At 45.3% G+C, this 72,089-nt stretch overlaps 1 protein-coding gene across 1 annotated transcript; it reads left to right on the forward strand.

The window, feature by feature from the left end:
* Positions 1 to 12,063: 12,063 nt before the first annotated feature.
* Positions 12,064 to 57,440, forward strand: TMEM47 (transmembrane protein 47). Its single transcript, XM_033950174.1, has 3 exons — positions 12,064 to 12,469; positions 41,283 to 41,423; positions 55,597 to 57,440. The coding sequence occupies exons 1-3, from the start codon at positions 12,097 to 12,099 to the stop codon at positions 55,773 to 55,775; spliced, it is 693 nt and encodes a 230-aa protein (XP_033806065.1). The 5' UTR covers positions 12,064 to 12,096; the 3' UTR covers positions 55,776 to 57,440.
* Positions 57,441 to 72,089: the final 14,649 nt, after the last annotated feature.

Here is a 72,089-nt window from a genome sequence, read left to right on the forward strand (position 1 = left end):
TTTTACTAATCCGCAATAGAGGTTTTTAGCGCAGGGAGCCTATGAGCTTCGAGAGCAGCGCTGGGCATTCAGCGCAGCTCCCTGCGCTAAAAACTGCTATCGTGGTTTAGTAAAAAGGGAGGGGGGTATATTTGTCTATTTTTGTATGGTTGTTACTGAGGTGACAGTGCATAGAGTCATCTGCCTTGACCTCTTTGAAAAAAACTCCGGAATATAAATGATAATTAACATTTTCTCAGCGTACAGTGTGCTTTGTGTTTTTTTTTTTAATTTTATTGTTGGTAGATCATTTTGACTTGGTCATTTTAAAAGTAGCTCGCAAGCCCAAAAAGTGTGGGCACCCCTGTTTTAGAATATTCTTAGTTTTTCCTTAATGTCAACGAACCTCAGGGTCAACACTGACTCATTTATTAACCATAGCAGAGCTAAAAAAATAAATAAAAATAAAGTCCTACTAGCTGAGTAAATTCCTATGCAGCAATCCCTGTTCTTTCCATGGCCACAGATTGCATTTGTTACACATTGATTTGAGCAGAAGGAAAATAATACAATGCAACTTCTTATATCCCGCAACAGTACAGGTGAGGCAAGCATGAAGGAGATTCACCTGGGAGGCAAAATGAGACACATCAGCCGGGGAGTCACGGGCGAGTGAACAGAGCCTGGCAATCTGATCTAGGAAAATGCTGTAGAGAGAAAGACATACTTAACCCTAGAATGCAAGAATCTGAGACAGCTCCGAGAATTTGCTCTGTGTTTGATTCCTTTGCATGGGAATGATCCGCTGCTGTAACATTTGCACATTCCTCACATCATTAAAAAAAAAAAAAAAAAAAAATCCTATGCAAACATTCCAGATTGAATGCACCTAAAAGATGTTTTGCATGCCTGGTATGTCTCCATTTAATTAGCTTTACTTTGTAATCTATTAAGAACAGTGTACTTTGGAGGTGAATTTAGGTCTATGGGCAATAAATTGAGAGCAATTAGTCTGCCACCTGATGCCCGCTTCAGGAGAGCAGCAGGAAATCTTCCTCCTTAACAGCTATTAGGTGTCAGAAACTGGATGTCGATTTGGCAGCTTTCGTGCACATATTCAAAATGAACACGGCTACAAGTGAGATAGAGGTGAAGCAAAGAAAGGACAGAGACGTCGGTCATTGCTTACGGGAGGCTTTAATGTGCACCTAAACCAGGGGTGTCAAAGTCCCTCCTGGAGGGCCACAATCCAGTCGGGTTTTCAGGATTTCCCCAATGAATTTGCATGAGATCTATTAGCACACAATGAAAGCAATGCATGCAAATAGATCTCATGCACATTCATTGAGGAAATCCTGAAAACCCGACTGGATTGCGGCCCTCGAGGAGGGACTTTGATACCCCTGATCTAGACACTCCAGACCGGATTCAGTAAAAGGTGCTGAACGTTAGGCTACAGTTACCGTATGGCTCCAGAAAAAGGAGGGCGGATTGAGACATCTGGGCCTAACTTCTACTGAAAGCACCGGAAGTAAAACCCGGATGTCTTAATCTGTCCTCCTTTTTCAGGAGCCATATGGTAACCCTATGTTAGGTGCTAGAAAGATCCGCGCTGAAATCACATTCTATATAGGACGTTTCATACCAAGCACCCATTAGAAAGTGGCACTTATATAGTAACATGGTAAATGACGGCAGATAAAGACCTGAACGGTCCATCCAGTCTGCCCATAAGAGCAAATTTGACCATGTTTTCGCCGCTCTTGCTACAACTCCACTGGCTCCCAGTAATTTCCAGGGTCTACTTTAAATGTGCCTGCCTAACTTTCAAGATCCTCCATGGCTTTCTTCCCCCTTTGATTCCTCTGTCTTGGAATGCTGACATCACCAGATCTAGCCAAAAGCTCAAATTTTCTTTCCCCTCACGAAAAGGCGTTACCTACATTGGAAAACTCGGGAAATCTCTTCACTTCAAAACCACAGAGCTTTGGAATAATTTCCCTGCCCAGCTGCGCAACCTGGGCTCTTTCCAACTATTCCGAAGACACCTGAAAACTTGGCTCCACCAACTCCCACTGTACTTCCCTTTTAATTTTTGTAACCATGTCGAGCTCTATATTTATAGAGAAGATGCAGTATATAAGCTTCAGGTTTAGTTTATACTCATTAAAAAAAAATACAATTAGATTAACTTGTCTCTTCTTTGATATTTCTGGGCCGTAGACTGTAAAGTCTGGTATTGTCCTGGGTTCCAAATGCTGAAGGTGCCGTCCAAGCTCACTCCAGCCTATCCAACCATCCCATGGTTTGCAGGATATCTACCGTAAAGTCTGGCCAGTAACATCCTCCTGTTCCATATTAGTGGAGTGCACATCGATGCCCACCCCAGCCCATCCTACACCGAATCACCATTTATGGAACACAGACTGTGCAGGTCTGTCCAATACCAGCCTTAGATTTTTAATTTACATCCTTCGTTTTCTAATTAGAGATCCTCTATTTTTATCTCACACTTTTTTTTAATTCCATCACCGTTTTCCTCTCCACCACCTCCCTCGGGAGGGCATTCCAGGCATCTACCACCCTCTCCGTGAAGAAGAATTTCCTAGCATTGCTCCTCCCTGTGATCTCAAATTATGCCCTCTAGTTTTACCATTTTTTTCTTCTCTGGAAAAGGTTTGGTTCTATATTAATGCCTTTCAAGTATTTAAACGTCTGTATCATATCTCCCCTGTCCCTCCTCTCCTCCAGAGTAGACATATTTAGGTCTTCCAGTCTCTTTTTATACTTCTTTTCGTTCAAACCCCTTACCATTTTTGTTGCCTTCCTCTGTACTGCTTCAAGTCTTTTTATATCCTTTGCCAGATACGGCCTCCGAAATTGAACACAATACTCCAAGTGCACCCTCCCCAACGGCCTATACAGGGGCATCAACACCTCCTTTCTTCTGCTGGTTACTCCTCTTTAGCACCAAATAATCCCAGAACCACCTTTGGGTGCATGGACTTCTACCAAATTGTTGGAGCACACCTGACCCGCCCATGCCCCTCCCATGGCCACGCCCCCTTTCCGTTGCATGCAAGACAATGTTGGCATGCGACTTTATAGAGCAGCGTGTTAACCAGGTGCATGCTCAAATCAAAATCATTCTTAAAACCAATATTTCATGTCAATTGGCTCGTTAAGGAACTAATTTGTGCATGCATTGCAAGATTGTGCCCAAAATTTGACATGCAGGTTTCGGTGACTTTTATAGAATCCAGGGTCCATTCTGTTGTCTTGAACAGGAATTCATGTCCAGCTTAAATCTAATCTCAAAACTACCTACACATCAGGTAGAGGACATTGTTTAGATATCGTTACATAATTGTTGCCATACTGGGACAGACTGAAGGTCCATCGAGCCCAGTGTCCTGTTTCCAATAGTGGCCAATCTAAGTCCATAAGCCATTATTAAGATGGACTTGGGAAAATCGACTACTTATTTCTGCAATAAGCAGCATAAAATCTATTTTACTCTTTTGGGATCTTGCCAGGCACCTGTGACCAGGGCTAGCCACTGTTAGAAACAGGATATTGGGCTCAATGGACCTTTAGTTTATCCCAGTATAGCAGCTCTTATGCTCTTAGTGAGCAAAGTATAGGACAATCGAGCCATTATGACATCACTGATGAGGTTGGCTCTTATTGATGGAATGAGGCATTATGACATCACAATCTTAGCTCTGCTTCCCAAAGACTGAAACGCTTCATACTACTACTATGAATTATTTCTATAGGGCTACCAGACGTATGCAGCGCTGTACAGAGTCACAAAGAAGACAGCCCTGCTCTGAAGAGCTTACAATCTAAACAGCCAAGACAGACAAACAGGATGTTGTGGATACAGTTAAGGGGAAGGGTTAATCTGCTGGCCGGGTTGGAGGGCAGAGGGGAGTACAGGACAATCAAGCCATTGTGACATCATTGATGAGGTTGGCTCTTATTGGTGGAATGAGGCATTATGACATCACAATCTCAGCTCTGCTTCCCAAAGGCTGAAACTCTTCACACTACTACTATGAATGATTTCTATAGGGCTACCAGACGTACGCAGCGCTGTACAGAGTCACAAAGAAGACAGTCCCTTCTCTAAAGAGCTTACAATCTAAACAGACAAGACAGACAAACAGGATGAGTTAAGGGAAAGGGTTAATCTGCTGGCTGGGTTGGAGGGCAGAGGGGAGTCCAGGACAATCGAGCCATTGTGACATCACTGACGATGTTGGCTCTTATTGGTGGAATGAGGCATTGTGACATCACAAGCTCAGCTCTGCTTCCCAAAGACTGAAACTCTTCACACTACTGCTATGAATTATTTCTTTAGCGCTACCAGACGTACGCAGTGCTGTACAGAGTCACAAAGAAGACAATCCCTGCTCCAAAGAGCTTACAATCTAAACAGACAAACAGAATGTCATGGATACAGTTAAGGGGAAGGGTTAATCTGCTGGCTGGGTTGGAGGGCAGAGGGGAGTACAGGAAAATCGAGCCATTGTGACATCACTGACGATGTTGGCTCTTATTGATGGAATGAGGCATTATGACATCACAATCTTAGCTCTGCTTCCCAAAGACTGAAACGCTTCATACTACTACTATGAATTATTTCTATAGGGCTACCAGACGTATGCAGCGCTGTACAGAGTCACAAAGAAGACAGCCCTGCTCGAAAGAGCTTACAATCTAAACAGCCAAGACAGACAAACAGGATGTTGTGGATACAGTTAAGGGGAAGGGTTAATCTGCTGGCCGGGTTGGAGGGCAGAGGGGAGTACAGGACAATCAAGCCATTGTGACATCACTGATGAGGTTTGCTCTTATTGGTGGAATGAGGCATTATGACATCACAATCTCAGCTCTGCTTCCCAAAGACTGAAACTCTTCACACTACTACTATGAATTATTTCTATAGCGCTACCAGACGTTCGCAGTGCTGTACAGAGTCACAAAGAATACAGTCCCTGCTCTAAAGAGCTTACAATCTAAACAGACAAGACAGACAAACAGGATGTTGTGGATACAGTTAAGGGGGATGGTTAATCTGCTGGCCGGGTTGGAGGGCAGAGGGGAGTACAGGACAATCAAGCCATTGTGACATCACTGATGAGGTTGGCTCTTATTGGTGGAATAAGGCATTATGACATCACAATCTCAGCTCTGCTTCCCAAAGACTGAAACTCTTCACACTACTATTATGAATTATTTCTATAGCGCTACCAGACACACGCAGCGCTGTACAGAGTCACAAAGAAGATAGTCCCTGCTCCAAAGAGCTTACAATCTAAACAGACAAGACAGACAAACAGGATGTCATGGATACAGTTACGGAGAACGGTTAATCAGCTGGCTGGGTTGGAGGGCAGAGGAATAGTGTTAAGGATTGAAGGCTAATTCTGTTTCTTGTTCATAAGGTTCTTCAGTCGTCTACTTTGTTACTGTCTGCCTCTTTACCTCTCCTCTCTTCTTATTCCTTATAATCCCTTATGAAACTTAACTTTTCTGCAACACTAATTTATTATTGATTCCTTCTCTCAGGAGTCTCCATATCCCCTTGCCGCGATGCAGCCAATTTCTGCCCTAGTGCCAATCTTTTGGAATCAGCTTCCCCAAGAAATCAGTGCTGAGATGTTTCTTAAGAAATTCAAGACTGCTCCTAACATCAGACTCTTTTTTTCGAGTATTCCTGGACCAGGTTTAACAGACAGAAAGCCCTGTGCCTGACTCTGGCCACTGGAGACACTTAACGTAGGTATGACTTAGTTCCCCCACCCCCTCACCTCCTCTCATGGCCTCATTGATACTTTTATGGTAATTATTGTTTTCTTACATATTCCCCTATTTTTATTTTTGACTGACCACATTTTGTAATAAGATAGGAGTATATTTGAGTGATTTGTATTGGTATAACAGTATTACCTGGCACAATTCACACTTAAACTAGGTAAGAAAGAAAAATAAAATCACATATATGATTATAGAAACATGATGGCAGATAAAGGCCAAATGGCCCATCCAGAGCATCCACTATCTCCTCCTCTCCCTATTGGCTAAGGCTCTTAACATTTGCATCTCCTCTTCCTATTGGCTAAGGCTCTTTACACCTGCATTGTGAGGTCATAGAGCTTTATGGTTATAGAAACAGGAGTTGAAGGACAGGAGTTGAAGAGGGGGAATCGATGCTCAAATCCCTGAAGAAGCTTGTTAGTGAAACGGGGAGCCCTGTTGGATTACATGGAGGCGGGCTAGCAGTTGTATAGAAGTAGCTGCTATGCTCTAAGCTGATCCCTTTTGGAGCCGTTTTTTTCCTGCGTTCAAGCCCCAAGTTTTCATATTATCGATTGAGAAGATATTGAGAAGACAACGTGTTTCAGATAAGTGACCCGAGTGTTAAGATTGATAAGACTGATATTACTATTGAAATAGACTGTTTTTTTGCATGTCACTGAAATCACGTCTTCATCCTTTTTGGGAGTTTTTCTGACCAAGGATGTGTCTGCTGGCTTCAAGTTCTATTTGAAACCAGCTTGTCTATGTGGGTAGCTGTTTTGAGAGCCCCTAGACACTGAGGTCTTTTCTCCCTTTTAGGGAAGATTCGATATGAAATCTTGAGCATTAAAGGTGTGTTTTTTTTATATTGATTTATTTGACACCCTTTCTTGATTTACATTTATTTTTATAGAAACATTATGGCAGATAAAGGCCAAATGACCCATCCAGAGCATCCACTATCTCCTCCTCTCCCTATTGGCTAAGGCTCTTAACATTTGCATCTCCTCTTCCTATTGGCTAAGGCTCTTTACACCTGCATTGTGAGGTCATAGAGCTTTATGGTTATAGAAACATAGAAAATAAATAGAACCAAGGGAGGCTGTTAAATAAATCTATATCCACATAGCACAACCTCAAAAGTATAGGATACCAAGTCCAAGTGTTACTCTTAAGGGAGAAAAGACCTCAGTGTCTAATAGGGAAAATCAAAGCAACCCATATAGACAGGCTAGTTGCAAATATCACTTGCAGCCAGCAGACACATCCTCGGTCAAAAACTCTCAAAAAGTTGAGGACACGATTTCACAGTGAATTTCAACAGTCTTAATTCTAAGTCTCAAAAAGTTTTCAAAAAAACACTTATCTGAAAATTGTTGTCTTCTCAATCAAATTGCAAACACAAGAACGTGATCCTGGAGCTTGGAAGCAGGAGAAAATCACTCCATAGGAGACAAACTCAGAGCATAGCAGCTACTAAATATCACCACTAGCATAATGGCAGTAAAGTAGGCAGGGACCCAATTCACAAAGCAAAACCCTGCAACACCGACTGGACTGCTGAGGACCAGTCGCTGAAGCCCTTTCCGTCTGCCCTGCCTTCTGCCGCCCTGCTCTCTGCCCTGTCAGCCCCGGTTCAGCGCCATGACTCGATCAGTTAGTAGAGGGATGAAACGCTCTATTTTCACCAGCATTTCTGCAGCTTCTTTCTCCCTATTTGGCAGAACTGAAACTCATAGCTGAAAGCCGCCTGCCTGCTGTATAAGCCGCCTGCATGCCCCGATCGCCTGCCTGCCTGCCCCGAATGCCTGCCGGCCCCAACTCGCCCACCCTTCCCCTGGGTCCAACGCATGCACTAGTAGTTAATGGAGCTCAGCCCATGAACCTATTCACCCCGATCTTCCAGTCCTGCTTTCTTCCCCGAGCTCCTACTCTCTGCTGCCTTCCCTGCAGCGCGAGCCTGCGGGTTTAAAGCGGGGGATGCACAACGCAGTGCAGCCCTGCTTTAAACCTGCGGGATCACACTACATGAAAGGCGGCAGGAGAGTCTGGGCGGCAAGATTGCCTAGACGGGGGGAGCAGGAGAGCCAGCCCGCACGAAGGATTAAAAAAAAAAAGCCAAAAAGTTGCGGCTGGACGGCCATGCACAGACCATCTACGAATGGCCTGCGTAAGCGTGGGGTTCGCTTAACCGTGATCCGTGCCTGTAGATGGGGGCGTTCCTCTGATCGCCCTCATCTGCATATTTTGGCTTGAAGAATTCGTCGGACCTGCCTGAATCGGGCCCAATCGGGCAGGTTAGTGAATCCAGGCCTTAATTTGCTCCTCATCCTTTTCTAAATACAGTCCAAACTCCTATTACTGACTTACAAGTGCATTCACTCTGTAGCTCCTCAATATCTCTCCTCACTTATCTCCCCCTATGGTCCACTCCGTTCATTGGGTAAGTCCCTTTTATCTGAACCTTTCTTCTAAACTGCCAACTCCAGACTCCGTCCCTTCTTTCTTGCCTGGAACAAGCTGCTGGAATCAATACATCTTGCTCCGTCTCTAGCAGTTTTTAAATCCAAGCGAAAAGCTCAATTTTTTTGAAGCTGCTTCCAACTCCCACCCACTGTAAGAAACCTTTACCCGTTGCATCATTTCCTGTACCAGAATCTCTCCAACCCTGAGATGGCTTGTCTGTCTGTCCAAATTAGATTGTAAGCTCTTCTGAGCAGGGACCGTCTATTGTATGTTAAATTTATTTTGAAGGAATAATAAACATTTATTAGAAGTTAAATTTTTTTCTTGCTGTTTATAGCCCTTCAACTTATCCTACAGAATTGGAAGGACTTCTCCAAATTACATGCTGCTCAGTGGTGGAACTCTGTGTGCCTACACGCTAAATTTGAACGTCATATTGCTGAACATCATCCATCGTTCACTACCCTCCTACAACAAAATTTGGTCCCTTTTACTTGAGTATTGTAAATCTGACCTTTGAGATATCTTCCATTCATGTATTCTAATAATAATTATTTTTTATGCTTTGTGCTTCTAATGCTTTGCGATACCCTCTAGATTGGTACCGGCACTTACTTACTGCTTCTCATTATTATTCGCATTATCATGGTTTATCTTTTGTTGTTCTGTTGCTTTTGTAATTCAGCATGACTATTGGTATCTTTATTTTACTTGTAATGCATATGTATAGTCTCCCATTTCATGCAATTTAATGTACTTGGCAAGTGTTTTCCTTGTTCTTTGTGCTCTCTTTTCGGGAGCACTCTATTGTTGGACTTTATTTTCCTATAAAATCAATAAAACAGATTGAACTAAAAAAAAAAAAAAGAAGTTAAATTTAAATGTAATGACTATTTTACTGTATTATATTATTATGTATTTGTTGCATTTCTTCAATAAAATGTTATAAATTTTTTTTTAAAAAAAGCACAGCGCAGTGTATGCCTTTCAGCCCTATAGAAATGATAAACAGTAGTAGTGGTAGTGTAGGGGCTATACTTGGGGAAGGGGGAGAGAACAGCTGGTGACTACAGTGGCTTTTTAGAGCAGGTATACAGTGCTCCCCTGTAAATTTGCGGTCGGCGGTTCGCGGTCCCAGTCATTCGCGATATTTTCCGACCGTGAATGACCGGGCAAGAGAGGGCAGCCGGAGCACCGGCGAGTGAAGGAAATCACTCGCTGTATGCTCCGACCGCCTCTTCCTGTACTAATGTTGGGCCTCACCAATCAGGAGCTTGCTACTTAGGATTTTAAATTGTGATTCCTTCCCCCCAAGTGGTATTATTTCTTCAATGGGACAGGATTTTTAAGAAAGGGGTTAGGGAATTATTTCGTAAATCCTTTATTATAGGTCAAAAATGTATTTTACCACATTGGTTGGAAGAAAGTCCATCCTCATTTTGGCATTGGAGGCAGCATTTCATGCTCTTATGTTTCTGGAAGCTAGGGCGACCCCCCCTGAGTAAATTTGGGATGACCTGGGAACCTTCTATACAGCAATTATCAGTCAGAGCAGGCAGTTTTGGAATCAGAAAGTGAAGCACTATTTATTAGTAATATTTGGAAATGGGATGGGTGGAGGAGGGAAGGGGGGATGGGAAGGGGGGAGGTACTTTATCGTGTTTGTATTGTGATGATAATTGATTGTTGATTTCTTTGAATTTCTATATCTACAACTAGCCGATGACCCGGCGTTGCACGGGTATTTAATTATAGCAATAACACTGTAAATGGATTCAAATAAAGATACTTTATAGTGGTGAATGAAATTATTGTTTTACAGCTTAATAAAAAGTACAATATTCAAATTATAATGTGAAATATTTGACAAAATGAATACAATACAACTAATGCAAAATGTGATTATAAACAACATTTTTAGTTTCACCTCCAGGAGCAAGAACATATAAATTGTTGGGTGAACCCACCCTTGAGCAAGCAACATAGAGTTGTGGGCCGAGAGACCCCCAGAACATATCACCCCAGGTAGTGAGGGATCTGCATACCAAGTTTCGTTCAAATCGGTCAAGTCGTTTTTGAATTACTGTGAGAAGGGCAGCTTTTTACATTTTTTCCATTGACATGAATGGGTGAAATCTGATTTTCTGTTTGTAGCTCCGCCCATGTGTGCAGGAGGGCCGCGAGACCCCCAGAACATATCACCCCAGGTAGTGAGGGATCTGCATACCAAGTTTCGTTCAAATCGGTCAAGCCGTTTGTGAATTACTGTGAGAATGGCAGCTTTTTACATTTTTTCCATTGACATGAATGGGTGAAATCTGATTTTCTGTTTGTAGCTCCGCCCACGTGTGCAGGTGGGCCGCGAGACCCCCAGAACATATCATCCCGGGTAGTGAGGGATCTGCATACCAAGTTTCGTTCAAATCGGTCAAGCCGTTTTTGCGTGATCGCGGCACATACATACATACATCCGATTTTATATATATAGATGTATGTATTAACTGAGTTGAGATGATATTCTTTGTAAGATTTTTGTTATGTGTATTTTATTCTTAAAACTCAATACTTTATCTCATGCAGTTTGGAAATGCCATCTGGATAAATCTTTCTGGTCTGCCATCCTATTATTTTTAGGGTCATTAAGGAATTGTCAATTGGTTGAATCTCCAAAAGAGGTGTTATTTGGTAAAGCAGCAGCTTGTGGGGTTTTTGGACATGAAAGATGTATTCTTTTTCCAAAGGCATGTATGATTGGTCATAAATGCATACTGCAATATTGGTTACAAAAAGATCCTCCAAGTTATTGGCATTGGAGGAATCAATTCCATCGTTTAATTTCATTTGAAGTTTTGGAGGTTCATAAATTTCCTAAAAGAACACGTTTATTTTTAAAAATCTGGGACCCTTATATACAAAAATTATCCTGGAAAGCAAGAAGTATGATTCTTAATACTTTATATTAAATTTAAGTAAATGTTTTTAATATTTTTATTCATTTGATATTTCATGTCACCTTTCATTCTAGGGTAGGGAGGGATATAGGAATGATGATTTTAATGTGTTAAATTACTTGAAATGTTTTTCTCTTTAATTCATTTGTTATAATATAATAATAAAAACAATCTAAAGTAATATAAAACCCCAAACTCAATAAGAATTATTGAACAAATAAATGTGGTTTTTTTTAATATTTCTATTTATTTGGTATTTTATGTCACCTTTCATTCTAGGGTAGGGAGGGAAATAGGAATGATGATTTTAATATATATAAAGTAATAAGGGGGATATAGGGAAAAATAGTTTAGATATATTAAAATATATGTTGGAGGAATGATAAAATGTGTATGCAAATGTTTTATTATGAATTTAATTGTAATGAATGTCTTTTTGTATCATATTATTATTTATTTGATTCCTTCAATAAAATGGTATAGTGTAAAATACTGGGGGGGGGTCGGAAATTGAGGGAACATATTGAGAAATATAAAAATTTATTTTGAAGGAATGATAAACATTTATTAGAAGTTAATATGGTCAATTTAAATGTAATCTAATCTAATCTACTGTGTTATATTATTATGTATTTATTGCATTTCTTCAATAAAATGTTATAAAGCAAAGGGTTTGAGGCAGGAAAAGAACTCAAGGGAAGGGGGAAAAATTTGTCCCGTGGGGTGGGGGGGAGAGAGAGAGAAGCGCCCAAAGGGAAGGGGGCGGAGCCAGGAAACGGGTGGAGCCGAGGGCGCGCGCGCTGCCTGCCCACCCCGTAGCCGCCGCGCTTCTACTAGCGCGCGCCGCCACCTAGCAGCCAGGTGGCACGTGGCGCGGCCGAAGCTCCTCGGCATGAGCCGGGCTTGGCGGTTGGCCGCCGCGCGCGCGCTCCACCTCCCTCCCCCGGCGCTGACGCGGGGGGCGGGGCCGGCGCGCGAGCAGCAGCGGCAGGAGCAGCTGCAGCTGCAGCGCGAGCGTCGGCTGGCGCCGGAGCGGGCTGCGATGGCTTCGTCGGGCGGCGGCATGGAGGAGGTGCGGGCGTCGGCGCTGACGCCGCTCAAGCTGGTGGGGCTGGTGTGCATCTTCCTGGCGCTCTGCCTGGACCTGGGCGCCGTGCTGAGCCCCGCCTGGGTGACGGCCGAGCAGCAGTACTACCTGTCCCTGTGGGAGGCGTGCAGGAGGGCGGCGGCCGACGCCTGGAGCTGCCACAGCACGCTGCACACCGGTGAGTGCGAGCGACAGACGCGCCTGCGCTTCCCCACCCGTCCGCTAGGGGGCGCCAAGCGTGCTGCATCTCCACCCCAAGCAGCCTGCAGAACCCACTGGAGAATGCCGTGACACCACCCGTGCACACCAGTGGCACTGAGCTGACTCGTCTGGCCACTTCACTCACAAGCTCAGAGCCCCTTCATGTGCTCACTTGCCCACCTTTGCAAGACCAGGGATCTCAAAGCCCCTCCTGGAGGGCCGCAATCCAGTCGGGGTTTCAGGATTTCCCCAATGAATATGCATTGAGAGCAGTGCATACACATAGATCTCATGCATATTCATTGGGGAAATCCTCAAAACCCAGCTGGATTGCGGCCCTCCAGGAGGGACTTTGAGACCCCTGCCCCTTGGAGGGTTCCCATAGAGCAAGGGTGTCAAAGTCCCTCCTGGAGGGCCGCAATCCAGTCGGGTTTTCTGGATTTCCCCAATGAATATGAGTTGAAAGCATTGCATGCACATCAATCTCATGCATATTCATTGGGGAAATCCTGAAAACCCGACTGGATTGCGGCCCTTGAGGAGGGACTTTGAGATCTCTGATCCAGACCCACCAAGAAACTCAGCCTCCAAAATCACCCACCCGCTCATTTCCACTTATTGCTCTGCAGAGCAGCGACAGATCCCACCAGCTTGGTTTTTCTTCTACTCATTTAGCTGAAGCGCCCTCTCCCAATGGCCCATGGACGACATCCGGCAGAGTGTTGAATGCGCAACTACTTAGGCATTGGTGGAACCACTCGTGCGCCCTTTCAAGTCTCGCACTTGCTCCCTGAAACCCGGAAACATTCACTCACCCTGTCATCCAGTCACTGCTCTGACGAGCTTATCCTCCAGCGTGACCCACTGAGGGTCAAATTCGGAATATATTGCGTCTAAAAACAATTGGTACCTAATAGAGCACCACTAAGTGCCATTCTACAAGGTGTGTGTACCTTTTACAGAATCGCGCTTAGCGCTGGTATGCGACATATAACATAGGTGTGGGCGTTTAACCCTGCGTCTAAGTTATGCATGCATCGGGCATGTTCTGTAGCAATGCGCCTAACTTTTAGGAAGGCCTTGGCCACGCCTCCTTTACAAATTTTCACAACTGGCGTATACGTTTTACTAAATTGCAGTTTCCGAATTGTGTGCAACTTTTAATTAGTCCCAATTAGCGTCAGTTATGCGGTATTGCCAATTATTGGCGCCAATTAAGTTGTGTCGTAGATGGAATTTGGGGGTAAGCGGATAACTCTGCAAAGTGGCCCCCTGCTTTATATGCGCTGGATACGTTTCTAAGTATGAGCATACTGGTATATGTTTGTCTAGGTGTGAACACTGAAGCAGATTCAGTAAAGGGCTCACTGCATTTTCTATAAATGGCATTCCAGGTTGAGAACCCTTCATAGAATAGCGTATAGCGCCAATTCTCACGCCCAAATTTGGTTGATGGCACTTATTCTATAACACTGCACAAATTTCTGGAAAGCCTTTAACCTGCCCGTGTTCCTCCCGTGGTCACGCCCTCTTTTGGGTTGCTTGCAATGGGATTTAGGTGCGCATTCTTATATAATACTGCGCAGTAAGATGCGTGCGGCACATCCTAATTGGTGCCAGCTAACATCAATAATGATTATCGATGTTAATTGGCTCGTAACCCGGTTTAGCTGCACGCACATTTCAGGATCACGCCCGGATTGGAGCGCGCTTTATAGAAAACGAGGGATTGTGTGGAAACTAAAAATTCAACTACACGTGTATCTCTTGGCATTTACAGCAGCTCTTCGGCTGGCTGTAAGTGGTCATTCTGCACTTATAAACCCAAAGAGCAGTGGTTTCTCAACCCTATCCGAGGGGACCCCAGCCAGTTGGGATTTCAGGATGTCCCTAATGAATATGCATGAGAGAGATTTGCATATAATGGAGGAGACAGGCATGCAAATATGTCTTACTGCTAGAGAAACTCGGATTTTGTGAAAAACTCAATATTTACAATACACTTTCACAAGAAAAATATAGAATGTCAGGTGGAACATGAACAGCACGGCTTAGGTTTGGATGTAATATGCAGTGAAAAAATGGAGGAAAAAGCCTCAGACTAGGACCCTCCAACCCCCACAAAGGTGGTTAACAGGTGGTTAGGCGTTAACCTCATGGGCAAAAAAACCTCCGTTGCACCCCAGAAAGTAAAAACCTTAAGCAGAGTTGTTTAGTGCTGAATGATAGGAGAAATGACTTTCAACTTATCTTCTGTTGATCGGTACACCAGCGGTGGCCAGCGTTTCACAAGTCTGCTGCCTCAGGGTGTAACGTATCCGGTCAAGCTTCAATCGGGACGCCAAAACGCATCTTTCCTGCGTCAAAATGCAAATAAGTCTTATGCATATTCATTAGGGATATCTTGAAAACCCAAGTGGCTGGGGGGGGGAGAACCACTGCTATAGAGGAAAGCAGGTGCCTGTTAGCCTTTGTAGAATGGGTCCCCTATTAGACACCCCTTATAAAATTGCCCTCGAAGCTAATTGCAGAACGATTTGAGCGCCTGACCTCTTAAAGCAACCTGCGCACCCGACTGTTCCATCTGCTCGCTACCCGTCACCGAGAAAATCCTGAAGAGGTGAGAACACATCTGCACTTGCCCACTGAGAGTTGGCAGCACCTGTTCACTATGGCAACCTACTTGCCCTCTAATATATATCTACTGAAAGCACCTTGTAGAGTAGGGAGAAAAAACAGCCCAGTATCCCATCTTCACGGAGGCCAATCCAAGTCACAAGCACCTGGCAGAGACTCAAAGAGTAGCAACATTCCAGAGCTGGTATTGTGATGTCATAATGCCTCATTCCACCAATGCCTAAGAGACATCCTCATCAGTGATGTCATAATGGTTTGATTGTCCTATACATAAGAGCATAAGAATAGCCTTCCTGGGTCAGACTAAACTAAACCTTAGGTTTGTATACCGCGTCATCTCCACAAGCGTAGAGCTCGGCACGGTTTACAGGGTTAGGTTGAAAAGGAGCTACAATGAAGGATTATAAGAAAGGAGCTAGGAAGATAAAGAGGGACAGTGGTCCATCTAGCCCAGTATCCCGTCTTCACGGAGGCCAATTCAACTCACAAGTACCTGGCAAAAACCCAAATAGTAGCAGCATTCCATGCCACCGATCCAGGGCAAGCAGTGTCTTAACAGCAGATTATGGACTTTTTCCTCCAGGAACTTGTCCAAACCTTTTTTAAAACCCAACTACATTAACCACTCTTACCACGTCCTCTGGCAACGTGTTCAGCCACCTTCCCCCTCCTGTCTCCCGCCTTATCGCCTACATTTTGTGCTACGTACCAATTCACCAGTCCATAGCGATGGATGAGTGTATTACCCCTTTTCATGCTCATCTTTATCTCCACCCCCTACCCTCAAGGTATATACTGGTGCACTCCTACATGCTCATCTGGGCATCCATATGATTAGAAAACACTATGCATGGCATTGAGGGCAAATTGGTTGATGCTTTTGCCCACCCAGGACCTCCCATGTCCATCAAGGCAACCTGTAGTGCCACGAGAGCAGACGGTACCACCCACCCACCTAGAGGGAGCAAATAAGGGTGACAGTGTCCTCCTGTTCGTTAGGTTCTCCTACTAATTTTTTCCATCCATTTTCTGGAGCAAGTGACTCATACCAGCAAGAGCAACACTTTTAACCCATTCGGCCTTCAACAGACCTGGTCCACTTATTCACTTGCCCATCCGCCCACCAGAGCACTTAAATACCACCCATCCATTAACTTGCTCTCTAAGCCACCCACTCTACCCTCCTACTGGGATGCCCTCACTCACTGAATCCCTACTCTCATGCTTTCTTGACTTTTTTAGGCACTATACATCCCACTGTGTACCCTCTCACCCATCTGAATGGACTATGCTTCCATTCTCCTGAGGCACCATCTCAAACAGACCTACAGTCTGCTCAGGGCACCATCTGACCAACATCCTCCACCCCGGCTGATGGAGAACCCCAACAAAAGTCAGATCCTGAGAAGATGCACAACTTTCTAAAGTGGGGGCTGCAGGGAAGTTTCTATGGTTTGCAAAACTGCTGAAATGTCTCTTTTCTGCGTCTGGTATGTGCTGTATCTTTGCAGGTTGTCCACATGATGTGCTAGGCTCATGAGGACCTTTGAACTGAGTGCATGCTAAGACCTTAGCTCTACACTTCTCTCACCGTCTCGGTGCTGGCATCTGTATAATGTGGAATCATGTCTTGTATTGAGATTCGGAGGTGGTTCTTTGAAATGTCTTAGTAGGGTGGGGGGAGGAAAAGTGCTGAAGGAGCTTTAGTGTCTCGGGGTGTGGGTGGATAGGTTTTTTGTTTACTGAGGACGAGCCCCGTATTTTGCAGCCTCTGAGAGAAAGAAGCCTTCAAGATGTAGGTTTGCAGAGAAAGATAGAGCACTGGAAGGAATTTTCTCTGTTTCTCTAGTACCTTCCATCCACTGTCTTCGATATTTTCTGCCTTCCTGGCAGTTCCCTTCAATTGCAAAGCACATTTTTTTTTTTTTTTTTTGCCTGTTCTGTATGGAGGAATGATGGCCAGACCAGGAGGCGTTTTTTTTCGCTGTTCGCCCCAGGTGCCGCTACCTAATCTAGCTGGTCTGATCGCCCTCTTTTTGTTCCTCTAGTCCCAGATTTGATCCAAGCAGGGATGCTCGAACTTGCTCCTTAGCACCATCCTCTCTTTGGCCCTGGTTTTCGGAATGGGAATGCTTCTCGGAGTGGTCTGCATACTTCTTGTCGGCCTTAAACTGGAAAACGTGACGTGTTATTCCTCTGCCCTCTCCCTCCTCATCCACCGCAAGAGGAGAAGCTGGGAAAGGGTCTTTGTTATGGAGAGTGAGGCCAGAAATGTCTAACTTTTAGAGAAGAATGCCAAAGTTAACTGGCATTTCCCCTTTCAGTCTTCCATCTTCCCAAGCCTTCCCGTACGCTCACTGCTCTGCAGGGTCACTTCTCCTTGTATGGCAGGGTCGGTTCACGCTAAATATTTGGACTGAATTTTTTTTTTCCACCGCCAACTTCAGGAATCTCCTCTGGAAACCAGTTCTGGTTGTGCCATAAACACCCCCCCTCTCCTCCTTGCAGCCTTGGATCCAGGAGGGAAAGTCACGTCCAAGTTACCCTATCTTGTGGGTCCTGAACGCTCCCTTTTAAAAACTCGGTACGTGCTGTAAGGTTGCTCTGCTCCGAGTCTCTTAGAAAAGAATTTCCTCTTTGCCAATCTACAGAATTGTCCTTAAAAAGAAAGTGTAATTTTCCTTGTTACAAGGGGATAGAAATAAACTTTAGAGAGGTTATTTTTTTCTTTCCCCCCCCTTTTTTTTTTTTTTTTGCACAGCAGAAATGGAAATTTATGGAGGAATGTGTACACTTAAGAACACGTCTCCTTAGCAACAGTCATCCCTCTCGCCCCTTCTTGTGGACTCCCAGAAATACCATCTCTGGTTGTGAATTTGCAAAAAAAAAAAAAAAAAAAGAAAGACTTTTAAAGGAGAATTAGAAAGAGTTAATAGAAGACACGCAGGAGCTTTAAGCTCTCCTTTCCGCTCCCCCCTCCCCTCCCCCCAGGATCTTGGGAAAAAGAGAATCTGTCAAAATTTACAGGGAACGGATTTGATGTTGCTTTCTATAGGAGTCAGCTTTTGCTTTCATTGAATCGTCCTTTAGGTGATAGAAGAGTGGACCCTTCTCTGGACAGTCCCTGTGCCTTTTGCTGCCGTCCAATCCTTAACCCCCCACCCCCCCAACACACACACACACACACACCAAACAGTGGGATCTATACTTTTGGTATTGATGCAGGGTTATTTTTTTTAAAAAAAAATATAGGGATAATAGCTTTTGAGCAGCACCTGGGACTGGGTTACATGAGAACGTCATGGGTGAAATGGTTGGCTTGTTTCACTCAAGGACACGTGAACAGATCCTTCACTTTCCTCCCACCGAGCACCTAGTCTGACCCTGACAGGGGGTGCTGAAGGTTAAGGAACTCCTAAACAAAAAACGCCAATGGGATTCTTGAAAAAGGGGCTGGTGGTTTGTGCTGCTAGCTTTCGATTAAGAAAGGCAGAGCTGGAGTTAGTGGAGAATGCCTGCGGTTAATTGGTAGGGGGTGGGGAGGGTGTTATTGCTGGGGCCAGGCTGGCAATAAAATGCAGAAGAGAGACACCCCCCCTCCCTTCCCAGCATTTGCCTTCTATTGCCAAGATTTCCCAATCCATTTCTGTAGCCTTGAGACCCTCCTAAATTCTGCTCGTGTGGTTTAGCTTACATTCCAGACTTAGCCCTAATCGGAGCAAAGCCCTTTTATTCCGGCTTCTGGCAAGGGCTGGAGTGGATTCTAGGGGGCTGGCTCCAGCTCCACTCACGCTCTTCTTTCAGATCTCCAGAGGCTGTCTGCAAGGTCCAGAGTTTGTCGAGCGTGTTTATCCGTGCTTACAGGGCATGCAGTAACACCGAGGAAGTCTTAAGACTTTGCCAAATTGATTTTTGGAAGGATTTGAAAAGAAACGCTTTACAAACTGCAAGTCTTCTGTCTAAAAGGATCAAACTTTTTTCACTGCACAATTAAATGTGTTTTTATCATAAATAAGATCGTGAAACATCCGAATTGCTGGCCAAACCAGAGAGCAAGGATTCTTTTGGGAACTTGAAATTAGTGTCCGGCCATCTTTATTTCGTTTGATATGCTCTCTTCTGTGTTAAAACAAAGTCAAGGGAAACCAACATGTGCATTTTGTTGAATGTTTATGTGACTTTTGTATGCTGACTGGTATGGAAGGAAGTTATAGTGTGTGTTTAATTACTTTTATAGCGATCAGTCCAGAGTACTGGCTAAAAAAAGGTCTTGGTTGTAGCTGCTATGTGCATGAAAGTTGGCAGGAGCTGTTGATCCATTCCCAGCATCCAAGACCAGGGCTGTGGAGTCGGTAGATAAATCCTTCCAGTCTGACTCCTCAGTTTCAGGTACCCACGACTCCAAAATGTCTCCGGCTCCTCGACTCCAGAGCCCTGTCCAAGACTGGAGATGGGGGTTCTCTCTTCATCTGAGTGTTGGCACATATTCCAGGGAGACTGGCAATTAGGGCAAGGTTTCCTGCAAATTGGCATAAGCAGAGCCAGTGAAATCGCAGCGTCCCTCGCAGGCTTGCCTCATTCCACTGCTGTATCTTGGATACCTTATGTTCTTTCGGCACCAAAGATCCAGGCCTGTTCTGTTTGTTGAACTTCATTCTGGATGGACAATGGAATTTATTTTGGAAGACTTAGACTCTGAAGAAATGAAAAGCTCCCTCAAAATGTCAGGCCAAGTGAAAAATGGTGCTTGGATTTGTATGCCTTCTTTTTAAATGGAAACTTCAGCCTTGGTGTCACTGTTTTCTGCCAGCTTGTGCCCATGTTGTCAGTACCAAGCACAAAGCCCCTTTCATCTGCACCTTATCTCCTGCCAGGTAAAAGTCACCGTGAAAGAATCCTTTTTTTTATTCAAGCTGGATGACAATGAACTTTGAGTAAATGGCCCAAAGGATAGTTCTCTGTAAACCCTGTTTACTCCGTTAAAAAAAAAGGACACACCTCTGATGGGCTATTGTATAAGCCCCCTTGCATGGCTGGATGTCTGTCCTGTAGAGATCTGCAGACATTTCTACAAGGAAGACCCTGTAGCTGTTTGTATTTTCAGATCAGAGAAATTTGTAAAATGCTTGAAATACTTGTTTGTAAAACTACAAAAAGGCAGTCTACAAGCCCCGATCCCTTTCCCTGATGTCATAATGCTTGGCAGAAATGCAAATAGTAGCAAAATTCCAGAGCTGAGATTGTGATGTCATAATACCTCATTGCACCAATGCCTAAGAGCCAACCTCAGCAGTGATGTCACAATGGCTTGATTGTCCTATCGGATCACATAAGAGCTGCCATACTGGGACAGACCGAAGGTCCATCAAGCCCAGTATCCTGTTTCCAACAGTGGTCAAGCCAGGTCCCAAGTACCTGGCAGAAATGCAAAGAGATTGTGATGTCATAATACCTCATTCCACCAATGCCTAAGAGCCAACCTCAGCAGTGATGTCACAATGGCTTCATTGTTCTATACTTCGCTTACTTCTGATATTGTATTGTGGTGCAGCGCTTAGAGCTACAGCCTCAGCACCCTGAGGATGTGGGTTCAAATCCTGTGCTGCTCCCTGTGACGCTGGGCAAGTCACTTAATCCTCCACTGCCCCAGGTATATTAGATAGATTGCGCGCTCACAGGGAAAATGCTTGAAGTACCTGGATGTAAAGCGCTTTGAGTCCCAGTTTCTTTCTCTTTTACTACAATGAATGTAGCAGTTGCTGTTCACAAAATCCTTCAGCTTCGACACGTCTCTCATTCTGTAATATCAGCACCATTTAAGTGCTTAGGGCCCCTTTGTCTCAAGCTGCGCTGGAGGGTTTTAGGACGAGCCAACACCACAAATGCTCCGAGCTCTTAGAATTGCTAGGAATGTCTGAGCACTTCCCTTGTCATCCCGCGCTAAAATCCTCGAGTACAGCTTGACAATATTAGGGGAGGGGGTTTAAACGATAGAATACTACTTCTTACAGGCGTGACTGTTGCAGAATTCTGCCTAGTTGGGTGCCAAGCGGTATTCATAATCTTAGCATGGGGGATTTCGTGTGGGCGTGGCATGGGCATCGCCCATAATTCCATGCGTGTTACAGAACGGTGCCATTTTATGCACTAAAAATGTTGCATTTTGGGGTGCAACTCTAAGCTCGCCATAGACAGGGCGCAAGTGGGCGGCTCTTAATGTTGGCGAGTAAATGCCACCCTACCTTAGTTCGGCGAATGACTTTCGGCGCACTTTATAGACTCGCCTCCTTAGTGCATGCTAGTTCCTGTGTTAATCGCATAACACAGAGTGGGCGTGGGCTGGTCCATGAGTTTAGACAACATTTGGAAAGAGTTTTGTTATATAAATACAAAAAGATATATATATATCTATATCTATCTATCTACCGTATTTTCACATAGATAACGCGCACCCGTGTAAAACGCGTACACGGGTATAGCGCGCAAAAAACACATATTTATGTATATAAATTTTTATATACCGCGCACACCCATATACCGCGCATGCTGCCTGACTCTCCTTTCGCCCGCCCCGACTCTCCTCTGGAGACCCCGACTCTGTTTTCGCCCGCCCCGACTCTCCTTTCCTCCTTGAAGTCCTGTCCCTACCCTGAAAGCCTGATACCCCCCCCCCCTGACGTCCGATTCACCCCCCCCGCAGGACCGCTCGCACCCCCACCCCGAAGAACCGCTTGCACGCACCCGCACCCCCACCCTGAAGGACCGCTCGCACCCCCACCCCGAAGGACCGCTCGCACCCCTACCCGAAGGACCGCTCGCACGCACCCGCACCCCCACCCTGAAGGACCGCTCGCACCCCCACCCCGAAGGAGCACTCGCACTCCCTACCCGAAGAACCGCTCGCACCCCCACAGCCTCACCCCCCTCCCCCATGGAGAAGCAGTCTACCTTGTTTCCAGATGCCAGCGAGCCCAGCTGTTTTCTCTGCCGGCGGTCCCGCCCCTTCTCTGAGCCCTGCTGCGCTGCTTTTTCTTCCGGCGGTCCCACCCTTTCTCTGACATCAGAGAAAGGGCGGGACCACCTGAAGAGGAAGCAGCGCAGCACAGGGCTCTGAGAAGGGGCAGGACCACCGGCAGAGGAAGCAGCTGGGCTGGCATCCGGAAACAAGGTAGACAGCTTCTCCATGGGGGAGGGGGGGAGGCTGTGGGGGTGCGAGCAGTCCTTCGGGTGGGGGTGCGAGCGGTCCTTCGGGGTGGGAGTGCGAGCGCTTCTTCCGGGTGATGAATCGGGCGTCGGGGGGGGGGGGGGAACTATGTAAAAAAATTTTTGTACAACGCGCTCACGCGTATAACGCGCAAGGGTATGCGCGGTTTGTAAAAACCACGTATAACGCGCGCGTTATATGCGAGAAAATACGGTATATATATATATATCTATATAGATATATAGATAAATATATGTCACCTGCTTTTCTTTATACAATACTAGTGCAAATGGCAGCTATGGACATTTACACTAGCCCAAGGGCAGGAATAAAATGTCCATACCCATATTTGTCACAAATTTTATAATTTACTTGCGAATTGTGCCTACAGAAAAAGTACGCGCCGTCGGTTACAGTGCAATGTTTTGAACTAGTCAATATTCTTTATGGAGTTACGTGCATATGTTGCTATATTCTGTGTGTAAATGCTTTTAATACCCCCAACTTGGGTATGTACTTAACCCCTTAAAGAACCCCGTTATAGAATGACTCCCTTGATTCATCTCAATAGGAGGCATTAGTGGCACTGCATGTATATTTAGCACATACCTGTGGTGTTTCTCTTATTTGTTTTACTGTGTGGCAAATACCGGGAACACCCCTAACAGTTAAGGTAAAGCTCATTCATTCTTTTAATTGGTGGGTGAGGATACACCTCAAAAAACAAAAGGAATTGACCCCGAAATATCCACAAAGAAGAAAATCCAGAGAAAACCAAAAAAACTCTGTGAAGTGACGATGTTCCTAAATGGACTTTATTTGAAAGTGTCAAAGTTCCAAAGGTACACCGAAATCATCCACATAAAATAATTCCATCCACATAAAAATAAATCGTCCACATAAGAGCCTTAAAGGACCTAGTCCGCTAGGAATACAGGACCCAACACGGTCCGCGTTTCGACAAAAAGTCTTCTTCAGGGGTCCCTGGGGGTCTTATAAAGGTGAGTACGTGGGAAACAATTGTGTGGTGAGCCGGAAGTGAGACACTGCTTGCATTTGCATTGCATTGCATTTGTATCCCTAGCGGACTAGTTCCTTTTAAGGCTCTTATGTGGATGATTTATTTTTATGTGGATGGAATTATTTTATGTGGATGATTTCAGTGGACCTTTGGAACTTTGACACTTTCAAATAAAGTCCATTTAGGAACATCGTCACTCCACAGAGTTGTTTTTGGTTTTCTCTGGATTTTCTTCTTTGTGGATATTTTGGGGTCAATTCCTTTTGTTTTTTGCTACTTAGGATGTTAAAGTGTTTGGGGCTTGCGGAGATGAGGACGGAGCTTAGGCATTGGTGGAATGAGGCATTATGACATCACAATCTGAGCTCTAGAATGTTGCAAACACAAGCAGTGTCTTACTTCCGGCTCACCACACAATTGTTTCCCACGTATTCCCCTTTATAGGACCCCCAGGGACCCCTGAAGAAGACTTTTTGTCGAAACACAGACTGTGTTGGGTCCTGTATCCCTAGCGGACTAGGTCCTTTAAGGCTCTTATGTGGATGATTTATTTTTATGTGGATGGAATTATTTTATGTGGATGAAATTATTTTATGTGGATGATTTTGGTGTACCTTTGGAACTTTGACACTTTCAAATAAAGTCCATTTAGGAACATCGTCACTCCACAGAGTTTTTTTGGTTTTCTGAGGATACACCTCAACATGTGGTATTGTCAGAAACTTCCTGTTTCTCTTCTCTTCATCTTTCCCACCCTGAAGCATTGCCTGAGAGTCGCAACAAGCCTTAAACGTGATTTTGCAAGGGAGACGTGATTTCCTACGCACTGTGGCCAAGGGCTTCCTCTGCCAAAAGGGGGGGTGGGGGGTCACTCGAGAACCAGATCAAAGATGCTCTGCGGCAGGCTTTTCCAACCTCGGTCCTAGAGGACCCCGCAATTCAGTCTGGTTTTTCAGGATTTCTCCAATGAATTTGCATGAGATGTATTTTCATACACTTGCTTTCATTGTGTGTCAATAGATCTCATGCATATTCATTGGGGAAATGTTATTTTTATGTATTTATTCAATTTTCTTTACCGTTCTCCCAGGAGAGGTCAGAACGGTCTGCATGAATTTATCCGGGTTCTCAGGCATTTTTCCCTGTCTGTCCTGGTGGGTTCACAATCTATCTAATGTAGATGGGCCAATGGGGGGATTAAGTGACTTGCCCAGGGTCACAAGGAGCAGCGTGGGTTTGAACTAGAGAATGACATGGTGGCGGTTTACCCGCGGCCACCGCATTTTAGCCGCGGGTCACCCGCCGAAAACGGGGAAGAAAACTAGCAGTCGCTGCGGCGACGGGGACAAGGCCATTCACCGCCCGCCCTATCCTGAAAAACCTGACCTGGCAACAAGGGCTGATGTTGGACATCCCTGCCCTACAGATTGGGGATGTGAGCTTGGCCTCCCCCCCCCCCATCTGTGGATGTAGCTTTTATTTTTCCCCCCCCCTGACTTTCAGTAAGAATAATTTCATATTTCTAGATGCTCTTTTGAGCTTTGGTTCTGGAGAAGAACTAACGAATTGATTTCGGCAGAGATCAAACCGACTGTCACTCAAAGCCCAAATGTTGAAGTTAAAACTTGTCTTTACGCCATCAGAAGAGAAGGATCATTGGAGGAGGACATTATGTTAGGGCAGATGGAAGGAATCGGGCTAAGAGGGCGAGCTGCAGTCAGATGGCTGGACACGTTGGAAACGGATGATGGGGATGATGCTGGAGGATCCTTCCGGACGAGTACAGAACCGATCTCTTTTTAGATCTGTAATTCATGACGTCGCTAGGACTCGAACAGGGTCGATGGCACCTAGTAGAAGCTCTTTATAAATATACTCTCAAAGTGGATTTAGCCTTTATGATCTAAGTTTATTAAAATCGTACTATTCCGCACCATTGGCAGTCCTGGGCGACTTACGATCTGAAATTCAGTAATAAACACATTCCAAACAAGTCACATATACATGAATCTGAGGTGAAAGGTTGAACCACAATTTTTATAGTAAAAGAGAGGGAAAGTAAATACAATTTGGTGATTTTGTGTTCTCTGAATCTGCTGTACAATACTTTTTTCTTTTTTTTGTAACAAAGTTTAGCATTTTGTTTTTACAAGCATCTACAAATAAAAACGTTTTAAGATTGATCTTGAATTTTTCCAAAGAATTTAAAAGTTTTGGGACCAATTACTGGAAAAATAGCAGCTCTAACACATTTGTGCACTATTTCTCGATATGTTGGAACTGAAAGACGATTTTGAGTTCCCGATCTCAATGATGTCAGTGTTATAGATATGGAGTTAATAAACGCATAAGATGATCGAGGGTTTCCTATATTTAACGATTAAAAAATCAGTTCTACAGATTGGCACCACAAAAAATCCCCGTTTATCGCCAGTTCTATAATGGGGATTAGGCACGCCTAAAGCGTGTTACAAGATGGGCGTAAAATGTATATAATATATATAATATAAGATGTATATAATATAAAATATAGGCATGGCCACATATGTCAACTCAGTTCGTGTGTAACTGCGCTTTGCCACACATGCAGCTTATATAATTCTATAAGTTGCACTCGCTGCTAGAAGAAATGCCATGTCACACTCATACTCCACTCTCTTTAAGGCCCCCCCCCCATCCCCCCTCTGCCTTCGCTCCCGGAGCCTTCCTTATGCCACATCACTGAAGACGTCATCAGTGACACTGCAGGGGGAAGGCAGCGAAGCAGCCTGTTCAGAGCGCTACCGCCACTGCTGTTTTGGGGTTCATAGACAAAAGCGCGCGACGACAAAGGCGCGCAGACAACTGAGTGCAAGGCGGAAGCGTGCCGAAGAAAAACTGTATTTTAAGGGGCTCCAACAGGGGATGTTGGTGGGGAACCCCCCCCCCCCCACTTAATAGAGATTGCGCCGGCGTTTTGGGGGGTTGTAACCCCCCTTATTTACTGGAAACTTAACTTTTTCCCTCTTTTTTAGGGAAAAAGTGAAGTTTTCAGTATAATGTGGGGGTTACAACCCCCCAAACCTCCCCAACGCCGGTGCGATCTCTGTTAAGTAAAGTGTGGGGGGGGTTTCCCCCCACACCTCCCGTCGGAGTCCTTTAAAATACTGTTTTTCTTTGGCACGCTTCCGCCTTGCGCTCAGTTGTCGTCGTGCACTTTTGACCTGTCACTCTGTTTTGGAGGCTTTTGGAGTGGGGGTATGTCGGGCTCACGGTGGGAGGGTTGGTGGGGTTCTGCTGCACAGAGTGATGGGAGGGATAATAAGACATTGCATGGGGAAGGCTGCAAAGTAGCCCGTTCAAAGCGCTGGAGGCCTCGGGAGCTGCTGCATAAGGGGATGGGTGAGAGGTGAGGAAAGATGCTGCACATAGGGGTGGAGGGGGAGTAAGGAAAGAGGAAGAATTGGGGTGGAGGAGAGGAAGGGAGAGATGATTGTTGCACATGAAAAAAAAAATTGACATTTCCCCAAAATAAGCCCTAGGCCTAGTGCATTTTTTTTTGAAACACAAATTAATATAAGACCCTGTCTTATTTTCGGGGAAACATGGTAGTACCTGAGGCAGTTGAGTTTTAAGGGCCTTGGCCAAGATCAAAAGGAGCCTCGCTCAGGAACGGATTTTCAACTCTGTTTTCCCAGCCATGTGAGCTTTTCTTGTGTTACGTTATATGTGGTCTTATATCCTGGCAGGTAACAATTAAGGAGAATTTTGTTACACAATAAGTAGATACAATGTGGAATCAGGAGTGGTTCATGTGTTACATATTAGCAATTTACAGTGGGATCAGAAGAAGGTAGGTGGTTACATAACAGGTCGAGCGATCAGGTCAGAATTAGAGAAGGACCTCCATTCCAAAGGTACTGGTGGATCCAAAGCCAAAGAGGTGGAGCAAAGTCTCTGGATGTCACAGGAGTCTTTTAATTGATAAGTTTATTGAAGTAAAAATCCAGACAGGATAATCAAAACATCCTAAGTCATCCAAGATGACTACTGTCTATATGTGTGGATGACACGCACCCGACCAGTGCTCTTCGCTTACCAGTTTATCTGCTTGCGACTTGGTGTTTCCAGTTTATTTACGGTTTTTCTTCCTAAACGTGATTCCGAAAAGGAGGGGCCGGAGCGCTCTGGAGTTCCGATGCTCGGCAACATCGAGGAGTTGCTCGGACGGATGCAGGGAGCAGCGCCAATAACCCCGGACATTAGCCCGCTGTGGATTCTGGGTCTGGGCGAGACCGGAGGGATTCCTTCAGGGCCCGATACCACCCTCGGTCCACCCCAGACCACCAGTTCTCCCAGGGGTGAGGAACCCCCGAAGACAGGGGTGGTCCTATCCCCAGAGACAGACGGCATAACAGCGGGGAGTATGGCAATGGAGATCCCGGGTCAGGGCATCTCTGAAGAGGATTCTGGGGGCAATTACAGCGTCGGGAGGAGGTTTGTTCCAGAAGGAACAAAGCCAAGGATCTCCTAAGGAAGGTGAGCAACTGTGCACTCAAATGCAAGTTTCCTTTTGGGATAGGCCTGCTGAGGTGACTCTAGAATCCCTTTGGGATCTGGTAGCGAACTTTGGAAAGACAATTAGTCCCAATTTCCAGCAAATTGAAAAAAAAAAAAAAAAAAAATTGGTTCAGCACTCAGAAGAGTTGGAAAAAAATAAAGCTGGATAAGACTGCTTCTAAAACTTTATTTCAAAAAAACTGAGCAGGACATGGTATCAGTAAAACAAATGCAGGAAATTCTAAGTAAAGATAATATGAATCTTAGAAGAAAAATAGAGTCATTAGAGACTCAAGCGCGTAATAATAACTTGAGACTGATAAACTTTGCAAGAGTAACAACGGAGATACTTATTAGAAATCTTAGAAGTTCCAGAGGAAAATCTTCCAGCATTGTCCCAAGTGTACTATCTTTCCAGCAAGATTCCGTACCAACAACAACTTGAATCCACGTAACAACAAGTGTCGAATGTTTCTGAGATTCTGGAGAAGTCAGACACGGAGGTGGCAACACCAGCAATATTGGTTATAACGTTAGCTCTTTCTATTGATAAGCCATGGTTATTGAGACTACGGTACTCCCCTGATATTCGCGGCTTGACAAATTACAGCTATACTCGCTCGAGGAGCGCAGAGAGAGGGGGGACATGATCGAGACGTTCAAGTATCTTACGGGCCGCATCGAGGCGGAGGAAGATATCTTCTTTTTCAAGGGTCCCACGACAACAAGAGGACATCCGTTGAAAATCAGGGGCGGGAAACTACGAGGTGACACCAGGAAATTCTTTTTCACTGAAAGAGTGGTTGATCGCTGGAATAGTCTTCCACTACAGGTGATTGAGGCCAGCAGCGTGCCTGATTTTAAGGCAAAATGGGATTGGCACATGGGATCTATTCACAGGGCAAAGGTAGGGGAGGGACATTAAGGTGGGCAGACTAGATGGGCCGTGGGCCCTTATCTGCCGTCTATTTCTATGTTTCTAATGTTGAAAAACTGTGAATACGGTTTTTAGCAAGGGGAGACAGGAGAGGGCAGCCGGCGGCGACTGAAGGAAATCACTCGCGTTATGCTCCGACCATCTCTTCCTGTACTAAAGTCGGGCCTCACCAGTCAGGAGCTGCATGTCAAAGCACAGGAAGAGGCGGTCGGAGCATACCGCGAGTGATTTCCTTCACTCGCCGGCACTCTGGCTGCCCTCTCCTGCCCGGTCATTCGCGGGACCGCGAATTTGCAGGGGAGCACTGTATTTCTTAGAATAAACAGAAGGAATTCCTTGGTTGTAAAATTCAAATGTTCCCTGATATTTCAAGGGAAACAAAAACGCAGATGTGATTGATTTATTTATTTTTTTTTAAACCAGGGGTCATCTCATTAGGGGCTACGTATTAAAGAATGACACGGTGACAAAATTCATCACCGTTCCCGTCCCCGCGGATAACCGCGGGAAACCATCTTCATGTCATTCTTTAAGGAGAGAGGGAAGAATCAGAGTATAATTAGGCACAACCACTGACCCGCAAGCTTTGCTTTGAAGAATGCTGGTGTAGAAGGACTGAGGTTGAAACAGACACTACAGAATGACAGTCTCTGGTATCCAGAGCAGATATTGTGATGTCATAATGCCTCATTCCACCAGTGCCTAAGAGCCAATCACATCAGTGATGTCACAATGGCTTCATTATCCTTGGCTTACATAAGAATCAGAGTATGAATGGCCACAACCACTGACCCACAAGCTTTGCTTTGAAGAATGCTGGTGTAGAAGGACCGAGGTTGAAATAGACACTAGAAAATGACATGGGATTATTTCCTGCGGTTATCCGCGGGGACGGGAACGGTGATGAATTTTGTCACCGTGTCATTCTCTACTACATATTATTTAAGACATCCTTGTAAATGCATTGTTTGCTACCTTTCAATTAAATATGTCTTTTTTGAGCCTCAACAATTAACTTATTTTTTGGCTTTGTCCCGTTTGGATAAAGATAAATTTTGAGCTCTATAAATAAAATGCGTAACTCCGTTCCCGCTGTATAGAAGACAGCATTACTTTTCTTGTATAGATTATATTTTCCCTTTATTTTGCCAGTTTAAAACTTCTTGGATCTAAATAGAGGACTTGAGCTAATTTTACCATTATAATGACTCTTATTTTTTATTAAATCTTGTTAAAGTATGGACTTGCTATGCCTTGGCTTTGTAAATTTGTTTGGTTTAATTTGCTTTCTGTACAAGTTGTACTTGATAACTGTATTTGAAATTAATAAAAAAATATCCTATGTCACTAAGAGTCCAAATGGAACCTTGTGGCAGACCCAACACGGTCTGTGTTTCGGCCTTCTTGACCTTCCTCAGGGTCCCGATCGTGACGTGGACACACGAAGCCAACTCTGGAAAATGAGACTCACAATGTGCTTGAAACATCTGACGTAGGTCTTCCTAAGTGATTACGCTGCCTGGCGCCGATTGGCCTCAAGCGGGAAATGACGCTCTAACCACTGTGGATCAGACAAAGTGGCCTTTTAGGATGTTTTGATTATTCTGTCTGGATTTTTACTTCAATGAACTGTTATCAATCCGGAGACTTTGTTCCACATAATAGGTAGATACAGATTTATGTAATAGGTATTTGTAGAATGTGACGGTAGGGATGAATTCATATGTTTACAAAGTAGCAACATACGGTGTTTGATAGAAGAACAGTTCTTAAATTATGGATATCTAAAGGGTACAGGTTTTCTTCCCCCATCATCTGACTGTGGGCTTAGAGAGCGACACGGTGACAGAATTCCCGTCCCTGCAGGAAACCACCCTCATGTCATTCTTTAAGGAGAGAAGGAAGAATCAGTCTGAATGGGCTCAACACCTGACCCTCAAGCCTTGCGTTGAACAATACTGGTGTAGAAGGACTGAGGCTGAGAGAGACACTAAAGAATGACACGAGATGGTTTCTCGCAATTATCCGCGGAGATAGGGATGGGAACGGTGATGATTAGAGATAGGTAGGGGATGGTCATTGGGGTGGGCAGACTAGATGGGCCGTGGCCCTTATCTGCCGTCTATTTCTATGTTTCTATGATTTCTGTCGCTGTGTCATTCTCTATGTGGGCTTGCTTTTGGTACAACCTTTTTAGGATCGGTAATCCTAAATTCTTTCTTCATCCTTCCTACCTGAAACACTGCCTGAGGGTCGCAAGCCTTAAACTTGGATTTTGCAAGGGAAATAGCGATTTCCTCCCTACTGTGATGGAGGTGTCAAAAACGCAAATTCTGTGGCTGCCTGGATTCGGATTCTTGAGAGTTCCTCTGGTTTTCAAGTATTTCTATCGAATCTGGGTACACCATCAGCATGCAGGACATTGGCGCGCTGACAATCCCGCCCCGACATTTGCGCGCAGCAAGTGCATGCATGAAGGGAGGGGAATTGTTAGCTCGCCAATGTAAGTATAGTGGGGGGGGAGGGGGGGGTTGTGGGAAAGATCACATCGGCATCGAGCACTCCCCCCTCAACGAGAGCGCTAATTTGGGGGGGTCCCACAACACCCCTTCAGTGCAAAATGCCCATCGTGTGTGACTTGTAAGCTTAGTGGGGGTAATGGGGGTTCCCCACACACGCCCACGAAGCAGAGCTCGAGTATAGTGTGTGTGTGCGTTCCCTCCCACACACCCCCTCGGAGCAGAAAAATGAAGTAATACGGCGGTGCGCAAGTGTCGGGGCAGAACTGTCGTCACGCCTATGTCTGGCGCGCTTTTGACAGGTCACCAAAATCTGTGATAAAGAATTTGGGGGGTACTTTTAGACTCTGCGGGAACGCACGGCAGCCATTTTGGATGAGTGATCTGCACGGGGCAGGAGTGTGGGAAGATCGCTCCTGCCCCGAAAGATCGCTAGATCACCAGGTAAGGTGGGGGAAGGCAGGAGGGAGGCGGGGTGGGTCAGAGTCAGCCCAAAATGTATTCACGGGCCGGCTCTGCCCCTAACCCCCGCAAATATTGAGGGGGGAGTGTATAACCTCTTTTTATAAACATTTGAAGGCACTTTTTTTTTTTTTTTTTTTTAAATCTTTTCATCTATGTGATGGCAAACAGTTTTTAAGTGAATTTTGGAAACAGATGAATGTTTTATATGTTGTTAACATAGATTGTGAATGGTTTATGTGTAACCCGCTCAGGTTTGGGGATGTGTGAGAGAGATTTATTTTAAATAAATAAATAAAACTAATCCAATCCTTGTTGGCTTTTGTGTTCTTTAACCCTTTCAGGACCATAAGGATCGTAGGCCAATTTTTGTGGTTTTGACGACATTTTTATGGTAAAAAGGGCTTTCCATCCTTTCTGTGTATTGACCCTTATTTATCCCTCCTTTCCTATTACAAATTGTATTTCTTCCCCCTCTTTCCCATTGTTTCCTGTCCTAATTTGTCTAGTTTGTTTTTAAATTGATGTTTAGATTTTATTTATTTTTTATTATGTATTTTTTGTAAATGTAAATCGCTTAGTAGTTACGATAAGCGATTAATCAAATATTGAATAAAACTTGAAACTTGCTTGCAGATGCCAAAAAATTGATTTTTTTTGTGAAATATCATTATTTTTATTTTAAAAAAATCACACTTCTGGCTTATGGACAGTGTGGCAAGTGAATCTTCTCGTCCATCTGGCAACGACGCTAATGAATGAATGTCGGAACCAGTTTGTTTACATAAAGGCAGTATCATATGGAATCCGTACATATCAAATTTAGAACTGTAGACTATCCCAATCAAAATTTATAGGATTTTAAAGTTATGGGACAAATATGTCCCTTGGTCCTGAAAGGGTTAAGTAGAACGGTTGATATTTGGCTGGCTTTAGTAGACCTAAGTGGAATGATTTATGAGACTTTTGTATTTGGGTGCCGGCAGATGGTAATGACACATGCGGCTGATCTTTGCATTTGAAAATGGTTGGGCAAGATTAGACTTAAACAGAAAAACACGAAGAGTGGGGCTGAGGGTGAGGTTAAGCGCATTTATGCACCAAACATGTGGGAGGTAAAAATGCAGTTTTGCATTGTTTGAAAAAGGTATGAATTTTAGGAAGTGATAAACCTCTTTCCTAGTTGAAAGCTTGGTTCCTGAGGTGGGTTGGTAAATGATGCTCTTATTATTATTATCAATAATACTCAGTTTTCTATACCATTACATGAATTTATTCAGGTACTCAAGCATTTTTCCCTGTATGTCCTGGTGGGCTCACAATCTTGCCCAGGGTCACAAGGAGCAGTGCAGGGGGTTTGAACCCACAGCCTTAGGGTGCTGAGGCTGTAGCTTTAACCACTGCATCACTCTAGAAATCAAAATGTAGTAAAAGTGAGCCAAGCCTAGGACAATCAAGCCATTGTGACATCACTGATGAGGTTGGCTCTTATTGGTGGAATGAGGCATTGTGACATCACAGGATCAGCTCTGGTTACCAGTAACTTTTCACGCTATTTATTCAGTTTTCTATCCTGTTCTCCTGGGGAGCTCAGAATGGTTTACATGGATTTTTTCAAGTACTCCAGCATTTTTCCCTGTCTGTCCCAGGGAGCTCACAATCTTTCTAATGTACCTGGGGCAATGGGGGGATTAAGTGACTTGCCCAGGGTCGCAAGGAGCAGTGTAGATTTGAAACCACAACCTCAGGGTGCTGAGGCTGTAGCTCTTAACCACTGCAGCAAAGTCTCTGCTCTGGGTTGTGTCGGTGGTTGATAAAATGGCCCGATGCTATGGAAGGGGACTTGGACTTCCTGGGCCAGATTCTGTAAATGGCGCCAAGATTGGCAGGCACCGTTCACAGAATTGCGCCTTATGGCGCCTATCGCAAACCCTTAGGCGCCAGTAAAATAGGTCAAAATTTTACTGGCCTACATTGCAGGCACCTAAGTTCTTTTGAGAATCGCGCCTCGCGGTGCCTGTCTTTCTCTCTCCCCCCCCCAAACATGTCAATTTAGGGGTTAAGCACCTAACTTTTTTATAGAATCGGGTAGGTGCCTATCAGCCAATTAAATTTTATTTTCCAATTCACTTCTTAAAGCTCGTTTAGGTAATTAAGGTAGGCGCCGATTTAAACACCTAGGTACCTCTTACAAGATCTGGCCCCCTGTGCGCAGAAGTGGGGTTCTTTCAGGTGCTTTTAGTTGAAATCTGTTTTTATTAAACAACAAATCTTAACAAATGCAAACAGCAGACAAAAATATAGCAGTGTTACCCCAACTAAGGAAAAACAGGGCTCCCCACCCCCCAAGAGGACCGGACTCTTATGTCCTCTCAGGTTACAAAGAACCCCAAACCCCCCAGCCCCCCCCAGAACCCCTCACCCCCCAACCCCCCCCCCAGCCCCCCTCCCCCAGATCAGACCGGTCCAGTAGTGAAAAGCCAGTTAACGCATTTGAAGCAATAAAAGGTTTGCATTTAGTGCAAGGTCAGAGGTTTTTAGGTTTGTTTGTTTTTCCTGTGAATGAATTATAGATTAAGCTATTTCTTGCAATTCTCTATCCTAGCAGAGAAGTGGACGAGCCCAGCTGAGAGGCAGCAGAAAGCTCCACAGATATTCAGTGTGTCAGTAGGAGTACCGAGGTCTGCTTGAAGCATCAGTGATTCCTCCCCCCCCCCCCATTATCACTCAGACAATGGTTATATTTGGGGGGTGTGAAGTCCTTCGCAGTGAAATGATGCCCCAGTCGCTCACTGGCTCTCTGCGGAGAGGAGCAACCTTATTTGTACGGAATCTTTTCTCTGTGCATGAATAGTGCCAGGCGAGTTTAGCATTTTCCTCCCGTGGACACGGAATGGGGAAAAGCCCTTTGCTGCCTCGGGTTGTAATATTTATTTATTTAACACATTTATATATCGCCTGGGATCTAGGCGGTTTCCAATATCAAATACATCCATAAAAATTTCATAAGACCATATTCATTATCTACAAGAACATAAGCATAGGCGATATTCTTGATTTTTACATGAATAACACAGCCACATGTCCAACAGGGCACGAGAATTGTTTCTAGTACTACCTGCAATATAGGCGTCGACAAATAGTTGGGTCTTTCATCATTTTTTTTAAAGTTGGCACATTCTGCGCATAATTATATGCACAATTGGAAACAACAAGGGCGGGTGCTTTCTCCTGTTTTGGTCCAGAGGAATGGAACAGGCTTCCACAATATATACAGCGACATGGGGAAGTTGAAAACATTTAAAAGGTTGCAAAATTGAAATATGGTTGAAGAATCTATGAGAATGCATGCTATGAACATTGATGTTTAATTGCTGTTTATCGTTGTATGTTTTTATGTTATGGTTTTACGTCTGCAATGAGATTTATTATTAGGCCCTTAATGCCCCTTTTCCATTCTCCTCCTCCCCCCCCTTCGGATCTACTCCCCTCCCCGTCTCCCTCCTCTCCCCCCTACTCTCCTTGCGATTCGCAACTCTATGATCAATTGGATATGTAACCACTTGTAATCTCTGTTTAACTAATGTGAACCGCCTAGAACTCTTCGGGGTATGGCGGTATACAAAAATAAAGTTGTTATTATTATTATTTATTATTATTATTTCGCTTTGTATAAGGCGAATAATAAACACACAATGCGATACAATTAATCTCCGGTGACCGGGTAGACTGTTCCACAGATGTTCACCCGCGATGGAGAACATTTTCAATTTAGAGGTCACCTAACGCACTCCCTTTTCCTTTACTGCGTTAATCTCATCCCTCCTTCCGATCTTTAATGGCCTGCCTAGTTCATATAGCTCCCACAATGCACCACTAAACCCGATGGGCTACTTGTGCTGTGCTCTCTTGTCTTATTGGAAGCCACTGAAGCTGTTTCAAGGCAGGTGAAATATGTGCCATTCTGGGTGTACAGTGGTACCTCGGTTTATGAGTGCACCGGTTTGCAAGTGTTTTGCAAGACGAGCAAAACATTCGCAAAACCGGTGCCTCGGAAACCGAGCGCGCTTCGATTTGCGAGCGCCCCCCCCCTGCGAACCGGCACCCTTCCCCCCTTGATCAGGCACCCCCCCCGCCGCGACCTGAGGTCCCCCCCAACCCACTCGAACCCTCTTCTTACTTTTCTGTAGCCTCCGCAGCGGCACCGGCACCAGCATGTCCTGTGCGTGGTGCCGGTGCCTGAATATCTGCTTCCTGTGCAGGCCTGAGAGTTCACGTCGAACTACAGAAAAGTAAGAAGAGGGTTCGGGTGGGTTGGGGGGACCTCAGGTCGCGGTGGGGGGGGGTGCCTGATGGCGGCGGGGGGGTGCCCGATGACGGCAGGGGGGGTGCCCGATGGCAGCGGGGGGTTGCGGATCACGGGGGGGCCTTCGGGGGGAGCAATGCCGGTTCTCGTGGGGGGGGGAGCAGCGCTGCTGACCTCGGGGGGGGGAACCTATCAAAGCGAGTTTCCATTATTTCCTATGGGGAAACTCGCTTTGATAAACGAGCATTTTGGATTACGAGCATGCTCTTGGAACGGATTATGCTCGTAATCCAAGGTACCACTGTATTTGTAATCGGCCTTGCAAGCGGTTTCACGTTTTTGTCTTGACAGTGATCTTTCTTACAGAAGCAAACTCTTGCTGTTTAACCTGCTTCCTGTACAAATAAAACGGCTTCTCTTTCGTGTCTCTGGTGGAGCTGGACCAGACGGAATAAAAATGTGTGGAGGGGGAGTAGGCGGGGCCTGAGAAAGGGGGAGGAGCACACCTACCTGATGGGGCTTGCATATTTCGAAAGGAAACCAGGCTCCTACTGGGCCTTGCTGACTCATTAGATGAGAGCTTCATAGATTTCTTACTCATGCAGGATTCAGCCGGGAGTGTAAAAAGCCAGCACTGGTACTTTTCCTTACGGTGCAAAAAAAAAATGATCTGATTTTTGTAGGACGAAACAGATTTTAAGTGCTTGGGATGGAGGTGGGGAATTCCCATAGTGATAAAAGCAATTTTTGAATATGGAACAGTTTTTCTACTCGTCTCACTCTTTTTGCTTTCATGAATTTATCTTGCATCCCTTTAAATTCTGAATTAGAGAATGACACGGTGACAAAATTCATCACCGTTCCCGTCCCCGCGGATAACCGCGGGAAATAATCCCATGTCATTTTCTAGTGTCTATTTCAACCTCAGTCCTTCTATTCCAGCATTCTTCAAAGCAAAGCTTGCGGGTCAGTGGTTGTGGCCATTCATACTCTGATTCTTCCCTCTCGCCTTAAAGAATGACATGAAGATGGATTACCGCGGTTATCCGCGGGGATGGGAACGGTGATGAATTTTGTCACCATGTCATTCTATATTCTGAATCTTGCTGAAATGTTTGGGGCTGGCTACGATACCAGAACTTTCCTTTCTGGGTGAGGCGGCTGCGCTACTTTGCAACTGAACGATCCTGCCTAATAAACTCTCCGCCCCTGCGCCCAAGAATTTCCAGAGGTGCTCGTGTGCCAGATACTACCGGCACAAGAAGAGTGCGGGGAGCTTATTTGGGGAGAGGAGCAGAACATCTTGAATTCAGATCTTAAAGCTGCAGGACCAGTAAAAGTCTTTAAAACGTCGTGTTAGCTTTCCTGCCTTTGCTTCTGTCGCTTTCATAGACATCTGTGCCTTAGAGCAGACTCATGGCCACAGCCGCTGAATTAAGAAGCTCCCGCGTCGGACCTTTTCAGTTGTTTGTGCTGTGCTCACGCTTTATGTATCAGTGTGATGCTTATGTGGGTCGCCGAAGATCAGCTCTTCAGCTTTCTGTGCTGTGGTCATGATTTTCTTCTATCAAACTGTCGCCTGCTTGTGTGTGTGGGGAGGGGGGGGTGAGTGTGTGATGATTAGCACCTTCTGTGCTAACATTTTGTATTTATTTATTTATACCCCGCCTTTCCCAAGGCGGGTCACAATGAAAAGAATCTGGGTGTCACTGTAGACAATACGATGAAATCTTCCGCCCAATGTGTGGCGGCGGCCAAAAAGGCAAATAGGATGCTAGGAATTATTTTTTTAATGATAGTTACCAAGACTAAGAATGTTATAATGTCCCTGTATCGCTCCATGTGTGACCTCACCTGGAGTATTGTGTTCAATTCTGGTCTCCTTATCTCAAGAAAGATATAGTGACGCTAGAAAAGGTTCAAAGAAGAGCGACCAAGATGGTAAAGGGGAAGGATCTCCTCTCGTATGAGGAAAGACTAAAATGGTTAGTGCTCTTCAGCTTGGGAAAGAGACGGCTGAGGGGAGATATGATTGAAGTCTACAAAATCCTGAGTGGAGTAGAACGGGTACAAGTGGATCGATTTTTCACTCCATCAAAAATTACAAAGACTAGGGGACAGAGAAATTATTTTTAAAACCAATAGGAAGAAATATTTTTTTACTCAGAGAATAGTTAAGCTCTGGATCGCATTGCCAGAGGTTGTGGTAAGAACAGATAGCGTAGCTGGTTTTAAGAAAGGTTTGGACAAGTTCCTGGAGGAAAAGTCCATAGTCTGTTATTGAGAAAGACACGGGGAATGCCACTGCTTGCCCTGTATTGATAGCATGAAATATTGCTACTCCTTGGGTTTTGGCCAGGTACTAGGGACCTGGATTGACCACTGTAAAAGATGTTTCTTCAACATTTTCTCGAAACTACTCCAATTTGTTTGCTACCGTAAATATCCCGGGAGCTTATTCCGCTCCTGAGGACCCACGTATGAAAACATGCTACTTCTAGACACAGCTAGCCGCGTGAGCCGCCGAACGCAACATACACTGCGGTTCATAATGTCAGAACGCTATCCATCTAATGCCTCGGTGCCTTATTGTGAATACTAAGATACAACTGAGAGTAAGAATGTATCGAGATGGGAGTGACTTGAGTAGGAAAAGCTTTGAAGAAGTTCAAAAGCTAATTTGGGAATGAAATGTAGTCGGGGGAGAGGGGGTGGGGCAGAACTGGCCATAGCTCAGTTAGTGGCAGTATTTTTAGTGTAATAACTGGGTAACCATCCACAGTGGAGTATTGAAGGGTGAGAGGGGGCCGGGCGGAGGCACCCCCTGATTCCCCCTTCCCTTCCCCCCGTACCTTTTATGTTGTTCATGATCACAAGTAACTACTTCAATGTGCTCCTCGTGACCCCCAACGGCTCTCCCTCTGATGTAACTTCCTATGCCTGGCCCCCGGAAGTAACGTCGGCAGGAGAGCTGACGCAGTCGCGAGGAACACGTTGTGGCGATGAGCAACTAGAGGGAAGGGTGGGGGGGAGCGGACGAGGGGAGCTGGCGCCCCCATCAATATGGTACCTGGGTGGACCGCCCCCCCCCCCTTATGACGCCACTGACCATCCATATATAAATACATCCAGCTTCCAGAAAAGTGCAATGTGCCCATCATCTGGGTTGGCTTTTCACGTTTCAAGAGTGGATGGCGACAGTTTTATTTTCACATTTCTATGACATTTGTTGCCGAGCTGCTGCTCTCATCCTCAAGCTGCTGAAGAGCAGAAGTCAGCGGTGTGCCTCCGGCCGCCAACGCGGACTCAGTTCCCACGAGAACTGAGCATGCTCAGAGAGCCCTGGTGTAAAACTCTGTTGCACAATTTTTACCAACCTCACTACGCTCGTGTCACCCCTCTCCTTAAGTCACTTCACTGGCTCCCTAACCCCATCGCATACAGTTCAAGCTCCTATTCCTGACCTACAAGTGGGTTCATTCTGCTGCCCCCCAATATCTCTCCTCACTTCTCTCTCCTTCTACACCTCCCAGAGAACTCCGTTCCTCAGATAAGTCACTCTTAACGTTACCCTTCTCCTCCACTGCCAATTCCAGACTTTGTTCCTTTCATCTAGCTGCCCCCTATGCCTGGAATAAAGTACCTGAGTTAGTCCGCCAAGCCCCTTCCCTTACCTTGATTAAAAGCAGACTGTAAACCCACCTTTTTGATAATCCATAACCCTACTCCCCACTGCCTTCCAACCCATCCAGCAGATTAACCGTTCCCCATAACTGTATCCATGACATCCAGTTTGTCTGTCTTATCTGTTTAGATTGTAAGCTCTTTAGAGCAGGGACTGTCTTCTTCTTTGTGACTTTCTGTACAGCGCTGCATGCGTCTGGTAGCGCTATAGAAATCATGGTATTAGTAGTGTCTGGCTGGTGGCATATCGCCAACGTCTTCCTGTACTGCAGGCAGTGTGTTTGGCTGGTAGAGTTTCCTTGCCAGTAAAAGTAGGAGGGAGGGAATGTGTCCCTTACTCCCCCCACCCTGGAGTTTTATTTTTTGGGGGGAGGCTAGCTACGTCCCTGGCACAGGCAAAGCATTGTCTTGAGTTCAGCAATAGTCTAATAGAGCAGAGAGTGGAGAACCAGGTTTAAATTCTCGTCTCTTTCCTTGTGATCTTGGGCAACTGGTTTGACCCTCCACTGCCTCATGTACAACACGAAATTACCTACTGTACCTGACTAAGGCACCCTGAGCTGCTTCTGGGGTGACCCGTCAAAAGCGCGCCAGACATTGGCACGCCAACCATCCCGCCCTGACATTTGCGTGCAGGATAAATGTGCAACGCCGCTTTCAGGCCTTCCCCTGTGTGCTCTGGCGGGGGGGGAGGGTAACCCCCCCACTTCACTTACGACTTCTCGCGCTCCCGCTACGTTGAAAACTCCCCAAGACCGAAAGCAGGAAAGAGAACGGGAGTTTTCAGTGTACTGGGAGGGGAGCGTGAGGGGTTTTAAGTGTAGTAGGGGGGTTCCCCCCCCCTCAGAATGGAAACAGAAAGGCCTCAAACCGGCAGAAGTGGCAGCGCACATTTGTCCTGCATGCAAATGTTGGGGCGGGATTGTCGGCGCACCAATGTCCTGCGCGTTTCAATGGTGTACCGCTTTGAGGGGGGGGGGAAGCATGTTCAGAATCTCTTTCCGTGTTAATTCCAGACACCCTTAAAATTAAAATACCCTTATGGTCCAGCAGGCCCAACCTCCTTGGTAAACATATTACCCTGGTGGTCTAGTGAAATCCCTCCCTGCATACCTTTGGTCGGAGACAGGCCTACTCTCTCCTGCCTCGTCAAAATGGCAATGCCCCAGTGCATCCTGGAATGCACTGGGAGGGGCTTAGATACCATATAAGGAAAACATTCTTTATATGGTACCTAGGCGCCACCAAATTGTTCAATCTTATTTGGAGGGGTGCAAGGAGTATGTGGTATATTCTTGTTGCAGGACTCCAGCTGATAAGCTGGTCCCAGCATCCGGGTAGAAAAGAGGGGCTACCCATCTATATAACAGCATGCCCTTTTCCCGCCTCCACGGTGATGGACGACTCGGTAGTTCTGCTGTGACACTATATTGTCCACGATCTCTTCCTGTGTCTCTACCATTCTCTTTATCTTTCCACAGACTGGCAGATTGCTACTCTGGCTTTACTCCTGGGTGGTACAGCCATCATTCTCATTGCGTTCCTCGTTGGCCTGATCTCCATCTGCGTGGGATCCCGTCGACGCTTCTACAGACCGGTTGCAGTCATGCTGTTTGCAGCAGGCAAGTAGAAAACTTTACCCCTAGAATGATATTAAAATGTTATGAATAGGGAAGACGCATACTGCCAACTAGAAGCATTTGTGTGGCACACCGATTTATTGTTGACTAAGAATTGGGGATTTTTTTATGTTACTCATTAATTGTCAAGCATATAAAAACAGCCAATTAATCCTCTGGAAATTCAGCCGTTAACTAAGATGACATTCCAAGAGAATCTGCAGGGAAAATATAGATGAGTTTGCCAGAGTTAATATAAGCCATGTTTTCTGGAAGTTCAGTCTGATGTTTTATCATTTTCCTTCAGCGGCTTGAGACAGGCAAACAAAATTCATGACGCTTTCTCCTAGCAGTAATGCAACGCATGCAGTAAACAGGATTACATTCAGGGGGTCTTTATTTCTATGCCAGTACCGGAAGAAAAATCAATTTCACTGTGGCATTCATAACACAGTTATTAATTTAACACCCATCACATGGCCAGGGCTTTTTATGGTCTGGGGATGTAGATTTATGCTCCGTTTTAGTTTTCAAAGCACTTCGACACAGCAGTTTATTCAGGCGGATGGAGCAGTCGCAGTAAACCATTCTGCAGAAATAAAAGCAGAGGCCAAAAGCTTGAATGATGCCCGCAACAAATGTTGGAAAAGCTCGTCTTTTGCATTCTAGTGGTTTTTAATCTTGGCCAGTAATAGATTGTATTTTTCCTACTGAAAGACACGCTGCCTTTAAACTTGCCAATCATATCTGTGTAATAACCAGCAGTACGCTCTGATCCCGTCCGATAGCTGGTAACGGAGAGCTGCTGAGCTGTCCCAGTCTTTAGGAAAACCAATTTACATGGATGTGAATCAATGGGTGGGGGTGGGGGTTAGGTGACCCACAGCTGGAATGTGTAACAAAGTCTTTTACTGCCCCCTGCTGCTTCTGCTGAGAACAGATGAACCTCATCAAAGCAGAAGAATGATGACAAATCTGTCCAGCAGCGCAAAGCTGTGAGGGTCACTTTTCCAGTACAAAACAAAGATGTTCTGGTATTGGAAAGTAATATTTTAGGAAAGGGGATGGGATTTTATATACCACCTTCCTGTGGTTATAAATCAAAGTGGTTTACATATTATATACACCAGGGGTGCCCACACTTTTTGGGCTTGCGAGCTACTTTTAAAATGACCAAGTCAAAATGATCTACCAACAATAAAATTTTTTAAACAAACACAAAGCACACTGTACGCAGAGAAAATGTTCATTATTTATATTCCGGGTTTTTTTTCAAAGAGGTCAAGGCAGATGACTCTATGCACTGTCACCTCAGTAACAACTATACAAAAATAGACAAATTACCCCCCTCCCTTTTTACTAAACCACGATAGAAGTTTTTAGTGCTGGGAGCTGTGCTAAATGCCCCGCTCTGCTCTCAACGCTTATAGGCTCCCTGTGCTAAAAAACACTATTGCGGTTTAGTAAAAGGGGGCCATAGTGCAGATATAAATTTTCAAAACGGACACATTTTGATCAATAAATTGAAAATAAAATCATTTTTTCTACCTTTGTTGTCTGGTAATTTAATGAGTCTCTGGTTGCACTTTCTTCTTCTGACTGCATCCAATATTTCTTCCCTTCGTTCAGCCTATATGCTTCCTCTCCTCCAGACATCATTCCCTCCCGAAAACTTTTTCTTCCTCTCTCCCTGCCCTTTCTTTCTCTCTCTCTTCATGCCTCCTTTCCTTCCTATTCAACCCCATGGCCTAGCATCTCTCTCCTTTCCTTCTATCTCTTCCTCCCCTGCCATGCTCTGGCATCTCCTTTCCTTCCTTTCTCTCTGGTCTGGCATCTGTCTCCTTAATTTCCCTTCCCTCCCCCCATGCCCTGGCATCTTTCTGCTCTCCTTCTCTTCTATCTCTCCCTCCCCCCCTCCATTATCTGGCATTTTCTCTCCTTCCTTGCCCCTGGTCTGGCATCTGTCTCCTTCCCTTCTCTCTCCTTCCATGATCTGGTTTCTCTTTTCCTTCCCTTCTCTCGGAAGCCCGTGGCACTTACTGTGCTTCTGCTGCTGGCTCCATGTTTGGTAGCCAGGCTGGAGGTAAAGGGTGGCATCACCCCACACGTTACAATGTCCGGTTTGGACCTCTCAGACTTGCCGGCTAGTGGCCAAGTAATATAGATGCATTATAATATTTTTTGTTTTATTTTTAATCCCTACTTGCCCTGCCTTCTGGAGAAGCCCCAGTGAAGGAACGGGACACAGCCACTTGCCTTCTCTGGCTCTGGAGATGCTGGAGCGGGAGAGGGTGACAGAAAAATATGTGGGAAGAACGGCACTCACCCATTTATGTTCGGCGGTGCTCTCCTCGGGAGATGACATGAGCGGAAACTTTCCACAGGGAGGGAAGGCGATGCGCAGAGCATGGCTGCTGCTTCCTGCCCCTGCTCCTTCGGCAGTCCAGATACTTGCTGCTGTGGCAGTGCAGAACACGTCTGAGGCTGCAGCCAGCTACCAAGTGTTGCGCCCCAAGGCTGGAGTTTGCAGGGTGCACCATTCCTGTTTCGGAGCACATGTTGTTAGAGGAACTGAACCCAGGCGGGGAGCGGGCTCTAACACTGCATGCGCCGGCTTCCCTTCTCTTCTGAAACAGGAATGACATAACTTCTGTTTCGGAGAAGGGAAGCCAGCGCACGCAGTGTTGGAGCCTCGCAGCCTGAGTTCAGTTCGCTTGTGGGCAAGAGGGCAGTGAGTGAGTGGAAGGGAGGGAAGCTGTCTTCACCAGACAGTCGGGGAGCGGAAGGCTGATCGGCTGGTAGACTTTGAAGGCAATGCGAGCCTATCACGGAGCCCGGGATGGGATTCGCGATCGACTCACTTTGCCTTGGCGATCTACCGGTCAATCGCGATCAACCTATTGGGCACCCTTGATATACACGTTCTTATTTTGTACCTGGTGGAAAGGAGGGTTAAGTGACTTGCCCAAGGTCACAGTGAGCTGCAGGGGGAATGGAGCCTAATTCCTCTGGTTCTCAGGCCTCCCTTACCTTTTGGCTAGTCCTTCACAGGTACTGTGAGCAACACTTCTGTAGAAAGGACAACAGAAGTTCCAGATCTTCAATGCAGACTGTTTTTCTTCACTTACAGATTGGCCGTGGTATAGCTTCTATGGGACATGCGATGAAGCTACTAAGTAGTAGATTTAAAACAAACCGGAGAAAATATTTCTTCACTCAACATGTAATTAAAATTCTGGAATTCGTTGCCTGAGAATTTAGTGAAATCCAGTTAGCTTAGCATGGTTTAAAAAAGGTTTGGATAATTTCCTAAAAGAGAAGTCCATAGACCATTATTGAGATGGGGAAATCCACTGCTTATTCCTAGGATAAGCAACATAAAATCTGTTTTTCTCTTTGGGATCTTGCCAGGTACCTGTGACCCGGGTTGGCCACTGTTGGAAACAGGATATTGGGCTTGATTAACCTGTGGTCTGTCCCAGTATGGCAATTCTTATGTGAGCAATTGTGACATCACTGATGAGGTTGGCTCTTAGGCATTGATGGAATGAGGCATTATGACATCACAATCTCAGCTCTGGAATGTTGCTACTCTTTGGGTTCTTCAAGGTACTTGGGACCTGGGTTGGCCACTGTTGGAAACAGGACACTGGGCTTGATGGACCTTCGGTCTGTCTCAGTATGGCAGCTCTTATGTGGGCCATTGTGACATCACTGCTGAGGTTGGCTCTCAGGCATTGGTGGAATGAGGCATTATGACATCATAATCTCAGCTCTGGAATCTTATTCTCTTTGGGTTCTTCAAGGTACTTGGGACCTGGGTTGGCCATTGTTGGACATAGGACACAGGGCTTGATGGATCTTCGGTCTGTCCCAATATGGCAAGTCTTATGTTTTTACATTCTCTGGGGAAGAGGCTGTTTACAAATATAGGAAGAATTGCAGACATGGGTCTGAAAAGTAGACACCTAGAAAAATTCACACTCCCGGCAGAGACCTCTTTATAGAACAGTGCTTAGCATGTATTCCAGTACCCAGCTTTGGGCGCGAGGACTTAATCTAGTGTAAGTCCTGGTGCACAGCCTCCGAATTCTTTGCAATGCCTCTCCAATAGCCACACGCCCTTTTGGGTTACAACGCAAGAGGATTTGGGCACGGATTCATAGTGTCAAGTGGTGTTGGATTTTACACTTTGTTGATGGCACAATGGATGCTAGGATGTACTTTGAGATACTACAGAAGCCAACACACTTCATTCCCCCCCCCCCCCCAGCAGCAACTCCACGCAGGGCCGGGTCACAACGGCGCGTGTAGCAACTCACACACTGCACACGGTCCAGCTCACAAGCCTTCCCCCCCGACATCAATCCTGACATTGGAGAGAAGGTTCCGGGCTAGCCAGGCAATGATTGGCTGGCCTGGAACCTTCTCTCTGATGTCAGAATTGTTGTTGGGGGAAGGCTTGTGGGCCGGCAGCATGTCGCTGCATCCCTATGCGGAGTTGCTGCTGGAGGGGGATGGAGCATGTCAGTTCTGAGTTGGTGGCAGGGTCAGCTTCGTGGGGGGGGGGGCGGCAGACAGGGAGGCAGGGAAGGATCCTCGGTGGCAGGGAGGGATCCCTGGTAGTGGGAGACAGGGAGGGATCTCTGGTGGTGGGAGACAAGGAAGGATCCCTGGTGGTGGGAGACAGGGAGGGATCTCTGGTGGTGGGAGACAAGGAAAGATCCCTGGTGGTGGGAGACACGGAGGGATCCATGGTGGTGGGAGACAGGGGAGGGATCCCTAGTGGTGGGAGACAGTGGAGGGATCCCTGGTGGTGGGAGACACGGAGGGATCCATGGTGGTGGGAGACAGGGAGGGATCCATGGTGGTGGGAGACAGGGGAGGGATCCCTAGTGGTGGGAGACAGGGGAGGGATCCCTGGCGGTGGGAGACAGGGGAGGGATCCCTGGCGGTGGGAGACAGGGGAAGGATCCCTGGCGGTGAGAGACAGGGAGGGATCCCTAGCAGGAGCCAGGCCGCGAACCCCCAAGGTTCCGTGTACTGCGTGTTGAGGAATGTTGTCCTAAACAACCTGTTCCAGGCTTTTCCATACCTCCACTATTAAGCAGTCCCAGCCTTATCAGGGTTTAGGATTTTAGGGCTGAACAAGGTCAATGTAAGACTGCAAAGGCGAAACCATTCCTTGCTGTGGTTCCTGTGTGATTTGCTAAATATTTAAGAGAATGCTGGAAACATGGCTGTTCAGGCTAATTGTGATGGACAAAAGGCTTCGTGACCATTTTTACTTGATTTCTGCATGCTGGTTCCGTTTACGTAATGGTTTTGTACGATTGTAGCAGTCTGTGAAAATGGAAATGTGTAATAAGTGTTTGATAAATCAAGAAAAATGATGGTCAGAAGGTTATTCCTTTGCAACCAAATTTATTATAGAATGCATTGGGTGCAGAACCTATCAAAGCAATCAGCTTCTTTGTGTTTTGTTTTTTCCTATTTTTGTTTTCCTGTGTTTAAATCTTACACAAATACAACACTCCCAGATATTGTACATACCCTCCCGGTCACAGGAACTGAAGGGAGGTCGTCTCTGAGACCCACACTTTTGCATACACAACAGAGATTCCTTCTCCTATGCTGTCACTCGGACAGGAAACCTGAATTTAAATATCCTTTGCCTTCTTATGGCCTTCAGCCACAGGGCCAGTCAAGTCCAGGGTTCCATAAAAATAGCCTTACTAGGTCAGACCAATGGTCCATCAAGCCCAGTAGCCTATTCTCACGGTGGCCAATCCAGGTCCCTAGTACCTGGCCAAAACCCAAGGAGTAGCAACATTCCATTCAGAATCTCAAAGAATAGCAAGATTCCGGAACCCAAAAAGTAACAAGATTCTGGAACCCCAAAGAGCAGCAGCATTCCATGCGGAATCCCCAAAGAATAGCAAGATTCCAGAACCCCAGAGCATAACAACATTCCATACTACTGATCCAGGGCAAGCAGTGGCTTCCCTCAAGTCTTTTTCAAAAGCAGAGTATGGACTTTTCCTCCAGGAAATTGTCCAAACCTCTCTTAAAACCAACGCTATTCGCTCTTGCCACAACCTATGGCAATGCGTTCCAGAGCTTAACTATTCTCTGAGTGAAAACATATTTCCTCCTATTGGTTTTAAAAGTATTTCCTGTAACTTCATTGAGTGTCCCCTAATCTTTGTAATTTTTGACAGAGTGAAAAATTGATCCACTTGTACCCGTTCTACTCCACTCAGGATTTTGTAGACTTCAATCATATCTTCCCTGAGCCATCTCTTTTCCAAGCTGAAGAGTTCTATACTCTTCCTCATACGAGAGGAGTTCCATCCCCTTTACTATCTTGGTCGCTCTTCTTTGAACCTTTCCTAGTTCCACTATATATTTATTGAGATAAAGAGAACAGAATTGAACGTAATACTCCAGGTGAGGTTGCACCATGGAACGATACAGGTGGATTTTTAAAAATTATCTTGCTTCATTTTCTGATCATTTACCTTATATACTCGAATATAAGTCGATCCAAAAAAGGAGGAAAATGGTTGACTCGAATATAAGTAGGACGGCTTAGTATTCAAGTGCCCTGCCCTGTCAGGCTCTGCACCCACCCTCCTTCATTCCCTCCCCTGTCAGGCTGTGCACCCAGCCCCCTTCCCTCCTTCCCTTCCCTATCAGGCTGTGCACCCATCCTTCTTCCTTCGCTCCCTCCCCTGTCAGGCTCTGCACCCATCCCTCTTTCCCCTATCAGGCTCTGCAATATTTATCGCACACTAAAAAGCATAATGCACCTTAGCAAAAGAGGGGGGTTAATCTTTTAGATTTAGCTTGCAGCTTTGTCATGGTAAGTTACATTCAAGGACCCTGAGTTATTTCTTTGTCCTCAGAGGTTTTACAATCTACTGTAATTTTGTACTTGAGCAGTGTTGGGGGGGGGGGGGGGGGGTTAAATGACTTGCCTAAGATCTCAGAGAACAAGATTCTTCAATGTTACCCCTTTGCACAAACCACTAGACTAGGGTTACCAGATTTCTTTGTTAAGAATAAAAGAGACAGAAGGCCCCGCCCCTTTCTGGCCCCAGTCACACCCTGTTCTGCCCACAGCCCCATCCCCCACATGACTCTTGTATCTTCTTCCCCGAGCTCGGGACCATGTCTGGAGGGCCTCCAGGCATGCGCAGATGTGACGCGATGCTTCGCGTTGTATCTGCACATTTTTGGAGGCCCTTCAGACGCGGCCCTCGGCTTCAGGTTTTCCTGCCAGGTTTTGGAAGTCCATCTGGGTTTTCCCGGACATCTGGTAACCCTACACTAGACCACTCCTCAACTTCAAGTTTATTTAAAAACTAGTCTTTAAGCCCGTTGCATTAACGGGTGCTAGAATATGTGTGTGTCTGTCTGTCTTTCTTTTTCTCTCCTTGGCCACTTTCTGTCTCTCTCTTTCCTCGGCTGTCCACCACCACCACTTCCCTGTTCCCCCTGTGCAGCAGGAGCTCTTCTCCCTTCTTTTTATGTCTCCCCCTGTCCAGCAGTAAGTCTTCTCCCTTCCTTTTACCTCCCCCCCCCCACCCGGTCTAGCAGCACCTCTTCCCTGCTTCCCCTATCCAGCAGTAGGCCTCCCTTCCTGTTATCTCCTTCCCCCGTCTAGCAGCACCTCTTCCCTACTACCCCTGTCTAGCAGTAGGCCTTCCTCCTGTTACCTCCCCCCCTGTCCAGCACCACCTCTTCCCTGCTCCTCCTGTACTGCAGCACCCCACTTACCTGCTCCCCCTGTCCAGTCCGGTGATCTCCAGCCATCGGGCCGGCTCCTGCAGGGAGTCTCGTTCCTGCCCTGTCCCCGCCGGGTGTGCGAGCCTGCTCCGCCCCCTCCTGACCTGCCGGGAGCATTTGAATTGAACCCGACGCTTCCTGTTGAGGGAACCTCTCATTGCCGGACTCAGCGGTGGGAGGGTTGGATGGGAGGGTCAACAGAGGTTCAGGTGCGCCGGGGTGGGGAGTGGGAAGCGACGACGACAAACTGCAGAGAATGCCATTGCTGGAGAGCAAGGGAGTGCCACGTTTTAACATTTCTCTGCCGCGTGTGGGGCCTTAGTAAGCGCTCATGCGCACTCTTGCCGGCCTCGGACCTACGGATCATGGAAGCACGCCGCTAAGAATACGCATGCGCCGCTTAGGGTTTTATTATAAGAGATTTGATTACATTGCAATGTCATATTTCAAAGCGATTTACACTTATGAAATTGGGGCATCAACAAAACATAAAACATTAGAAAGACCTACGGTAGGCGGGTTGAACTACAGTGTATTAAGAGGTTTGAACATTAGGTGTGGGAATTAACCCTATTTTCTTTTTTGAGGAATAATGGGCTTCAGATGCATTTAAAAGGGCAGCTTAACACATGTTCTGTTGTTTCAGTCATTCGCGCGCCGCCATTGCAGCACAGACAAATCGGCGCAAGACTGCGCACCGCCTAAAAAGTTACTTTTAAAGAGCTCTGACGCGGGGTGTGAGTGGGGAACCCCTCCAGTTTACTTCATACTCTTGGCGCTGCCGTTGGGGGAGGGGGGTTGGAACCCTCCGTTATAGAGTAAACTTAACTTTTTCCCGATTTTTTAAGGAAAAAGTTACGTTTTCTCTATAAAGTGGGGGGTTGAACCCCCCCCAACGGCAGCGCAAAGAGTCTGAAGTAAACTGGAGGGGGGTTCCCCCCCCCCGTCGGAGCTCTTTAAAAGTAACTTTTTAGGCGCGCCGAAGTCTCGCGCGCTTTTGTCCCGTCACCGTTCTATGAATAGCACACCATGCTCTGATTATATGTTGATATTCCATGGTAGATATGCCATGTAGACAATGAGTAGCAGTGTTATGTAAATCAGATTAGTACCTGTGAATACAGTTAAATATTACATGTTGTGCAAATACACAACCAAAGCTGCCAGAAGCTTAACTACTCTTCAGGGAAATGTAGTTAAGTGTTTTTGTGTTTAATGATTTCATAACTGCAATATTTGCCACCGAAATCATTTGTTAGATTACTGTGGACCGTCAACAGCAATAAATGGCCCACGTTATCGCAGTTTGGTACTCCTGCCTGCCAGTGTGGTCACTGCTGCCGTGGTCCTGGGCTGGGGCACATGTATGGGGGAGGGCTCCTTCCAGAACCATGAATCCAGCCACTGGGTGTCGCTATTGAGCAGTGACACCGGCACTTCCCCCTCCTCTGGGGTTAGCGTCCTAGCTTTAGTCTATGGCAAAGAGTGGAAAGCGCAGCTCGGAGAAGAAACAGATGGCCTCCCGCATGGTAGAAATAGTCTGTTTCTTACACCTAAAGGATCAAAGGATTGAGTGATGTAAATGTTGACAGTAAACACTGAGAGATTTCTTGTTTTTTCAGACTCACTTCTTAAGGTGACTCCCGTGCCTGTGTTCATCTGTCTCTCTCCAGTGTTTACGGCACTGTATCACTGTCAGTATGACAGTGTTTATGAATACAAAATTATGACATTATGATGATAAAAGCATATTGGGTTTGTCTAATAGCATTAAACATCTCTCCCTGGTGCCAGGATGGAACTTATTTTGTATAAAATGAAAAACATCTTCAGTTAACTCCTTCCTGCCTCTTCCCCCCCCTCAACTATATTTTCAGCTCTGACCATTTCCAGCTCACCCTAAGAAGAGCTAAGTCTTCCTGGTGGGGAGGGACAGTGTATTCTATCCAAATAAATCCCCCTTTAGAGCTCCCTCTCCCCCCCCACAAATTATGGCCACTTGAATGTGTGAGGTTATAATCTAACCTGGTGAACTGTTGCTGTTCTGTGATGAGATATTTGCTAAGGCTACTAAAACGGTGTGTGTAACATAGTAACATAGTAACATAGTAGATGACGGCAGATAAAGACCCGAATGGTCCATCCAGTCTGCCCAACCTGATTCAATTTAAATTATTATTATTTTTTTTTTTTCTTCTTAGCTATTTCTGGGCGAGAATCCAAAGCTTTACCCGGTACTATGCTTGGGTTCCAACTGCCGAAATCTCTGTTAAGACTTACTCCAGCCCATCTACACCCTCCCAGCCATTGAAGCCCTCCCCTGCCCATCCTCCACCAAACGGCCATACACAGACACAGACCGTACAAGTCTGCCCAGTAACTGGCCTAGTTCAATCTTTAATATTATTTTCTGATTCTAAATCTTCTGTGTTCATCCCACGCTTCTTTGAACTCAGTCACAGTTTTACTCTCCACCACCTCTCTCGGGAGCGCATTCCAGGCATCCACTACCCTCTCCGTAAAGTAGAATTTCCTAACATTGCCCCTGAATCTACCTCCCCTCAACCTCAAATTATGTGGTCTCTTCATAAGGCGTACGGGAACAGGCTTTAAAGTTTTCCATCTGCATACTTGAGGGGAGATATGATAGAGACGTTGAAATACCTACGTGGTGTAAACGCACATGAGTCGAGTCTCTTTCATTTGAAAGGAAGCTCTGGAATGAGAGGGCTTAGGATGAAGTTAAGAGGTGACGGGCTCCGGAGTAATCTTCACCCAGAGAGTGGTAGAAAACTGGAATGCTCTTCCAGGGTCTGTCATAGGGGAAAACACCCTCCTGCTGAACCGGAACGTGCTCAGGTAGGGCTAGTCTCAGGGCGCTGGTCTTTGACCAGAGGGCCGCCGCCGCGTGAGCGGACTGCTGGGCACGATGGACCACTGATCTGACCCAGCGTATGTTCCTAAGCAAATACGTTTTTACAGAAAGGGTGGTAGATGCGTGGAACAGTCCCCTGGAAGAAGTGGTGGAGACAGAGACTGTGTGTGAATTCAAAAGGGCCTGGGATAGACACGTGGGGTCTCTCGGAGAGAGGAAGAGATAATGGTTACTGCGATGGACCCTAGGCCCCTTTATTGATGATGTAATGTAATCTTCTATTTCTGCGTTGCACATACGTAAGCAGGCTCAAGGCGACTTACAAAGAGCAGAGAGAGGAGCGGAGAGGGAAGGGGAGGAGAGAAAGGGGGACTATTTGGGCAGGGGAAGATCTGAGAAGTTCAAGTGTCAAAGAGATTGGTTTTCAGCGTTTTTCGGAATGTGGTGTAGTTGGGTTCCGTTCTGGTCGTTTCAGTGAGGTCATTCCAGGTTTTCACTCCTAGGAAGATAAGCGTGGAGTGAAAGGTTTGCTTGTATTGGAGATTCTTTGTTGAAGGAAGGTTTAGTAGGATCCTGTTAAGGGTTCTGTGGGAGAACCCTTAACAGCCTTTGAGAAGAGCTGGATGAGTGGAGCTGCTGAGTTCCCGTGAATTATTTGGTATAAGATGCATGAAGTTTTAAATTTTATTCGTGATGGGATGGGTAACCAGTGTAGTTGTTTGATGAAGGCTGATATCGAGTCGTATTTTTTTGGGAATATGCATTTTGGAATATGCATCGCTCAATGTGCAATGATTATAAGTGAGAGAAAGATTTGGTGATTTCAATATTGGCAACAAGTTCTCAAAAGGTAAAAAGGGAACTTTATTAAAACCGTTCAAGAGTATAGACTGAGGATGTTTGGTTTTTGGGGGGTTTATTTTGCAATTTTATTATATTGGAAATGGGGTGGCAGGCAGCGATGTAAAAAGAGAGGGGGTGGGAGGGGAGACTGCCTCGGGCACTGTCTTCGTGGGGGTGGGGGGCACCGGCGCCTCTCCTCTTTAAATGTTCGCCGGCGTGATCATCATCTTCCACTTGCTGCTGGCGCCGTCCTTGGCTCCGTTCTGATGTCACTTCCTGGTCATGGGGCCAGGATGTGACATCAGAAAGGAGCCAAGGCCAGGACGAGCATTAGGTGGAAGATGCTCACACCAGCAAACATTTAACCCCCCCCCCCCATGGCGGTAAAAGTTCAGGGGGGATTAAAGAGGTGGGCGGGGGTGCATTCAAGCTGCGGGAAATAGTGAGGGGCACGTGGCACGATGATGCTGGGCACGATGATCCTCCCTTGCTAAGTCGCTGGTGGCAGGGTCGACGAACCTTTGAATTGCTGTGTTGGATTCCCTTCTAAGGAAAGGGGAAAAGATCGGTTCCTTCTTGTGACCCTTCTCTTTCCAGCCCACAGGGCATGAGCAAATGTTCACAAAACAGCTGGTGTGAATCCGGCCACTGCTGAGACACCGCTGCACCCCTGCCCTTATTCATCTGTATGCAGCAGACGAGTGACCTCAAAAGGGCCATGTAGCAGTTTATTTTTATTTATTTATTCAATTTTCAATACCGTTCTCCCAGGAGAGCTCAGGACGGTTTACATGAATTTATTCAGGTACTCAAGCATTTTTCTCTATCTGTCCTGGTGGGTTCACAATCTATCTAATGTACTTGGGGCAATGGGGGAGGGGTTAAGTGACTTGCCCAAGGGTCACAAGGGACAGCGTGGGTTTCAACCCACAACCTCAGGGTGTAGCTTTAACCACTGTGAGGCGAAAAAAAGCAGGCGAAAGACCTCCACAGCAAAGTCAAGAACCAGTAAAAACAGCGAAGGTCCAAGATGGTGTTGGTGTGCACTTTTATTCATCAAATCACTAAAATTTGTGCGATGGCTCGACATGTACGAGTTTCGGCCTGTACGGCCTGCCTCAGGAGCCTAGAGTGTACATTAGAGAATGAGACGGTGACAAAATTCATCACCGTCCCCGTCCCCGCGGATAACCGCGGGAAACCATCTTCATGTCATTCTTTAAGGAGAGAGGGAAGAATCAGAGTATGAATGGCCACAACCACTGACCCTCAAGCTTTGCTTTGAAGGATGCTGGTGTAGAAGGACTGAGGCTGAAACAGACACTACAGAATGACAGTCTCTGGTATCCAGAGCAGATATTGTGATGTCATAATGCCTCATTCCACCAGTGCCTAAGAGCTAATCACATCAGTGATGTCACAATGGCTTCATTATCCTTGGCTCCCATAAGAATCAGAGTATGAATGGCCACAACCACTGACCCTCAAGCTTTGCTTTGAAGGATGCTGGTGTAGAAGGACTGAGGTTGAGATAGACACTGAAGAATGACAGTCTCTGGTATCCAGAGCAGATATTGTGATGTCATAATGCCTCATTCCACCAGTGCCTAAGAGCCAATCACATCAGTGATGTCACAATGGCTTCATTATCCTTGGCTCCCATAAGAATCAGAGTATGAATGGCCACAACCACTGACCCTCAAGCTTTGCTTTGAAGAATGCTGGTGTAGAAGGACTGAGGTTGAAATAGACACTAGAAAATGACATGGGTTTATTTCCCGCGGTTATCCGCAGGGACAGGAACGGTGATGAATTTTGTCACCATGTCATTCTCTAGTGTACATGAAACATATACAAATAAGCACACATACCAAAATACGAAAATACAACGTATAAGTAATAACTTGAGTTAAAACATAGAATATGAATTTGTAATCAGATATGCATCTGTCTTCCATGCCCTTCTCTTCTTCCCTCTGTGCCTTTCCACTAATGCATAGTACACTTCCCCCTCTGAATTCGCAGGTTTAGTGCTCACAAATTTGGTTATCCATGTGTGTTGTTTTTTTTCTCCGATCCATCCCCTGCATCCTGGACCTCCCCGGACCTTACCTGGTGGTCTAGCGGTGACGCAGGGAAGGAGCAATCTTTCTACGTTCCTGTCCCATGCAGAGCCATAATCAAAAATGGCTGCCGTGTGTTCCTGTGGTCTCACGAGACTACAACGGGATCTCGACGGCAACCATTTTTGATAATGGCTCTGCATGGGGCAGGAGCGTAGGAAGATCGCTCCTGCACTACTAGACCACCAGGTAAGGCGAGGACGGGTCAGAGTCATCCCTAAAAGTTATTTGCAGTTTTTCAATATTCGTGGGCCGGCTCTGCCCCTAACCCCCATGTATACGGAGGGAGAAGTGTATAAGCTTTGAGCCGTTACTGACAAGCATCACAGATTTTCTCTCTTCCCCCTACGCCCAGACTTAAGGAATAGTTCTGGGGTCCTCAGAAGTCATGAGAGGTTCATTCATCCATGAGTTGCCAGAGTAATTTGTAGAGTTTGCAAGAGACCAACTGGAACAGTCCGTGTTTGTTTTGTCAGTTCATTTAGTCTGTTAATACTGCGATGTCCGTACTCACATTTTTTTTTTTCTTTCAATTTCCTTTCAGTTGTCCTTCAGGTGTGCAGCCTGGTCCTGTATCCAATCAAGTTCATCGAAACGGTTACCTTGAAAATCTACCACGAGTTCAACTGGGGCTATGGCCTGGCTTGGGGTGCCACGATTTTTTCCTTTGGGGGTGCCATCCTGTACTGCCTGAACCCTAAGAACTATGAAGACTATTACTAGCGCCATCACTTCTGAACGGCGAGAAGCGTCTGGAGGAAGTTGCCCCCCATCTTTTTCTAACCCGCTGTTTTCTACGACACTTCCGGAACGATCAGCACTCCACTCCTGGTTTTAATCTTCGTTTGCCTTTTTGGCGGCCAACGCTGCAACCGGCTTTTAATTTTTTTACATCCCTAGGAGAGTACTGTGTTGTTAAAAACAAGAGCGGATCAGTCTGCCAGCTGCTGATTCATGGCCCGGTTTGGCTAGAGGCGAAGGATCGACGTGACGCCAATCGTGGTGTGCAGAGATGGAAAAACTGGAATTAAACGGTAGTGCTTACGTATTGGACGCAGGGATGCGGATAGCATAAGGTGCGAAGTGAGTGTCCTTACACTGTGAGGGGATCGAAGCACGGTGGAACATGAGTAACAGTGGCAGATCTCCCCCCCCTTGCTGAGCTGGCCGGGTCGTCTGCTTGCATGAGACGTTCCTAAAGAGATGAGTCAGGGAAGCGGCGGATCCCTGATGCGTTTCCAGCATTGAGCATCCTGGGCTTTCGTGAGAGATTCCATTTAGGGGCGTGCTGCTGATTTTGCTATCGTTTCATCAGTGGCAGAAACGAAAGCCCAGAGTCCTTGGGCTTTTCGTTCCGGGATCAGAGGGTTTTTATCTTGCCTGTTGCAGACAGAGAAAAGCTTCTGACTCCCCCCCAAGGAAAAAGAAGAGCAAATCGTGCATGAGCTCCATTCAGCTGAAATACTCTCTTCACCAATTTCCAAACTTTAGAGTGTACGAAAGTGTGTAATAAATGAGTCGTCATCTTTTATAGGTGGTAATTGTCACATACACAACACACTGTCTGATGTTGCATCTGAGAATAGTGCCGTGATTTTAAAGTCTGAAACGGGCAAAAACGCACATCACAGGCTGATTCTCCAAACAGCCATATCCTAAATATAGTTTTCTATATCTGTCTTTGTGCTTCATCCTGATGTTATGTCAGTGTCTGATCTCAAGGCAAGGCTAGTGTTACAGTCTGGTTTGGGGCACTACAGAGTTTGCTAGGTAATCCGTTACAAGAGGCTTTTGTGTGTGTGTGTGGGGGGGGTTATTTTATAAACACATTTCTTCTTTGGTTGCATCTTTAAAACTTTATTTGAGATTTATGGGTACAACCTGGCCCTCTGCGACAATGATCCTTGATTTTGTTTCTAGATGAAAAACCCTCAAGAGGCGACAGAAAAGGGAACACGTTAGGAAATCTGAAAGAGAGAGTCTGGGTTACATCCGTTTACACGAGTAGTTTATTAACCTTTTTGTAAAATTATGTGTCTGTGACCTTTCAAAGAAGCACATGTGGAAGCTGATTAAAATTAGGCACTTAAGACTCTCTATTGAGGTAACAGCCCAGCTCATGCTGTTTTTTGCACATATTTTTTTCACTTCCTTTCCGAAGCAAAGCCCTGGGTGTCTGGAGAAGAGTTGAAGAATCGATAGGTACAAATGCTTGCCAGGACCTATCTTTGTTCTCCCCCCCACCCCCTTTCCACCACAAAACTAATCTTCGCTCATGCTCAAGTTGGCCTGCTCAAAAAATAATAAATTCTGAGTTGAGGGCAGGTGGCTAAAAAAAAAAAAATAAAAGCCCCCCCAAAACTTAGGCATATAGCAGGTGTGAGCCAACCTTGGACAGGTCACTTCTCTGAGGCCCACTCTTAATGCTTGAAAGTGGGCCCCGGGAGATAACGTAGCGGACCTTTTGCAGGGTCTTTGACCGATTCCGTGTGCAGAAAGCAATGGGTTAAGAACTTCCTTTTTTATTTTTACAACCCAGTTGTTGGTTTTGCTTTGCAACATGCAGTTTGGGCTGGATCTTCCTTTTCGGGAATATATTCCGTATCCCTAAGCGTAAAATAAAACTCACCGGGAAGGGGGTGAAATCGAGGCCGTGCCCTATTAGCCATTCAGCATCTTTTTAAAGGGATATAGAATACAAATCGGTCATGTGATAGCACAAAGCTACACAAAAGTGTAGGGATCTGCCAGGAAGACAGTGCATCTAATGGGTGCATTTCTGTTTCCGGAGGGGGTTCTAGCCAAGACGCAAGATAAAGTTGAGCGTGTGTTATTTTGAGGGCACTGCTATCTTGTAACAGGCGCAGGAATGTTCCTTTGCTCAGAGTAACTTAATCAGTGGAAGGTACGGAAAGGTCAAAGAGCTGTGAGAGAGTCTTTAGCACTGCCCTTCAGGAACAAGCGGCAGTTTCCAAAGCCTGGCTTTTGTTTGAGCGCGGTCCGAGGCGGTAGATTTCCCTTCCACTCATGCATATCCAGGGTGCAAGTCTGTGAAAAATGTAGATTGGTACGCTGGTAGTGGTTCAGGAGCAACAATATCTGGAGTCAGTGGGTAATTGCCAGTATTTGGATCGGCTAGAACTGCATGCTGGGAGATCTGGCTGGGAATAGGGGAACCTGGTAGATGAGGCAGGCGACTCAATGCCAAGGAGGCAAAACTTGCAAATATGTCTTATGCATGTTTTGAGGTGGATATTCTGAAAATCTAGCCTGCCTATGAAACTTGAGGGACCAGATTTGAGTAGCTGTGAGGCAAGAGTATATAGAGACCGCTTGGCCTTGCTACTCTATTTAGTTAGTCCTGTGTACACTGCTGTACACAGGAAATAGATCACTTTTTTAAAGATCTTCCAGGTGACTCAGCATGACTCAGCATAACTCAGACCTTTTGGCCTGGTCCAGTTTCATTATGATCTTCCCATACAGTCTTCACCAGTTGTAGGATATTATTTCTTATCTAAGCTAGATTTTGCCAATTTCTACTTTCTTCCCTAAAAATTACCCCGAGGTGTGTTAGGCAACTGTGAAGCATCTTTGTAAGAGGCACAGGACTTGGGTATGTGATGACCTAAAGGTGGCCAAACAGGATGAAAAGGCAGCAGCGAAATCTAGAAGAACGCCGGGGTGCCTAGGGAAAGATCTGGCCAGTAGGAAAAAAGACGTGTTGATGCCCCCTGTATAAGACCCTGGTGAGACCTCATTTAAATATAAACAGGATGGAATCGGTCTAAAGCAGGGCTTCCCAAGTCCGGTCCTCGAGATCTACTGGCAGGCTAGGTTTTCTGGATATCCGCAATGAATACGCATGAGAGAGATTTGCCTGCACTGCCTTCTTGGTATGCAAATCTTTCTCATGCATATTCATTGTGGATATCCAGAAAACTTGGCCTGCCAGTAGATCTCGAGGACCGGACTTGGGCAGCCCTGGTCTAAAGGAAGGCTACTAAAATGGTCAGTGGTCTTTGTCATAAGGTGTGTGGGTACCTACTTAAAGATCTCAATATGTATATTTTGGAGGAAAGGCAGAAGAGGGAAGATATAGAGAAGTTTAAATACCTATGTGGCATAAATGCACATAAGGCAAATCTCTTTCAATTGAAAGGAAACTCAGGAATGAGAGGGCATAGGATGAAGTTAAGAGGTGATAAGCTCAAGAGTAATCTAAGGAAATACTTTTTTTTACAGAAAGGGTGGTAGATGCATTGAGTAGTCCCAATAGAGGTGGTGGAGACCAAGACTGTGTCTGAATTCAAAAAGGTATGGGACAGACCCATGGGCTCTCTTAGGGAGAGAATGGAGATAGTAGATATTGTAGGCGGGCAGACTGGATGAGCCATTTGGCTTTTATCTACCATTATGCTTCTGTGTTTCTATAATTGAGTTGCCCCCAAATGTTTATATATGTTAAAAGATTTGCTATACTGCTTAGCTTAAAAGTAGATCACAGCTGTTTACCGAAATTAAAATAAAAAGGAGGAATAACATAGATTTGATAAGAAAGGCATTAAATACAAAGTGACACATATATATTTCCAGGGACATCCAATGCTTACTGATCAGAAAGACCACAAGTCATCATGAAAAAAATGCGTTTGAAGCAGCGTCTTAAATTTTAAGTAGGTAACCTAATCCAGAGTATTGGTGCCAACCATAAAAAAGGGACTATCCAGTGTTGATTCCATTCTGTTATCAGACAGTGATTTGAGAAATCTACTTGATACATAACGCTAGATGAAGACAGGACCTTATCGTGTAAAGCTTGGAGACTTCAACTAGGATTTGAAATGCAATACAAAATCTTATTGGAAGCCAGTGATATTTTATGAGCAAAAGGGGTCACGTGATCTCTACGATATGCTCTGTTGATGTACTACTGCCTTTTGTAATGTTTGAAGCCTACTTAGAATTAGCAGCATTATCCTAATCAATATAAAAGTCAACAAGGCATGGATGAAAGTCTGTAAAGCTCCTTTATCCAGGAAAACCCTAATAGCTCAAAGTTGGCGCAGTGGAAAGAATCCCTTTTTCTTTTAACTACATTAGAAACCTGATCTGAGAACTTTGATAATCTATATGTACCCCTAAATATGTAAAAGAATCAACCAACGCTATAGGAGTAGCCTGTTAGATCAGTATAATATCGGTGTACAACCCGTAATTCAGCTGGCTGTGGTCTTAGCAATATGGAAAAAGATGATGTTCCGATCAACCAAATAAAAGCTATATCGGAACAATGCTGCAGTGGCATAAGATGACATTTTACTGCTAGTAAAGATTTCACCGTCAGAACTTCATCTCCGTAAAGATAAATAGTAATCCAAGAGTCCTGGATAAGTGTAGCCAATTGGCTTAGAAAAATGTCAAATAGCACTGGAGAGAGAGCAGACCACGTTCGGACTATTTCTAGACATTTTTGTCCCCAGACATTACCCTGAAATTCCGAGTTGATAAAAATGATACAAACCAATCTAGTCCTTTTCCCCTTACTCCAATGGAACATAAGAATTGCCGCTGCTGGGTCAGACCACTGGTCCATCGTGCCCAGCAGTCCGCTCACGTGGCAGCCCCCAGGTCAAAGACCAGTGATCTAAAATGAGTCCAGCCTCACCTGTGTATGTCCCAGTTTAGCAGGAACTTGTCCAGCTTAGTCTTGAAACCCTGGAGGGTGTTTTCCCCTACAATAGACTCCGGAAGAGCGTTCCAGCTCTCCACCACTCTCTGGGTGAAGAACTTCCTTACATAATCTAATCAGAAGTAATAAAAGGCATGACATTTTATTTGTATTGATTAATTATATATATTTTATTTCAGCTTCTCTTCTAATTATAGTTGTGGACCTCACCGGCACAAAGGTTTTACATACTGGGGAATTTAGACTTGGCTAATCAGTTTGAACGAACTAATGTTTTGCAAGCTTTCCATATGCACGAGTCGGGATGCTTTAAATCATTCTCTTATTTTCGGAGTTGAGTTTTGGGTTGGTAATGGAAGTAGGACCCAATAAATGCGTGTGACTGAAAAAATAAGATAAGGTCTATCATTTCTCTCATAGAAGCTAAGTTGGTGGTTTTGCCATGAAATGCCTTTACTGGTAGATCAAGCAGCCAAACTAGGCAACCAAATCGCCAATCTACTGACGGCATCCCTCGACTACAAGACTTTTAGAAAAGAAATAAAGACCATACTCTTCAAGAAAACTCTGAAAAAAGAAATAGTACCGCAAGTCTCAAACTCCACCTCTCACTAAAGCCAACTACCCCAAACAAATAACCTTACCCATTTCTTACTCTTTTTGAAAATGACCAATTTTTTTTTTTGTAAGTTCTTGTTGTAATACATCTTGGATAATTCTTTTGTAATCCGCCTTGAACTGCAAGGTAATGGCGGAATAGAAATCCCTAATGAAATGTAATCTAATCTAATCATCCGGTGTGGTCAAGGTGGTTCGTAAAACTAGGTTTAAAAAGGAAAATTCCTAGAGAAAAGTCTAGAAATAAATATTAGACTTGAGAAAAGCCACCACCTGTTTCCAAGACTGAGCAGTAAGGAATAGATCTTCTCCATGAGATATGCATGAGGCACTTGTGACCTGGATTGGCTATTCCAGGACTTGGGGTGGATCTCGGCCCACTGTGACATAGCTTATGTCCTTTTGCCAGTGTTTATATTAGAGGTATAAACAGAGAGAATATGTAGAGGTGCTTATGGGGGGGGGGGAGGGGTATCCCAGACTGGGTTTTATGACTTTTTTTGGTCTATGTCTAGATGTTCTAACCCAGTGGTTCTTAAACCTGTCCTGGGGGACCCCCGGCCAGTCGAGTTTTCAAGATATCCCCAATGAATATGCATGGAATCCCAATCAATACTGCTAACGGACGTATTCAAATACAAATCTTCCCATACTTTTTGTTTAACCACATAACATACTTTTAGAAGAAGAGAAGAATTAATACATATATGCACACACCATTAATAATTTATTAATCAACCTTACTTTTTTCATAAATATTATAAATCTACCACCCTCTCTGACTTATATCAAACACCTATTTCAACAGATAACCCAGGCAAATGCCCTTGTTGCCCCGAAAACCTGAATAATCAGTTCCACATGGTCCAGTGTTTTATTTGCCAAACTGGTGCTTCATGGATTCAACTCCTGCTTTCATGATAAGATCTTGTTCTCTCTTCAATAACAACTGACAAAATGTTCAAGCCAGCCCAACACAATCTTGCGTTTCGCCACACAGGCGTCCTCAGGAGCTGAAGCTACTTCAGGTTTTCACTGTATTTTTCTCTTTATAATCGTGTTTGTTAACCATGCAACAACTGCATGGTTAACAGTTGTTGCATGGTTAACAAACACGATTATAGAGAGAAAAATACAGTGAAAACCTGAAGTGGCTTCAGCTCCTGAGGACGCCTGTGTGGCGAAACAATTATAGGCTCAAAAACCATGTTTCCCCTCTGGAAGGAATAAACCGAACTGGCAAGGACATTTTAAATAAAACACTGGACAATGTGGAACTGATTACCCAGGTTTTTGGGGCAACAAGAGCATTTGCCTGGGTTGTCTGCTGAAATAGGTGTTTGATATAAGTCAGAGGGTGGTATGTTTATAATATTTATGAAAAAAGTAAGGTTGATTAATAAATTATTAATGGTGTGTGCATATATGTATTAGTTCTTTTCTTCTAAATGTATGTTATGTAATGAATATGCATGAGGCAGATTTGCATATAACAGAGGTGACAGGCATGCAAATTCATTAGGGATATCTTGAAAACCCGACTGGCTGGGGGTCCCCCTGGACAGGTTTTAAGAACCACTGTCCTAACCATTCTGTCACCTTTTTTTTTTTTTTTTTTGCAGAGTTTCTGTGGAAGGGTGAACTGACGTTGTCCAGTGTTGTCTTGGTATATCACATAGTATGCTCAGCAGAAGTGAACCATACCATCTCCTCTAGTTGGATTGGGCCACATTAGACATTAGAAACTGTTCATCTTTAGCATTTATTCCAGATGGCACAGGATAGCATAACGTCTTTATCGGGGCTAAAATTAGAACGAGCGTATACGGCCCCTTGGATATCTTGCACAATTTTATGTGTTAACTTTTCTAACCTTAACATGTACATTTAAAACAAACTATAGAGGAGACCTATGTGTTTGACCTATAAAATTATATCTGTGGAGTAGCATGTGACTGTCTATTATTAAACATGCAATTAACTGATTGGGAAGTGAAGTCTAATCTTACGTAATTTATTCAGACAGTATTTTTTTTGTACAGAACCGTGTACACTAACCGATTTGCCTCTGTGTCCTCTCTAATGCCTAAAACTGTGCCTAGAGATTTCATTTGTCTTTAAAAAAAAAAAAAAAGGGCAAAAAAATTAAAAATATTTCAAACTATTCCATGGTACTAATGTTTTGCGTGTTACTCTGCCCTGCTTTAAAAGGGATGGTGAAAAATGAGAAACTGTAATCATGCCTATTTTGTGATTATGTTATAAATCAAAGCACTCTCTTTACTCTTCAATTCCAGACAATATTCAAGAGTAATTTAAATGGCCAGAAGAAGCTGCTGGCTGTTTTAAATCGCTTGTCTGGGGCTAAATGAGGATATTCAGTGCCACTGAAAATCCCCTCTGAATGACCTTTCCCTGACTGGTGAGGTTAAGTGCAGGCTGGGGGGGCGAAGGTAAAGTGGCTAGTGGCAACTTTCAGTACAAAGCCTCAAAAGCCCTTTAAATCCCTATGGGCTTCAGGGCAGTTACCACTGGTGCAGCTTTGTAAAAGTGGGGGGAGGGGGGGAGTTAGGGCAGCCAAAAGGTTGTCCTAACTTTATGCAGTAAGGTCAACGGCACCAGTCTGACTATTAGCCAGTGCTGGATTAGCCTCTGGGTAGCGCTGCTCCTTGTGACACTCCTTTGCCCCAGGTATTTTAGTCAGATTGTCATCTCACCAGGACAGATAGGGAGAAATACTTGGGTACCTGAATGTAAATATAAGCAGTGTATAAATATTAAAAAAACATTTTTTAAAAGCATATGTTCTGTGGCCCCTCCCAATCCTCACCCAAAGAAAATATAAGAAGGTCCGAATGCCATAACCCTTGTAGACTCCTTCCGCTCCCCCCCCCCAAAAAAAAAAAAAAAAAAAACTTTTTCTGGTTCCTGTTAGTCTAGGGCAGGGGTAGGCAATTCCGGTCCTCGAGAGCCGGAGCCAGGTCAGGTTTTCAGGATATCCACAATAAATATGCATGAGATAGATTTCCATCTCAAGGAGGCAGTGCATGCAAATCCATCTCATACATATTCATTGTGGATATCCTGAAAACCTGACCTGGCTCTGGCTCTCGAGGACCGGAATTGCCTACACCCTAGTCTAGGGCAGCTGTGTGCTGGAAGTAAAAGCGCATGGTGAGCTGGGGAGTAGAGGTGATGCTGCACTGGGAAAGAGAGAGAGGTTCTGCTGGACCCGGAGAAGGAAGGGCGAGCTGAAGGGGAAGGGAGAGGTGCTGTTAGACCTGGGTGAGAGCGAGGAGGTGCTGCTGGACATGGGGAGGGGAAAGATGGGAAGAGAGCTGCTGCTGGATATGGGGAGGGGAGAGATGGGAAGGGAGAGGTGCTGCTGGACATGGGTGAGAGATACAGGAGGTACTGCTGAACATGAGGGAGAGATGCTGCTGGACTGGGGAAGGGAGACAGAGAGAGAGAGGGGTGTTGCTGGACCTGGAGGAGAAGAGGAGGAAAGAAGAGATTCTGCTGGACCTCGGTGGTGGTGGGAGATGAGCGGGAAATGCACTGATGGACTGGGAAAGAGGAGGGAGAAGAATATATCAAATCTTTTTAATATAGTTTGTTATAACATCAGACAGGGCTTTAGACATTTTGCAGTAACTAATAATGTGTTGACATGCAAGAAGAGCCTGTTGATCTTGCAACTCCCAATCTCACGAGACAGCAAAATCAACAAACTTTCTGAGACAGAGAGAGAGAGCGGCATTGGGCGACCGATGGAGACACGCTTCTGGCACCCTTAGGTGCTTTAATGTTTTTTGCCATTATAAATGGCATTTTTTAATTAACTTAGGTGGCGTTTGTAGAATTTCTCCCTTTAATGCATAACCCAAAGAGACACATCTACTTCCACTTCTGCTTCAGTAAGGAGTTAACATTTATCTGCTCTCCAGGAATATCTTGCCTTTAAACTACATTTCCATTTTGTCCCACAGCTCAAAGCCAGAGACTTGTGACTTATGTCCTCTGTACTAGCAGGTGGAGATAGAGAGAATGACCAAGCTCTGCCATATAGGACACTGGGCAGCAGCTTCCCCTTCAATATTCTCCTTATCTCAGCAGGTGGCTAGTCAGACCCCGGTTAGCTCACTTTGGTGCTGGCTTCTGGCCTGCTCCTTGGGTTCAGTTGACCTCCTCTTACCTACAAATGCACTCACTCTCTCTCATATCTCCCCCCTATGATCCCCCTGTAAGCTTCGCTCAGCTGTTAAGTCCCTCCTATCTGTACCCTTTTCCTCAGCTGCCAAGTCCAGACTCCGTCCCTTCTGCCTTGCTGCGCCATATGCTTGGAACAAGCTGCCCAAATCCCTACGGCAGGCTCTGTCTCTGGCAGTGTTCAAGGCCCAATTAAAAGCCCACCTCTTCGAGAGTGGTTTCAACTCCTAACCTCTCACCATGGGTTCTGCATCACCAACCCTATATGTCGTGTCTGTTTGACCAAGTTAGATTGTAAGCTCTTCCAAGCAGGGACGGTCTATAAATGTTAAAATGTACAGCACTGCATAGAAACATAGAAATAGATGGCAGATAAGGACCACGGCCCATCAAGTCTGCCCACTCCAGTGACCCTCCCTATCTATCTTTGCGGATAGATCCCACATGTCTATCTCATCTAGCCTTAAAATCTGGCACACTGCTGGCCTCAATAACCTGAAGTGGAAGACCATTCCAGCGATCAACCACCCTTTCAGTGAAGAAGAAATTCCTAGTGTCACTGTGCAGTTTCCTGCCCCTGATTTTCCACGAATGCCCCCTTGTTGCCGCGGGACCCTTGAAAAAGAAGATGTCTTCTTCCACCTCGATGCGGCCCGTGAGATACTTGAATGTCTCGATCATATCTCCCCTCTCTCTACGTTCCTCGAGTGAGTAGAGCTGCAATTTCCCTAACCGCACGGGAGCTTCTTGAGTCCCGAGACCATCCTGGTGGCCATTCTCTGGACCGATTCCAGTCTCAGCACATCCTTACGGTAATGCGGTCTCCAGAATTGCATACAGTACTCCAGGTGCGGTCTCACCATGGATCTATACAGTGGCATAATGACTTCAGGTTTACGGCTGACGAAACTCCTGCGTATGCAACCTATGATTTGCCTTGCTTTGGATGAAGCTTGTTCCACTTGATTTGCAGACTTCATGCCTTTCAACACTATGTAAGTGATAAGTAGTAGTAGAGAGAGCAGGGCAGAGTGAGATGTGTATGAGAGAACTTGCCCATAGAGACCAATCGAATTTCATATTTCATTTTCCCAGAGAAAAAATTGAATTCTATTGGTTACTAATGACAACTTTTATTGAGGTCTCCTGTTCTTATAAATAGGCCCCATCTAAGGGCCAGATGCACTAAAGTCAGCGATCCTCTAATAATCGTTGCTAAGCCTGTTTTGACTGGTTTAGTGACGATCGCCTTTACCGACCTGATGCAGAAAACAACTCGCTACCTGGTTTTCTGCACTTCTGTGTAGGGCAAAATAGTGGAAACAATTGTAAAAAATAAAATTGTGGAACACATAGACAAACATGATTTAATGAGACAGAGGGGCCTTAGGCATCTGAGCCAATCAGGGCCTTGGGTCCCTCCCCGTGCATCACATGATGCACCAAAGAGGGAAGGCCTGTCATTTTGGATCTGCGGGCCTTGAAGGTGGAGGGACCGTGCTTCCCTCCTGCTTCTAATTTTGGAAAAAGGTACTGGGGGGGGGAGTGTCAGGGTAGAATTCAGTGGCAGAAGGGAGTGGGCTTCCTTCCTGCCTTTTTTGGGGGAGGGGGGAAGGGAAGGTTCAGGGTACACATCCATCCTGCCAATTTTCTCTCACACAGGGAGGAGTGGGCATCCCTCCTCTCAATTTTCTCTCGTGCAGAGGAGGGAGGGGGTGTCCATTTACATAAAGGGGCTAAGTATGGTTAGACAGGTAAGCAACTGGTTTTGACCAGTCGCTTTTTTTGGATCGCTAAAAGCAATCACTTTTTTTTTTGTGCATCAGGAAGTCCTGTTAGAGCATCAATCACTCTGCTAGTTTCAGGGCATTTCAATATTAATGAGCTTATTTGCATCATTGGATCGGAGAATGGGCGACCGTGCAGAAAACTAGGTAGCAAGTTGTTTTCTGCATCAGGTTGGTAAAGGCGATCGTCACTAAACCAGTAAAAACAGGCTTAGCGACGATTATTAGAGGATTGCTTACTTTGGTGCATCTGGCCCTTAGATGGGGCCTATTTATAAGAACAGGAGACCTCAATAAAAGGAGTACCCCCTTGCTATTCAGGTTTTCAGGATAGTGGAAGCAATGTATACAAATGAAGTTTATGCATATTTGTCGTGGATATCCTGAAAACCTGACTGGCAAGGGGGTACTCCAAGACCGAGTTGAGAAACTGCTCTAGACTTGCAGGGGTGTCAAAGTCCCTCCTCAAGGGCCACAATCCAGTCAGGTTTTCAGGATTTCCCCAATGAATATGCATGAGATCTATTAGCATACAATGAAAGCAGTGCATACAAATAGATCTCATGCATATTCATGGGGGAAATCCTGAAAAGCCGACTGGATTGCAGCCCTCGAGGAGGGACTTTGACACCCCTGACCTAAAGCAATTAACTTGGAAAATGGCAGTGCTTTATAAATTCACTGGGTGGCGGGTAACACTCATTCATAAATTATAGAACTCTGTCCAGATGTATCGCCTCTTTCTCCTTCCCACCCTTACAGTGGTTTTCATCTCAGTCCTTGTGACATAGCCAGCCAGCCCAGGGTTTCAGGACATCCACAATGAATATACAGGAGAAATTTGCATGCATTGCCTCCATTGTATACAAATGTCTCTTGCAAGGAGTGGATGTCATGAAAACCTGCCGGGCGGTGCAGCCAAAGGACAAAGGTGAGAACCTCTGCACCAACAGAAAATAGCTCTAGTGTCAATGTATAAGCAGAGGGACAAGAATAGAAGATGTTTGTGCCCTTGGCTGGGTCACAGCCGTGCATGAGCAGCTGTTTCATTTCCGAAAGGCCGGGGACGTGCAGCTTTTTTTAATTGGAGAGACCAGAACTGCAAGTCTGAGATTTCCTTGCCATCAGAGAAGAAACCTAAGCTGCAAGATGAGTGGAAGGCGATGCTGCCTTGCTTAAGGACTTGACTGCTATGAGACTTTGCAACAATGCAGTACACAGTACCGAGCTGAGAAGAGTACTTTCCATGCAGAGAGAGCTATTTAAAAAAAAAAAGGACCTCCCCTTTCCAAGGTATATTAATATAGACAAAGGTAAAGACTGGAGGCTAGTGTTCCCTTTTTAGATTTTCAGCTATGTTGGGATTCTTCTCAGTCCGATATTATTTCTGTTCTATTAATTGCATCATGTGTCATATCTGGAGACAGGGATTGATTTCACAGATTTTTTTTTTTTTTTTTTCCTTTTACAGAATTAATCCATTAACCCTTTCAGGACCAAGGGACATATTTGTCCCATAACTTTAAAATCCTATAAATTTTGATTGGGATAGTCTACAGTTCTAAATTTGATATGTACGGATTCCATATGATACTGCCTTTATGTAAACAAACTGGTTCCGACATTCATTCATTAGCGTCGTTGCCAGATTGACGAGAAGATTCACTTGCCACACTGTCCATAAGCCAGAAGTTTGATTTAAAAAAAAAAAAATAATGATATTTCACAAAAAAAATCAATTTTTTGGCATCTGCAAGCCCTTTTTACCATAAAAATGTCGTCAAAACCACAAAAATTGGCCTACGATCCTTATGGTCCTGAAAGAGTTAAGGGTAATTCTGTACAGGGGGTTTAAATTGAGGTGCCAATTGACTGCAGATATTTATAGAATACTAGGACTTGCATGCGTGATTGGTACCATTAATTACCGATTCTGCAACCAATGTGCCGAGGCCACCCATTCTGGACAAGGTGCTAACCGTCAAATTGGTAGGAATTAGGAGTTTTGTGCCAAGAAACCCATACTAACATAGTAAATGACAACAGATAAAGACCCGAAAGGTCCATCCATTCTGCCCAACTGTACACGCTCTATAAATTAATCATTTAATTTAAATGGTCCTTTTTCTTAGATATTTCTGGGCCAGAAACCCAGAGCTCTGCCGGAACTGTGCTTAGGTTCCATCTACTGGAGTCTCCATGAAAACTCACTCCAGCCCATCTAAACCATCCCAGCTGTTGAAGCCCACCCCAGCCCATCCTCAACCAAATGGCCATATTCGGACACAGACCATACAAGTCTGCCCAGCACTGGCCTTCAATATACAGGTATACCATTATTTTCTGATTTAAGATCCTCTGTGTTTATCCCACACATTTTTGAACTTTGTCACCGTTTTCCTCTCCACCACCTCCCTCGGGAGCGCATTCCAGGCCTCCACTACCCTCTCCGTAAAGAAGAATTTCCTAACATCACTCTTGAGTCTACCACCCCTCAACCTCAAATTATGTCCTCTGGTTTTAACATTTTCCTTTTTCTGGAAAATATTTTATTCTACATTAATACCTTTCAAGTTTTTGAACATCTGAATCATATCTCTCCTATCCCTCCTTTAATGCAGAGATTCTCAATCCAGTCCTCGGGACATACACATCCAGTCATGTTTTCAGGATACCCACAAAGAATATGCAGGAGATGGTGATCATGTATGCAAATGTTATCACATATTTATTGTGAAAACTTGACTGGATGGGTGTATCCCATGCACTGGGTTGAGAACCCTTGCTCTAGCACAGCGGTCTCTAATTCAAACTCTTTGCAGGGCCACATTTTGGATTTGTAGGTATTGGGAGGGTTGCAGAAAAAAATAGTTAATGTCTTATTAAAGAAATGCTAACTTTGCATGAGGTAAAGCTCATAGTTTATAAATTGTTCCTTAACTGCTTCTGATAATTTCAGCTATACACAGCTGAAACAGTGCAACATGCAGAAAGTAAAAAAAAACTATCAAAGTATCAACTGCAAGAGACAAAATTTTGGACCAACTATTTTGAGGCCCTCGGTATTATGATTGTTTATGGAAAACTTGTGCCTTAAATGTTCGGTGGTCTCGTCCGCAACCGCCTTCAGCTCTCACCTCCAGCAGGAGATTACGTACACACGCACAAGCTGCGCTGCCCCCCAATGGTTACCTTATGTTCTGGAACATTGCCCACCTCACAGCAGTGAGGCAGGCAACGTTCCAGAACAATGGTAACACACCGAGGGCCTCAAAATAGTATCTGGCGGGCCGCGAGTTTGAGACCAATGAAAAATGAGGTTTTAATGCAGTGTATTGCAACCCGTGCGCTACAACACGCCTGCGTGGAGGAGAGGCGCCGGCTGCCTGATTACAGGTCGTGCCTCTCGCGGCTAGAGGCACATCCTGTAGGCCAGGGGTAGGGAACTCCGGTCCTCGTATTCCAGTCGGGTTTTTCTGGATTTCTCCAATGAATATGCATTGAAAGCAGTGCATGCAAATAGATCTCATGCATATTCATTGGGGAAATCCTGAAAACCCGACTGGAATACGGCTCTCGAGGACAGGAGTTCCCTACCCCTGCTGTAGGCAGTCAGCCGGCACCTCATCTCCTTCAACAGCACCCCCCACCAGCGTAGTGATAGCATGCTCAGGACCCCATCAGTGTGCCATGGCATCAATGAGTGTTTTAATGAATTCTGTTAGAGCAGTGGTTCCCAAACCTGTCCTGGGGGACCCCCAGCCAATCAGGTTTTCAAGATATCCCTAATGAATATGCATGAGAGAGATTTGCAAATAATGGAAGTGACAGGTATGCAAATCTCTCTCATGCATATTCATTAGGGATATCTTGAAAACCTGACTGGCTGGGGGTCCCCCAGGACAGGTTTGGGAACCACTGTGTTAGAGCAAACATTTTGTAATGCAACAGTCTAAACCCCATCCTTTTATGTAAAAAATTTTTTAAAAAGCTACAAAAGTTGAAACAAATGTTGCAGACTACATATGAACCCATGACATGAAAAATCAACCATTCTCAACTTTAACCACCTTTTCCTCAGACGATCACAAAGGGGGGGGGGATGGAACACCCTCCCCCCTCCAAAAAAAGAAGTGATTGGGTGCGTCAATGCACCCTCACTATCTTCTTCATGCCACAATCGAAATTATGTGAAGAGGACGCCAGTAGACGCCAACTGACATGTCCAATCTCTCCTCTTCGTAAAGGCTGAATCCTGTTTTGATTTATAGCTTTAGTTTAAGTCCATCGTGGATGGTTGCGTTTGTTAACCATTTCATTAAGAAGCCCACGATGCAGGCAGGTACGCTGAAACATGGCCTGGGTCGGATTTATAGATAAGAGTCTGACTTCCCAGAACCTTGACAACAAGAGAAGAAAACCCCAATTGTTCCACAGGAAATAGGAAACACCAAAGAAACTGCGGAGAAGATGTTCTTAATGCAGGCGTTTATTCAGTCAATTCAAAGTTGCGATAACAATTCACATATGCATAGATCAGTGGTCTAAAATCGTGGCCACATGCGGCCCACCAGGTACTATTTTGGGGCCCTCGGTCTGTTTATCATAATCACAAAAGTAAACTAAAACAGTTTCTTGATCATATGTCTCGTTAGCTATAAATGACAATATTATTATTAAGACTTAGCAAAGATTTATAAACTATAAAGAGTTTTACCTCATGCAAATTTG

This window comes from Geotrypetes seraphini, chromosome 6 (assembly GCF_902459505.1).
Source record: "Geotrypetes seraphini chromosome 6, aGeoSer1.1, whole genome shotgun sequence".
Classification (NCBI taxonomy): Eukaryota; Metazoa; Chordata; class Amphibia; order Gymnophiona; family Dermophiidae; genus Geotrypetes; species Geotrypetes seraphini.

Excerpts from the sequence above, each read along its gene's own strand:
- TMEM47 (XM_033950174.1), top strand. The coding sequence starts at position 12,097 with ATGAGCCGGGCTTGGCGGTTGGCCGCCGCGCGCGCGCTCCACCTCCCT. Across the intron at positions 12,470-41,282 it reads CCACAGCACGCTGCACACCG|ACTGGCAGATTGCTACTCTG; the intron begins GTGAGTGCGAGC and ends ATCTTTCCACAG. Across the intron at positions 41,424-55,596 it reads AGTCATGCTGTTTGCAGCAG|TTGTCCTTCAGGTGTGCAGC; the intron begins GCAAGTAGAAAA and ends ATTTCCTTTCAG.